Here is a 72,089-nt window from a genome sequence, read left to right on the forward strand (position 1 = left end):
ATATAGTATAGCAGGCTACACATCCTACTGTATATAGTATAGCAGGGTGCACATCCTACTGTATATAGTATAGCAGGGTGCACATCCTACTGTATATAGTATAGCAGGGTGCACATCCTACTGTATATAGTATAGCGGGGTGCACATCCTACTGTATATAGTATAGCAGGGTGCACATCCTACTGTATATAGTATAGCAGGGTGCACATTCTACTGTATATAGTATAGCAGGGTGCACATCCTACTGTATATAGTATAGCAGGGTGCACATCCTACTGTATATAGCATAGCAGGGTGCACATCCTACTGTATATAGTATAGCAGGGTGCACATCCTACTGTATATAGTATAGCGGGGTGCACATCCTACTGTATATAGTATAGCAGGGTGCACATCCTACTGTATATAGTATAGCAGGGTGCACATCCTACTGTATATAGTATAGCGGGGTGCACATCCTACTGTATATAGTATAGCAGGGTGCACATCCTACTGTATATAGTATAGCAGGGTGCACATCCTACTGTATATAGTATAGCAGGGTGCACATCCTACTGTATATAGTATAGCAGGGTGCACATCCTACTGTATATAATATAGCAGGGTGCACATCCTACTGTATATAGTATAGCGGGGTGCACATCCTACTGTATATAGTATAGCAGGGTGCACATCCTACTGTATATAGTATAGCAGGGTGCACATCCTACTGTATATAGTATAGCGGGGTGCACATCCTACTGTATATAGTATAGCGGGGTGCACATCCTACTGTATATAGTATAGCAGGGTGCACATCCTACTGTATATAGTATAGCAGGGTGCACATCCTACTGTATATAGTATAGCAGGGTGCACATCCTACTGTATATAGTATAGCAGGGTGCACATCCTACTGTATATAGTATAGCAGGGTGCACATCCTACTGTATATACTATAGCAGGGTGCACATCCTACTGTATATAGTATAGCAGGCTGCACATCCTACTGTATATAGTATAGCAGGGTGCACATCCTACTGTATATAGTATAGCAGGGTGCACATCCTACTGTATATAGTATAGCAGGGTGCACATCCTACTGTATATAGTATAGCGGGGTGCACATCCTACTGTATATAGTATAGCAGGGTGCACATCCTACTGTATATAGTATAGCAGGGTGCACATTCTACTGTATATAGTATAGCAGGGTGCACATCCTACTGTATATAGTATAGCAGGGTGCACATCCTACTGTATATAGTATAGCAGGGTGCACATCCTACTGTATATAGTATAGCAGGGTGCACATCCTACTGTATATAGTATAGCGTGGTGCACATCCTACTGTATATAGTATAGCAGGGTGCACATCCTACTGTATATTGTATAGCGGGGTGCACATCCTACTGTATATAGTATAGCGGGGTGCACATCCTACTGTATATAGTATAGCAGGGTGCGCAGCCTACTGTATATAGTATAGCAGGGTGCACATCCTACTGTATATAGTATAGCAGGGTGCACATCCTACTGTATATAGTATAGCAGGATGCACATCCTACTGTATATAGTATAGCGGGGTGCACATCCTACTGTATATAGTATAGCGGGGTACACATCCTACTGTATATAGTATAGCGGGGTGCACATCCTACTGTATATAGTATAGCGGGGTGCACATCCTACTGTATATAGTATAGCAGGGTGCACAGCCTACTGTATATAGTATAGCAGGGTGCACATCCTACTGTATATAGTATAGCAGGGTGGACATCCTACTGTATATAGTATAGCAGGGTGCACATCCTACTGTATATAGTATAGCAGGGTGCACATCCTACTGTATATAGTATAGCGGGGTGCACATCCTACTGTATATAGTATAGCAGGGTGCACATCCTACTGTATATAGTATAGCAGGGTGCACATCCTATTGTATATAGTATAGCAGGGTGCACATCCTACTGTATATAGTATAGCGGGGTACACATCCTACTGTATATAGTATAGCAGGGAGCACATCCTACTGTATATAGTATAGCTGGGTGCACATCCTACTGTATATAGTATAGCGGGGTGCACATCCTACTGTATATAGTATAGCGGGGTGCACATCCTACTGTATATAGTATAGCTGGGTGGACATCCTACTGTATATAGTATAGCAGGGTGCACATCCTACTGTATATAGTATAGCAGGGTGCACATCCTACTGTATATAGTATAGCAGGGTGCACATCCTACTGTATATAGTATAGCAGGGTGCACATCCTACTGTATATAGTATAGCAGGGTACACATCCTACTGTATATAGTATAGCAGGGTGCACATCCTACTGTATATAGTATAGCAGGGTGCACATCCTACTGTATATAGTATAGCAGGGTGCACATCCTACTGTATATAGTATAGCAGGGTGCACATCCTACTGTATATAGTATAGCAGGGTGCACATCCTACTGTATATAGTATAGCAGGGTGCACATCCTACTGTATATAGTATAGCAGGGTGCACAACCTACTGTATATAGTATAGCAGGGTGCACATCCTACTGTATATAGTATAGCAGGGTGCACATCCTACTGTATATAATATAGCGGGGTGCACATCCTACTGTATATAGTATAGCGGGGTGCACATCCTACTGTATATAGTATAGCAGGGTGCACATCCTACTGTATATAGTATAGCAGGGTGCACATCCTACTGTATATAGTATAGCGGGGTGCACATCCTACTGTATATAGTATAGCGGGGTGCACATCCTACTGTATATAGTATAGCAGGGTGCACATCCTACTGTATATAGTATAGCAGGGTGCACATCCTACTGTATATAGTATAGCAGGGTGCACATCCTACTGTATATAGTATAGCAGGGTGCACATCCTACTGTATATAGTATAGCAGGGTGCACTTCCTACTGTATATACTATAGCAGGGTGCACATCCTACTGTATATAGTATAGCAGGGTGCACATCCTACTGTATATAGTATAGCGGGGTGCACATCCTACTGTATATAGTATAGCAGGGTGCACATCCTACTGTATATAGTATAGCAGGCTGCACATCCTACTGTATATAGTATAGCAGGGTGCACATCCTACTGTATATAGTATAGCAGGGTGCACATCCTACTGTATATAGTATAGCAGGGTGCACATCCTACTGTATATAGTATAGCGGCGTGCACATCCTACTGTATATAGTATAGCAGGGTGCACATCCTACTGTATATAGTATAGCAGGGTGCACATCCTACTGTATATAGTATAGCAGGGTGCACATCCTACTGTATATAGTATAGCGGGGTGCACATTCTACTGTATATAGTATAGCAGGGTGCACATCCTACTGTATATAGTATAGCAGGGTGCACATCCTACCGTATATAGTATAGCAGGGTGCACATCCTACTGTATATAGTATAGCGGCGTGCACATCCTACTGTATATAGTATAGCAGGGTGCACATCCTACTGTATATAGTATAGCAGGGTGCACATTCTACTGTATATAGTATAGCAGGGTGCACATCCTACTGTATATAGTATAGCAGGGTGCACATCCTACTGTATATAGTATAGCAGGGTGCACATCCTACTGTATATAGTATAGCAGGGTGCACATCCTACTGTATATAGTATAGCAGGGTGCACATCCTACTGTATATAGTATAGCGTGGTGCACATCCTACTGTATATAGTATAGCAGGGTGCACATCCTACTGTATATAGTATAGCGGGGTGCACATCCTACTGTATATAGTATAGCGGGGTGCACATCCTACTGTATATAGTATAGCAGGGTGCACAGCCTACTGTATATAGTATAGCAGGGTGCACATCCTACTGTATATAGTATAGCAGGGTGGACATCCTACTGTATATAGTATAGCAGGGTGCACATCCTACTGTATATAGTATAGCAGGGTGCACATCCTACTGTATATAGTATAGCAGGGTGCACATCCTACTGTATATAGTATAGCAGGGTGCACATCCTATTGTATATAGTATAGCGGGGTGCACATCCTACTGTATATAGTATAGCGGGGTACACATCCTACTGTATATAGTATAGCAGGGAGCACATCCTACTGTATATAGTATAGCGGGGTGCACATCCTACTGTATATAGTATAGCAGGGTGCACATCCTACTGTATATAGTATAGCAGGGTGCACATCCTACTGTATATAGTATAGCAGGGTGCACATCCTACTGTATATAGTATAGCTGGGTGCACATCCTACTGTATATAGTATAGCGGGGTGCACATCCTACTGTATATAGTATAGCGGGGTGCACATCCTACTGTATATAGTATAGCTGGGTGGACATCCTACTGTATATAGTATAGCAGGGTGCACATCCTACTGTATATAGTATAGCAGGGTGCACATCCTACTGTATATAGTATAGCAGGGTGCACATCCTACTGTATATAGTATAGCAGGGTGCACAACCTACTGTATATAGTATAGCAGGGTGCACATCCTACTGTATATAGTATAGCAGGGTGCACATCCTACTGTATATAGTATAGCAGGGTGCACAGCCTACTGTATATAGTATAGCAGGGTGCACACCCTACTGTATATAGTATAGCAGGGTGCACATCCTACTGTATATAGTATAGCGGGGTGCACATCCTACTGTATATAGTATAGCGGGGTGCACATCCTACTGTATATAGTATAGCAGGGTACACATCCTACTGTATATAGTATAGCGGGGTGCACATCCTACTGTATATAGTATAGCAGGGTGCACATCCTACTGTATATAGTATAGCAGGGTGCACATCCTACTGTATATAGTATAGCAGGGTGCACATCCTACTGTATATAGTATAGCAGGGTGCACATCCTACTGTATATAGTATAGCGGGGTGCACATCCTACTGTATATAGTATAGCAGGGTGCACATCCTACTGTATATAGTATAGCAGGGTGCACAGCCTACTGTATATAGTATAGCAGGGTGCACATCCTACTGTATATAGTATAGCAGGGTGGACATCCTACTGTATATAGTATAGCAGGGTGCACATCCTACTGTATATAGTATAGCAGGGTGCACATCCTACTGTATATAGTATAGCAGGGTGCACATCCTACTGTATATAGTATAGAGGGGTACACATCCTACTGTATATAGTATAGCAGGGTGCACAGCCTACTGTATATAGTATAGCAGGGTGCACACCCTACTGTATATAGTATAGCAGGGTGCACATCCTACTGTATGTAGTATAGCAGGGTGAACATCCTACTGTATATAGTATAGCAGGGTGCACATCCTACTGTATATAGTATAGCAGGGTGCACAACCTACTGTATATAGTATAGCAGGGTGCACATCCTACTGTATATAGTATAGCGGGGTGCACATCCTACTGTATATAGTATAGCAGGGTACACATTCTACTGTATATAGTATAGCAGGGTGCACATCCTACTGTATATAGTATAGCGGGGTGCACATCCTACTGTATATAGTATAGCGGGGTGCACATCCTACTGAATATAGTATAGCAGGGTGCACATCCTACTGTATATAGTATAGCAGGGTGCACATCCTACTGTATATAGTAGAGCAGGGTGCACATCCTACTGTATATAGTAGAGCAGGGTGCACATCCTACTGTATATAGTATAGCAGGGTGCACATCCTACTGTATATAGTAGAGCAGGGTGCACATCCTACTGTATATAGCAGAGCAGGGTGCACATCCTACTGTATATAGTAGAGCAGGGTGCACATCCTACTGTATATAGTAGAGCAGGGTGCACATCCTACTGTATATAGTAGAGCAGGGTGCACATCCTACTGTATATAGTATAGCGGGGTGCACATCCTACTGTATATAGTAGAGCAGGGTGCACATCCTACTGTATATAGTATAGCAGGGTGCACATCCTTCTGTATATAGTATAGCAGGGTGCACATCCTACTGTATATAGTATAGCGGGGTGCACATCCTACTGTATATAGTATAGCAGGGTGCACATCCTACTGTATATAGTATAGCAGGGTACACATCCTACTGTATATAGTATAGCAGGGTGCACATCCTACTGTATATAGTATAGCAGGGTGCACATCCTACTGTATATAGTATAGCAGGGTGCACATCCTACTGTATATAGTATAGCAGGGTACACATCCTACTGTATATAGTATAGCAGGGTGCACATCCTACTGTATATAGTATAGCAGGGTGCACATCCTACTGTATATAGTATAGCAGGGTACACATCCTACTGTATATAGTATAGCAGGGTGCACATCCTACTGTATATAGTATAGCAGGGTGCATCCTACTGTATATAGTATAGCGGGGTGCACATCCTACTGTATATAGTATAGCAGGGTACACATCCTACTGTATATAGTATAGCAGGGTACACATCCTACTGTATATAGTATAGCAGGGTGCACATCCTACTGTATATAGTATAGCAGGGTGCACATCCTACTGTATATAGTATAGCAGGGTGCACATCCTACTGTATGTAGTATAGCAGGGTGCACATCCTACTGTATATAGTATAGCAGGGTACACATCCTACTGTATATAGTATAGCAGGGTACACATCCTACTGTATATAGTATAGCGGGGTGCACATCCGACTGTATATAGTATAGCGGGGTGCACATCCTACTGTATATAGTATAGCGGGGTGCACATCCTACTGTATATAGTATAGCGGGGTGCACATCCTACTGTATATAGTATAGCGGAGTGCGCATCCTACTGTATATAGTATAGCGGGGTGCGCATCCTACTGTATATAGTATAGCGGGGTGCACATCCTACTGTATATAGTATAGCGGGGTGCACATCCTACTGTATATAGTATAGCGGGGTGCACATCCTACTGTATATAGTATAGCGGGGTGCACATCCTACTGTATATAGTATAGCGGGGTGCACATCCTACTGTATATAGTATAGCGGGGTGCACATCCTACTGTATATAGTATAGCAGGGTGCACATCCTACTGTATATAGTATAGCAGGGTGCACATCCTACTGTATATAGTATAGCAGGGTGCACATCCTACTGTATATAGTATAGCGGGGTGCACATCCTACTGTATATAGTATAGCAGGGTGCACATCCTACTGTATATAGTATAGCAGGGTGCACATTCTACTGTATATAGTATAGCAGGGTGCACATCCTACTGTATATAGTATAGCAGGGTGCACATCCTACTGTATATAGTATAGCAGGGTGCACATCCTACTGTATATAGTATAGCGGGGTGCACATCCTACTGTATATAGTATAGCAGGGTGCACATCCTACTGTATATAGTATAGCAGGGTGCACATCCTACTGTATATAGTATAGCGGGGTGCACATCCTACTGTATATAGTATAGCAGGGTGCACATCCTACTGTATATAGTATAGCAGGGTGCACATCCTACTGTATATAGTATAGCAGGGTGCACATCCTACTGTATATAGTATAGCAGGGTGCACATCCTACTGTATATAGTAGAGCAGGGTGCACATCCTACTGTACATAGTATAGCAGGGTGCACATCCTACTGTATATAGTATAGCGGGGTGCACATCCTACTGTATATAGTATAGCAGGGTGCACATCCTACTGTATATAGTATAGCAGGGTGCACATCCTACTGTATATAGTATAGCGGGGTGCACATCCTACTGTATATAGTATAGCGGGGTGCACATCCTACTGTATATAGTATAGCAGGGTGCACATCCTACTGTATATAGTATAGCAGGGTGCACATCCTACTGTATATAGTATAGCAGGGTGCACATCCTACTGTATATAGTATAGCAGGGTGCACATCCTACTGTATATACTATAGCAGGGTGCACATCCTACTGTATATAGTATAGCAGGCTGCACATCCTACTGTATATAGTATAGCAGGGTGCACATCCTACTGTATATAGTATAGCAGGGTGCACATCCTACTGTATATAGTATAGCAGGGTGCACATCCTACTGTATATAGTATAGCGGGGTGCACATCCTACTGTATATAGTATAGCAGGGTGCACATCCTACTGTATATAGTATAGCAGGGTGCACATTCTACTGTATATAGTATAGCTGGGTGCACATCCTACTGTATATAGTATAGCGGGATGCACATCCTACTGTATATAGTATAGCGGGGTGGACATCCTACTGTTTATAGTATAGCAGGGTGCACATCCTACTGTATATAGTATAGCAGGGTGCACATCCTACTGTATATAGTATAGCGGGGTGCACATCCTACTGTATATAGTATAGCGGGGTGGACATCCTACTGTATATAGTATAGCGGAGTGCACATCCTACTGTATATAGTATAGCGGGGTGCACAATCTACTGTATATAGTATAGCAGGGTACACATCCTACTGTATATAGTATAGCAGGGTGCACATCCTACTGTATATAGTATAGCAGGGTGCACATCCTACTGTATATAGTATAGCAGGGTGCACATCCTACTGTATATAGTATAGAGGGGTGCACATCCTACTGTATATAGTATAGCAGGGTGCACACCCTACTGTATATAGTATAGCGGGGTGCACATCCTACTGTATATAGTATAGCAGGGTGCACATCCTACTGTATATAGTATAGCAGGGTGCACATCCTACTGTATATAGTATAGCAGGGTGCACATCCTACTGTAAGTAGTATAGCAGGGTGCACATCCTACTGTATATAGTATAGCAGGGTGCACATCCTACTGTATATAGTATAGCAGGGTGCACATCCTACTGTATATAGTATAGAGGGGTGCACATCCTACTGTATATAGTATAGCAGGGTGCACACCCTACTGTATATAGTATAGCGGGGTGCACATCCTACTGTATATAGTATAGCAGGGTGCACATCCTACTGTATATAGTATAGCAGGCTGCACATCCTACTGTATATAGTATAGCAGGGTGCACATCCTACTGTATATAGTATAGCAGGGTGCACATCCTACTGTATATAGTATAGCAGGGTGCACATCCTACTGTATATAGTATAGCGGGGTACACATCCTACTGTATATAGTATAGCAGGGTGCACATCCTACTGTATATAGTATAGCAGGGTGCACATCCTACTGTATATAGTATAGCAGGGTGCACATCCTACTGTATATAGTATAGCAGGGTGCACATCCTACTGTATATAGTATAGCAGGGTGCACATCCTACTGTATATAGTATAGCAGGGTGCACATACTACTGTATATAGTATAGCAGGGTGCACATCCTACTGTATATAGTATAGCAGGGTGCACATCCTACTGTATATAGTATAGCAGGGTGCACATCCTACTGTATATAGTATAGCGGGGTGCACATCCTACTGTATATAGTATAGCAGGATGCACATCCTACTGTATATAGTATAGCAGGATGCACATCCTACTGTATATAGTATAGCAGGGTGCACATCCTACTGTATATAGTATAGCGGGGTGCACATCCTACTGTATATAGTATAGCAGGGTGCACATCCTACTGTATATAGTATAGCAGGGTGCACATCCTACTGTATATAGTATAGCGGGGTGCACATCCTACTGTATATAGTATAGCGGGGTGAACATCCTACTGTATATAGTATAGCAGGGTGCACATCCTACTGTATATAGTATAGCAGGGTGCACATCCTACTGTATATAGTAAAGCAGGGTGCACATCCTACTGTATATAGTATTGCAGGGTGCACATCCTACTGTATATACTATAGCAGGGTGCACATCCTACTGTATATAGTATAGCAGGCTGCACAGCCTACTGTATATAGTATAGCAGGGTGGACATCCTACTGTATATAGTATAGCAGGGTGCACACCCTACTGTATATAGTATAGCAGGGTGCACATCCTACTGTATATAGTATAGCGGGGTGCACATCCTACTGTATATAGTATAGCAGGGTGCACATCCTACTGTATATAGTATAGCAGGGTGCACATCCTACTGTATATAGTATAGCAGGGTGCACATCCTACTGTATATAGTATAGCAGGGTGCACATCCTACTGTATATAGTATAGCGGGGTGCACATCCTACTGTATATAGTATAGCAGGGTGCACATCCTACTGTATATAGTATAGCAGGGTGCACATCCTACTGTATATAGTATAGCGGGGTGCACATCCTACTGTATATAGTATAGCAGGGTGCACATCCTACTGTATATAGTATAGCAGGGTGCACATCCTACTGTATATAGTATAGCAGGGTGCACATCCTACTGTATATAGTATAGCAGGGTGCACATCCTACTGTATATAGTATAGCGGGGTACACATCCTACTGTATATAGTATAGCAGGGTGCACATCCTACTGTATATAGTATAGCAGGGTGCACATCCTACTGTATATAGTATAGCAGGGTGCACATCCTACTGTATATAGTATAGCGGGGTGCACATCCTACTGTATATAGTATAGCAGGGTGCACATCCTACTGTATATAGTATAGCGGGGTGCACATCCTACTGTATATAGTATAGCAGGGTGCACATCCTACTGTATATAGTATAGCAGGGTGCACATCCTACTGTATATAGTATAGCAGGGTGCACATCCTACTGTATATAGTATAGCAGGGTGCACATACTACTGTATATAGTATAGCAGGGTGCACATCCTACTGTATATAGTATAGCAGGGTGCACATCCTACTGTATATAGTATAGCAGGGTGCACATCCTACTGTATATAGTATAGCGGGGTGCACATCCTACTGTATATAGTATAGCAGGGTGCACATCCTACTGTATATAGTATAGCAGGGTGCACATCCTACTGTATATAGTATAGCGGGGTGCACATCCTACTGTATATAGTATAGCGGGGTGCACATCCTACTGTATATAGTATAGCAGGGTGCACATCCTACTGTATATAGTATAGCAGGGTGCACATCCTACTGTATATAGTAAAGCAGGGTGCACATCCTACTGTATATAGTATAGCGGGGTACACATCCTACTGTATATAGTATAGCGGGGTGCACATCCTACTGTATATACTATAGCAGGGTGCACATCCTACTGTATATAGTATAGCAGGCTGCACATCCTACTGTATATAGTATAGCAGGGTGCACATCCTACTGTATATAGTATAGCAGGGTGCACACCCTACTGTATATAGTATAGCAGGGTGCACATCCTACTGTATATAGTATAGCGGGGTGCACATCCTACTGTATATAGTATAGCAGGGTGCACATCCTACTGTATATAGTATAGCAGGGTGCACATCCTACTGTATATAGTATAGCAGGGTGCACATCCTACTGTATATAGTATAGCGGGGTGCACATCCTACTGTATATAGTATAGCAGGGTGCACATCCTACTGTATATAGTATAGCAGGGTGCACATTCTACTGTATATAGTATAGCAGGGTGCACATCCTACTGTATATAGTATAGCAGGGTGCACATCCTACTGTATATAGTATAGCAGGGTGCACATCCTACTGTATATAGTATAGCAGGGTGCACATCCTACTGTATATAGTATAGCGGGGTGCACATCCTCCTGTATATAGTATAGCAGGGTGCACATCCTACTGTATATAGTATAGCAGGGTGCACAGCCTACTGTATATAGTATAGCAGGGTGCACATCCTACTGTATATAGTATAGCAGGGTGCACATCCTACTGTATATAGTATAGCGGGGTGCACATCCTACTGTATATAGTATAGCGGGGTGCACATCCTACTATATATAGTATAGCAGGGTGCACAGCCTACTGTATATAGTATAGCAGGGTGCACATCCTACTGTATATAGTATAGCAGGGTGCACATCCTACTGTATATAGTATAGCAGGGTGCACATCCTACTGTATATAGTATAGCAGGGTGCACATCTTACTGTATATAGTATAGCAGGGTGCACATCCTACTGTATATAGTATAGCAGGGTGCACATCCTACTGTATATAGTATAGCGGGGTGCACATCCTACTGTATATAGTATAGCGGGGTGCACATCCTACTGTATATAGTATAGCAGGGTGCACAGCCTACTGTATATAGTATAGCAGGGTGCACATCCTACTGTATATAGTATAGCAGGGTGCACAGCCTACTGTATATAGTATAGCAGGGTGCACATCCTACTGTATATAGTATAGCGGGGTGCACATCCTACTGTATATAGTATAGCGGGGTGCACATCCTACTGTATATAGTATAGCGGGGTGCACATCCTACTGTATATAGTATAGCGGGGTGCACATCCTACTGTATATAGTATAGGGGGGTGCACATCCTACTGTATATAGTATAGCGGGGTGCACATCCTACTGTATATAGTATAGCGGGGTGCACATCCTACTGTATATAGTATAGCGGGGTGCACATCCTACTGTATATAGTATAGCGGGGTGCACATCCTACTGTATATAGTATAGCAGGGTGCACATCCTACTGTATATAGTATAGCGGGGTGCACATCCTACTGTATATAGTATAGCAGGGTGCACATTCTACTGTATATAGTATAGCTGGGTGCACATCCTACTGTATATAGTATAGCGGGATGCACATCCTACTGTATATAGTATAGCGGGGTGGACATCCTACTGTTTATAGTATAGCAGGGTGCACATCCTACTGTATATAGTATAGCAGGGTGCACATCCTACTGTATATAGTATAGCGGGGTGCACATCCTACTGTATATAGTATAGCGGGGTACACATCCTACTGTATATAGTATAGCAGGGTGCACATCCTACTGTATATAGTATAGCAGGGTGCACATCCTACTGTATATAGTATAGCAGGGTGCACATCCTACTGTATATAGTATAGAGGGGTGCACATCCTACTGTATATAGTATAGCAGGGTGCACACCCTACTGTATATAGTATAGCGGGGTGCACATCCTACTGTATATAGTATAGCAGGGTGCACATCCTACTGTATATAGTATAGCAGGTGCACATCCTACTGTATATAGTATAGCAGGGTGCACATCCTACTGTATATAGTATAGCGGGGTGCACATCCTACTGTATATAGTATAGCGGGGTGCACATCCTACTGTATATAGTATAGCAGGGTACACATCCTACTGTATATAGTATAGCAGTGTGCACATCCTACTGTATATAGTATAGCAGGGTGCACATCCTACTGTATATAGTATAGCGGGGTGCACATCCTACTGTATATAGTATAGCGGGGTGCACATCCTACTGTATATAGTATAGCAGGGTGCACATCCTACTGTATATAGTATAGCAGGGTGCACATCCTACTGTATATAGTATAGCAGGTGCACATCCTACTGTATATAGTATAGCAGGGTGCACATCCTACTGTATATAGTATAGCAGGGTGCACGTCCTACTGTATATAGTATAGCAGGGTGCACATCCTACTGTATATAGTATAGCAGGGTGCACATCCTACTGTATATAGTATAGCGGGGTGCACATCCTACTGTATAAAGTATAGCGGGGTGCACATCCTACTGTATATAGTATAGCAGGGTGGACATCCTACTGTATACAGTATAGCGGGGTGCACATCCTACTGTGTATAGTATAGCGGGGTGCACATCCTACTGTATATAGTATAGCAGGGTGGACATCCTACTGTATATAGTATAGCGGGGTGGACATCCTACTGTATATAGTATAGCGGGGTGCACATCCTACTGTATATAGTATAGCGGGGTACACATCCTACTGTATATAGTATAGCGGGGTGCACAGCCTACTGTATATAGTATAGCGGGGTGCACATCCTACTGTATAGTATAGCAGGGTGCACATCCTACTGTATATAGTATAGCAGGGTGCACATCCTACTGTATATAGTATAGCAGGGTGCGCATCCTACTGTATATAGTATAGCAGGGTGCGCATCCTAATGTATATAGTATAGCAGGGTGCACATCCTACTGTATATAGTATAGCAGGGTACACATCCTACTGTATATAGTATAGCAGGGTGCAGATCCTACTGTATATAGTATAGCGGGGTGCACATCCTACTGTATATAGTATAGCAGGGTGCACATCCTACTGTATATAGTATAGCAGGGTACACATCCTACTGTATATAGTATAGCAGGGTGCACATCCTACTGTATATAGTATAGCGGGGTGCACATCCTACTGTATATAGTATAGCGGGGTGCACATCCTACTGTATATAGTATAGCAGGGTGCACATCCTACTGTATATAGTATAGCAGGGTGCACATCCTACTGTATATAGTATAGCAGGGTGCACATCCTACTGTATATAGTATAGCAGGTGCACATCCTACTGTATATAGTATAGCAGGGTGCACATCCTACTGTATATAGTATAGCAGGGTGCACGTCCTACTGTATATAGTATAGCAGGGTGCACATCCTACTGTATATAGTATAGCAGGGTGCACATCCTACTGTATATAGTATAGCGGGGTGCACATCCTACTGTATAAAGTATAGCGGGGTGCACATCCTACTGTATATAGTATAGCAGGGTGGACATCCTACTGTATACAGTATAGCGGGGTGCACATCCTACTGTGTATAGTATAGCGGGGTGCACATCCTACTGTATATAGTATAGCAGGGTGGACATCCTACTGTATATAGTATAGCGGGGTGGACATCCTACTGTATATAGTATAGCGGGGTGCACATCCTACTGTATATAGTATAGCGGGGTACACATCCTACTGTATATAGTATAGCGGGGTGCACAGCCTACTGTATATAGTATAGCGGGGTGCACATCCTACTGTATAGTATAGCAGGGTGCACATCCTACTGTATATAGTATAGCAGGGTGCACATCCTACTGTATATAGTATAGCAGGGTGCGCATCCTACTGTATATAGTATAGCAGGGTGCGCATCCTAATGTATATAGTATAGCAGGGTGCACATCCTACTGTATATAGTATAGCAGGGTACACATCCTACTGTATATAGTATAGCAGGGTGCAGATCCTACTGTATATAGTATAGCGGGGTGCACATCCTACTGTATATAGTATAGCAGGGTGCACATCCTACTGTATATAGTATAGCAGGGTACACATCCTACTGTATATAGTATAGCAGGGTGCACATCCTACTGTATATAGTATAGCGGGGTGCACATCCTACTGTATATAGAATAGCAGGGTGCACAGCCTACTGTATATAGTATAGCAAGGTGCACATCCTACTGTATATAGTATATCGGGGTGCACATCCTACTGTATATAGTATAGCAGGGTGCACAGCCTACTGTATATAGTATAGCGGGGTGCACATCCTACTGTATATAGTATAGCAGGGTGCACACCCTACTGTATATAGTATAGCGGGGTGCACATCCTACTGTATATAGTATAGCGGGGTGCACATCCTACTGTATATAGTATAGCGGGGTGCACATCCTACTGTATATAGTATAGCGGGGTGCACATCCTACTGTATATAGTATAGCGGGGTGCACACCCTACTGTTTATAGTATAGCAGGGTGCACACCCTACTGTATATAGTATAGCGGGGTGCACATCCTACTGTATATAGTATAGCAGGGTGCACACCCTACTGTATATAGTATAGCAGGGTGCACATCCTACTGTATATAGTATAGCAGGGTGCACATCCTACTGTATATAGTATAGCAGGGTGCACATCCTACTGTATATAGTATAGCAGGGTGCACATCCTACTGTATATAGTATAGCAGGGTGCACATCCTACTGTATATAGTATAGCAGGGTGCACATCCTACTGTATATAGTATAGCAGGGTGCACATCCTACTGTATATAGTATAGCAGGGTGCACATCCTACTGTATATAGTATAGCAGTGTGCACATCCTACTGTATATAGTATAGCGGGGTGCACATCCCACTGTATATAGTATAGCAGGGTGCACATCCTACTGTATATAGTATAGCAGGGTGCACATCCTACTGTATATAGTATAGCAGGGTGCACATCCTACTGTATATAGTATAGCAGGGTGCACATCCTACTGTATATAGTATAGCAGGGTGCACATCCTACTGTATATAGTATAGCAGGGTACACATCCTACTGTATATAGTATAGCAGGGTGCACATCCTACTGTATATAGTATAGCGGGGTGCACATCCTACTGTATATAGTATAGCAGGGTGCACACCCTACTGTATATAGTATAGCGGGGTGCACATCCTACTGTATATAGTATAGCGGGGTGCACATTGTACTGTATATAGTATAGCAGGGTGCACAGCCTACTGTATATAGTATAGCAGGGTGCACATCCTACTGTATATAGTATAGCAGGGTGCACATCCTACTGTATATAGTATAGCATGGTGCACATTCTACTGTATATAGTATAGCAGGGTGCACATCCTACTGTATATAGTATAGCAGGGTGCACATCCTACTGTATATAGTATAGCAGGGTGCACACCCTACTGTATATAGTATAGCGGGGTGCACATCCTACTGTATATAGTATAGCGGGGTGCACATCCTACTGTATATAGTATAGCAGGGTGCACAGCCTACTGTATATAGTATAGCATGGTCCACATTCTACTGTATATAGTATAGCAGGGTGCACATCCTACTGTATATAGTATAGCAGGGTGCACATCCTACTGTATATAGTATAGCGGGGTGCACATCCTACTGTATATAGTATAGCGGGGTGCACATCCTACTGTATATAGTATAGCAGGGTGCACATCCTACTGTATATAGTATAGCAGGGTGCACATCCTACTGTATATAGTATAGCAGGGTGCACATCCTACTGTATATAGTATAGCAGGGTGCACATCCTACTGTATATAGTATAGCAGGGTGCACATCCTACTGTATATAGTATAGCAGGGTGCACATCCTACTGTATATAGTATAGCATGGTGCACATCCTACTGTATATAGTATAGCAGGGTACACATCCTACTGTATATAGTATAGCAGGGTGCACACCCTACTGTATATAGTATAGCAGGGTGCACATCCTACTGTATATAGTATAGCAGGGTTCACATCCTACTGTATATAGTATAGCAGGGTGCACATCCTACTGTATATAGTATAGCAGGGTGCACATCCTACTGTATATAGTATAGCAGGGTGCACATTCTACTGTATATAGTATAGCAGGGTGCACATTCTACTGTATATAGTATAGCAGGGTGCACATCCTACTGTATATAGTATAGCAGGGTACACATCCTACTGTATATAGTATAGCAGGGTGCACATCCTACTGTATATAGTATAGCAGGGTGCACATCCTACTGTATATAGTATAGCAGGGTGCACATCCTACTGTATATAGTATAGCGGGGTGCACATCCTACTGTATATAGTATAGCAGGGTGCACATTCTACTGTATATAGTATAGCAGGGTGCACATCCTACTGTATATAGTATAGCAGTGTGCACATCCTACTGTATATAGTATAGCAGGGTGCACATCCTACTGTATATAGTATAGCGGGGTACACATCCTACTGTATATAGTATAGCAGGGTGCACATCCTACTGTATATAGTATAGCTGGGTGCACATTCTACTGTATATAGTATAGCTGGGTGCACATCCTACTGTATATAGTATAGCGGGGTGCACATCCTACTGTATATAGTATAGCAGGGTGCACATTTAACTGTATATAGTATAGCGGGGTGCACATCCTACTGTATATAGTATAGCAGGGTGCACATCCTACTGTATATAGTATAGCAGGGTGCACATTTAACTGTATATAGTATAGCGGGGTGCACATCCTACTGTATATAGTATAGCGGGGTGCACATCCTACTGTATATAGTATAGCAGGGTGCACATTTAACTGTATATAGTATAGCGGGTGCACATCCTACTGTATATAGTATAGCGGGGTGCACATTTAACTGTATATAGTATAGCGGGTGCACATCCTACTGTATATAGTATAGCAGGATGCACATCCTACTGTATATAGTATAGCAGGGTGTACATCCTACTGTATATAGTATAGCAGGGTGCACATTTAACTGTATATAGTATAGCGGGTGCACATCCTACTGTATATAGTATAGCAGGATGCACATCCTACTGTATATAGTATAGCAGGGTGTACATCCTACTGTATATAGTATAGCAGGGTGCACATTTAACTGTATATAGTATAGCGGGTGCACATCCTACTGTATATAGTATAGCGGGCTGCACAACCTACTGTATATAGTATAGCGGGGTGCACTTCCTACTGTATATAGTATAGCTGGGTGCACACCCTACTGTATATAGTATAGCAGGGTGCACATCCTACTGTATATAGTATAGCAGGGTGCACATCCTACTGTATATAGTATAGCAGGGTGCACATCCTACTGTATATAGTATAGCTGGGTACACATCCTACTGTATATAGTATAGCAGAGTGCACATCCTACTGTATATAGTATAACAGGGTGCACATCCTACTGTATATAGTATAGCAGCGTGCGCATCCTACTGTATATAGTATAGCAGCGTGCGCATCCTACTGTATATAGTATAGCAGGGTGCACATCCTACTGTATATAGTATAGCAGGGTGCACATCCTACTGTATATAGTATAGCAGGGTGCACATCCTACTGTATATAGTATAGCGGGGTGCACATCCTACTGTATATAGTATAGCGGGGTGCACATCCTACTGTATATAGTATAGCAGGGTGCACATCCTACTGTATATAGTATAGCAGGGTGCACATCCTACTGTATATAGTATAGCGGGGTGCACATCCTACTGTATATAGTATAGCAGGGTGCACATCCTACTGTATATAGTATAGCAGGGTGCACATCCTACTGTATATAGTATAGCGGGGTGCACATCCTACTGTATATAGTATAGCAGGGTGCACATCCTACTGTATATAGTATAGCAGGGTGCACATCCTACTGTATATAGTATAGCGGGGTGCACATCCTACTGTATATAGTATAGCAGGGTGCACATCCTACTGTATATAGTATAACGGGGTGCACATCCTACTGTATATAGTATAGCAGGGTGCACATCCTACTGTATATAGTATAGCGGGGTGCACATCCTACTGTATATAGTATAGCAGGGTGCACATCCTACTGTATATAGTATAGCAGGGTGCACATCCTACTGTATATAGTATAGCGGGGTGCACATCCTACTGTATATAGTATAGCAGGGTGCACATCCTACTGTATATAGTATAGCAGGGTGCACATCCTACTGTATATAGTATAGCGGGGTGCACATCCTACTGTATATAGTATAGCGGGGTGCACATCCTACTGTATATAGTATAGCAGGGTGCACATCCTACTGTATATAGTATAGCGGGGTGCACATCCTACTGTATATAGTATAGCAGGGTGCACATTCTACTGTATATAGTATAGCGGGGTGCACATCCTACTGTATATAGTATAGCAGCGTGCGCATCCTACTGTATATAGTATAGCAGGGTGCACATCCTACTGTATATAGTATAGCGGGGTGCACATCCTACTGTATATAGTATAGCAGGGTGCACATCCTACTGTATATAGTATAGCAGGGTGCACATCCTACTGTATATAGTATAGCGGGGTGCACATCCTCCTGTATATAGTATAGCAGGGTGCACATCCTACTGTATATAGTATAGCAGGGTACACATCCTACTGTATATAGTATAGCAGGGTGCACATCCTACTGTATATAGTATAGCAGGGTGCACATCCTACTGTATATAGTATAGCGGGGTGCACATCCTACTGTATATAGTATAGCGGGGTGCACATCCTACTGTATATAGTATAGCGGGGTGCACATCCTACTGTATATAGTATAGCAGGGTGCACATCCTACTGTATATAGTATAGCAGGGTGCACAGCCTACTGTATATAGTATAGCGGGGTGCACATCCTACTGTATATAGTATAGCAGGGTGCACACCCTACTGTATATAGTATAGCGGGGTGCACATCCTACTGTATATAGTATAGCGGGGTGCACATCCTACTGTATATAGTATAGCAGGGTGCACATCCTACTGTATATAGTATAGCGGGGTGCACATCCTACTGTATATAGTATAGCGGGGTGCACACCCTACTGTATATAGTATAGCGGGGTGCACATCCTACTGTATATAGTATAGCAGGGTGCACATCCTACTGCATATAGTATAGCGGGGTGCACATCCTATTGTATATAGTATAGCAGGGTGCACATCCTACTGTATATAGTATAGCAGGGTGCACATCCTACTGTATATAGTATAGCGGGGTGCACATCCTACTGTATATAGTATAGCGGGGTGCACATCCTACTGTATATAGTATAGCAGTGTGCACATCCTACTGTATATAGTATAGCAGGGCGCACATCCTACTGTATATAGTATAGCAGGGTGCACATCCTACTGTATATAGTATAGCAGTGTGCACATCCTACTGTATATAGTATAGCAGGGTGCACATCCTACTGTATATAGTATAGCGGGGTGCACATCCTACTGTATATAGTATAGCAGTGTGCACATCCTACTGTATATAGTATAGCAGGGTGCACATCCTACTGTATATAGTATAGCAGGGTGCACATCCTACTGTATATAGTTTAGCAGTGTGCACATCCTACTGTATATAGTATAGCAGGGTGCACATCCTACTGTATATAGTATAGCAGTGTGCACATCCTACTGTATATAGTTTAGCAGTGTGCACATCCTACTGTATATAGTATAGCAGGGTGCACATCCTACTGTATATAGTATAGCAGGGTGCACACCCTACTGTATATAGTATAGCGGGGTACACATTATACTGTATATAGTATAGCAGGGTGCACATCCTACTGTATATAGTTTAGCAGTGTGCACATCCTACTGTATATAGTATAGCAGGGTACACATCCTACTGTATATAGTATAGCGGGGTGCACATCCTACTGTATATAGTATAGCAGGGTGCACATCCTGCTGTATATAGTATAGCGGGGTGCACATCCTACTGTATATAGTATAGCAGGGTGCACACCCTACTGTATATAGTATAGCAGGGTGCACATCCTACTGTATATAGTATAGCAGGGTGCACATCCTACTGTATATAGTAGAGCAGGGTGCACATCCTACTGTATATAGTATAGCAGGGTGCACATCCTACTGTATATAGTATAGCGGGGTGCACATCCTACTGTATATAGTATAGCGGGGTGCACATCCTACTGTATATAGTATAGCGGGGTGCACATCCTACTGTATATAGTATAGCAGGGTGCACATCCTACTGTATATAGTATAGCGGGGTGCACATCCTACTGTATATAGTATAGCAGGGTGCACATCCTACTGTATATAGTATAGCGGGGTGCACATCCTACTGTATATAGTATAGCAGGGTGCACATCCTACTGTATATAGTATAGCAGGGTGCACATCCTACTGTATATAGTATAGCAGGGTGCACATCCTACTGTATATAGTATAGCAGGGTGCACATCCTACTGTATATAGTATAGCAGGGTACACATCCTACTGTATATAGTATAGCAGGGTGCACATCCTACTGTATATAGTATAGCAGGGTACACATCCTACTGTATATAGTATAGCAGGGTACACATCCTACTGTTTATAGTATAGCAGGGTGCACATCCTACTGTATATAGTATAGCGGGGTGCACATCCTACTGTATATAGTATAGCGGGGTGCACATCCTACTGTTTATAGTATAGCAGGGTGCACATCCTACTGTATATAGTATAGCAGGGTGCACATCCTACTGTATATAGTATAGCGGGGTGCACATCCTACTGTATATAGTATAGCGGGGTGCACATCCTACTGTATATAGTATAGCAGGGTGCACATCCTACTGTATATAGTATAGCAGGGTACACATCCTACTGTATATAGTATAGCAGTGTGCACATCCTACTGTATATAGTATAGCGGGGTGCACATCCTACTGTTTATAGTATAGCAGGGTGCACATCCTACTGTATATAGTATAGCAGGGTGCACATCCTACTGTATATAGTATAGCAGGGTGCACATCCTACTGTATATAGTATAGCAGGGTGCACATCCTACTGTATATAGTATAGCAGGGTACACATCCTACTGTATATAGTATAGCGGGGTGCACATCCTACTGTATATAGTATAGCGGGGTGCACATCCTACTGTATATAGTATAGCAGGGTGCACATCCTACTGTATATAGTATAGCAGGGTGCACATCCTACTGTATATAGTATAGCAGGGTACACATCCTACTGTATATAGTATAGCGGGGTGCGCATCCTACTGTATATAGTATAGCAGGGTGCACATCCTACTGTATATAGTATAGCGGGGTGCACATCCTACTGTATATAGTATAGCAGGGTGCACATCCTACTGTATATAGTATAGCAGGGTGCACAGCCTACTGTATATAGTATAGCAGGGTGCACATCCTACTGTATATAGTATAGAAGGGTGCACATCCTACTGTATATAGTATAGCACGGTGCACATCCTACTGTATATAGTATAGCAGGATGCAGATCCTACTGTATATAGTATAGCAGGATGCACATCCTACTGTATATAGTATAGCGGGGTGCACATCCTACTGTATATAGTATAGCAGGATGCACATCCTACTGTATATAGTATAGCAGGATGCACATCCTACTGTATAGTATAGCGGGGTGCACATCCTACTGTATATAGTATAGCAGGGTGCACATCCTACTGTATATAGTATAGCAGGGTGCACATCCTACTCTTATATAGTATAGCGGGGTGCACATCCTACTGTATATAGTAAAGCAGGGTGCACATCCTACTGTATATAGTATAGCAGGGTGCATATCCCACTGTATATAGTATAGCAGGGTGCATATCCTACTGTATATAGTATAGCAGGGTGCACATCCTACTGTATATAGTATAGCAGGGTGCACATCCTACTGTATATAGTATAGCAGGGTGCACATCCTACTGTATATAGTATAGCAGGGTGCACATCCTACTGTATATAGTATAGCAGGGTGCACATCCTACTGTATATAGTATAGGGGGGTGCACATCCTACTGTATATAGTATAGCAGGGTGCACATCCTACTGTATATAGTATAGCAGTGTGCACATCCCACTGTATATAGTATAGCAGGGTGCACAGCCTACTGTATATAGTATAGGGGGGTGCACATCCTACTGTATATAGTATAGCAGGGTACACATCCTACTGTATATAGTATAGCAGTGTGCACATCCCACTGTATATAGTATAGCAGGGTGCACAGCCTACTGTATATAGTATAGCAGGGTGCACAGCCTACTGTATATAGTATAGCAGGGTGCACAGCCTACTGTATATAGTATAGCAGGGTGCGCATCCTACTGTATATAGTATAGCAGGGTGCACATCCTACTGTATATAGTATAGCAGGGTGCACATCCTACTGTATATAGTATAGCAGGGTGCACATCCTACTGTATATAGTATAGCAGTGTGCACATCCCACTGTATATAGTATAGCAGGGTGCACATCCTACTGTATATAGTATAGGGGGGTGCACATCCTACTGTATATAGTATAGCAGGGTACACATCCTACTGTATATAGTATAGCAGTGTGCACATCCCACTGTATATAGTATAGCAGGGTGCACAGCCTACTGTATATAGTATAGCAGGGTGCACAGCCTACTGTATATAGTATAGCAGGGTGCACAGCCTACTGTATATAGTATAGCAGGGTGCGCATCCTACTGTATATAGTATAGCAGGGTGCACATCCTACTGTATATAGTATAGCAGGGTGCACATCCTACTGTATATAGTATAGCAGGGTGCACATCCTACTGTATATAGTATAGCAGGGTGCACAGCCTACTGTATATAGTATAGCAGGGTGCGCATCCTACTGTGTATAGTATAGCAGGGTGCACATCCTACTGTATATAGTATAGCGGGGTGCACATCCTACTGTATATAGTATAGCAGGGTGCACATCCTACTGTATATAGTATAGCAGGGTGCACATCCTACTGTATATAGTATAGCGGGGTGCACATCCTACTGTATATAGTATAGCAGGGTACACATCCTACTGTATATAGTATAGCAGTGTGCACATCCCACTGTATATAGTATAGCAGGGTGCACAGCCTACTGTATATAGTATAGCAGGGTGCGCATCCTACTGTATATAGTATAGCAGGGTGCACATCCTACTGTATATAGTATAGCGGGGTGCACATCCTACTGTATATAGTATAGCAGGGTGCACATCCTACTGTATATAGTATAGCGGGGTGCACATCCTACTGTATATAGTATAGCGGGGTGCACATCCTACTGTATATAGTATAGCAGGGTACACATCCTACTGTATATAGTATAGCAGGGTGCACATCCTACTGTATATAGTATAGCAGGGTGCGCATCCTACTGTATATAGTATAGCGGGGTGCACATCCTACTGTATATAGTATAGCAGGGTGCACATCCTACTGTATATAGTATAGCGGGGTGCACATCCTACTGTATATAGTATAGCAGGGTGCACATCCTACTGTATATAGTATAGCAGGGTGCGCATCCTACTGTATATAGTATAGCAGTGTGCACATCCCACTGTATATAGTATAGCAGGGTGCACATCCTACTGTATATAGTATAGCAGGGTACACATCCTACTGTATATAGTATAGCAGTGTGCACATCCCACTGTATATAGTATAGCAGGGTGCGCATCCTACTGTATATAGTATAGCAGGGTGCGCATCCTACTGTGTATAGTATAGCAGGGTGCATATCCTACTGTATATAGTATAGCGGGGTGCACATCCTACTGTATATAGTATAGCAGGGTGCGCATCCTACTGTATATAGTATAGCAGGGTGCGCATCCTACTGTGTATAGTATAGCAGGGTGCATATCCTACTGTATATAGTATAGCGGGGTGCACATCCTACTGTATATAGTATAGCGGGGTGCACATCCTACTGTATATAGTATAGCAGGGTGCACATCCTACTGTATATAGTATAGCGGGGTGCACATCCTACTGTATATAGTATAGCAGGGTGCACAGCCTACTGTATATAGTATAGCAGGGTGCGAATCCTACTGTATATAGTATAGCAGGGTGCGCATCCTACTGTGTATAGTATAGAAGGGTGCACATCCTACTGTATATAGTATAGCAGGGTGCACATCCTACTGTATATAGTATAGGGGGGTGCACATCCTACTGTATATAGTATAGCAGGATGCACATCCTACTGTATATAGTATAGCGGGGTGCACATCCTACTGTATATAGTATAGCAGGGTGCACATCCTACTGTATATAGTATAGGGGGGTGCACATCCTACTGTATATAGTATAGGGGGGTGCACATCCTACTGTATATAGTATAGCAGGGTGCACATCCTACAGTATATAGTATAGCGGGGTGCACATCCGACTGTATAGTATAGCGCGGTGCTCATCCTACTGTATATAGTATAGCGGGGTGCGCATCCTACTGTATATAGTATAGCGGGGTGCACATCCTACTGTATATAGTATAGCGGGGTACACATCCTACTGTATATAGTATAGCGGGGTGCACATCCTACTGTATATAGTATAGCGGGGTGCGCATCCTACTGTATATAGTATAGCGGGGTACACATCCTACTGTATATAGTATAACAGGGTACACATCCTACTGTATATAGTATAGCGGGGTGCACATCCTACTGTATATAGTATAGCGGGGTGCGCATCCTACTGTATATAGTATAGCGGGGTGCACATCCTACTGTATATAGTATAGAAGGGTGCGCATCCTACTGTGTATAGTATAGCGGGGTGCACATCCTACTGTATATAGTATAGAAGGGTGCGCATCCTACTGTGTATAGTATAGCGGGGTACACATCCTACTGTATATAGTATAACAGGGTACACATCCTACTGTATATAGTATAGCGGGGTGCACATCCTACTGTATATAGTATAGCGGGGTGCGCATCCTACTGTATATAGTATAGCGGGGTGCACATCCTACTGTATATAGTATAGAAGGGTGCGCATCCTACTGTGTATAGTATAGCGGGGTGCACATCCTACTGTATATAGTATAGAAGGGTGCGCATCCTACTGTGTATAGTATAGCGGGGTGCACATCCTACTGTATATAGTATAGCGGGGTGCACATCCTACTGTATATAGTATAGCAGGGTGCACATCCTACTGTATATAGTATAGCGGGGTGCACATCCTACTGTATATAGTATAGCGGGGTGCACATCCTACTGTATATAGTATAGCGGGGTGCACATCCTACTGTATATAGTATAGCAGGGTGCACATCCTACTGTATATAGTATAGCGGGGTGCACATCCTACTGTATATAGTATAGCGGGGTGCACATCCTACTGTATATAGTATAGCGGGGTGCACATCCTACTGTATATAGTATAGCGGGGTGCACATCCTACTGTGTATAGTATAGCCGGGTGCACATCCTACTGTATATAGTATAGCGGGGTACACATCCTACTGTATATAGTATAGCAGGGTGCACATCCTACTGTATATAGTATAGCAGGGTGCACATCCTACTGTATATAGTATAGCAGGGTGCACATCCTACTGTATATAGTATAGCGGGGTGCACATCCTACTGTATATAGTATAGCAGGGTGCACATCCTACTGTATATAGTATAGCGGGGTGCACATCCTACTGTATATAGTATAGCGGGTTGCACATCCTACTGTATATAGTATAGCAGGGTGCACATCCTACTGTATATAGTATAGCGGGGTGCACATCCTACTGTATATAGTATAGCAGGGTGCGCATCCTACTGTGTATAGTATAGCGGGGTGCACATCCTACTGTATATAGTATAGCAGGGTGCGCATCCTACTGTGTATAGTATAGCAGGGTGCACATCCTACTGTATATAGTATAGCAGGGTGCACATCCTACTGTATATAGTATAGCAGGGTGCACATCCTACTGTATATAGTATAGCGGGGTGCACATCCTACTGTATATAGTATAGCAGGGTGCGCATCCTACTGTGTATAGTATAGCGGGGTGCACATCCTACTGTATATAGTATAGCGGGGTGCACATCCTACTGTATATAGTATAGCAGGGTGCACATCCTACTGTATATAGTATAGCAGGGTGCACATCCTACTGTATATAGTATAGCAGGGTGCACATCCTACTGTATATAGTATAGCAGGGTACACATCCTACTGTATATAGTATAGCAGGGTGCACATCCTACTGTATATAGTATAGCGGGGCGCACATCCTACTGTATATAGTATAGCAGGGTGCACATCCTACTGTATATAGTATAGCGGGGTGCACATCCTACTGTATATAGTATAGCAGGGTACACATCCTACTGTATATAGTATAGCAGGGTGCACATCCTACTGTATATAGTATAGCGGGGTGCACATCCTACTGTATATAGTATAGCAGGGTGCGCATCCTACTGTGTATAGTATAGCGGGGTGCACATCCTACTGTATATAGTATAGCAGGGTGCGCATCCTACTGTGTATAGTATAGCAGGGTGCACATCCTACTGTATATAGTATAGCGGGGTGCACATCCTACTGTATATAGTATAGCGGGGTGCACATCCTACTGTATATAGTATAGCAGGGTGCACATCCTACTGTATATAGTATAGCGGGGTGCACATCCTACTGTATATAGTATAGCAGGGTGCGCATCCTACTGTGTATAGTATAGCGGGGTGCACATCCTACTGTATATAGTATAGCGGGGTGCACATCCTACTGTATATAGTATAGCAGGGTGCACATCCTACTGTATATAGTATAGCAGGGTGCACATCCTACTGTATATAGTATAGCAGGGTGCACATCCTACTGTATATAGTATAGCAGGGTACACATCCTACTGTATATAGTATAGCAGGGTGCACATCCTACTGTATATAGTATAGCGGGGTGCACATCCTACTGTATATAGTATAGCAGGGTGCACATCCTACTGTATATAGTATAGCGGGGTGCACATCCTACTGTATATAGTATAGCAGGGTACACATCCTACTGTATATAGTATAGCAGGGTGCGCATCCTACTGTGTATAGTATAGCAGGGTGCACATCCTACTGTATATAGTATAGCGGGGTGCGCATCCTACTGTATATAGTATAGCGGGGTGCACATCCTACTGTATATAGTATAGCAGGGTGCACATCCTACTGTATATAGTATAGCAGGGTGCGCATCCTACTGTGTATAGTATAGCGGGGTGCACATCCTACTGTATATAGTATAGCGGGGTGCACATCCTACTGTATATAGTATAGCAGGGTGCACATCCTACTGTATATAGTATAGCAGGGTGCACATCCTACTGTATATAGTATAGCAGGGTGCGCATCCTACTGTATATAGTATAGCAGGGTGCACATCCTACTGTATATAGTATAGCAGGGTACACATCCTACTGTATATAGTATAGCAGTGTGCACATCCCACTGTATATAGTATAGCGGGGTGCACATCCTACTGTATATAGTATAGCAGGGTACACATCCTACTGTATATAGTATAGCAGTGTGCACATCCCACTGTATATAGTATAGCAGGGTGCACAGCCTACTGTATATATTATAGCAGGGTGCGCATCCTACTGTATATAGTATAGCAGGGTGCGCATCCTACTGTGTATAGTATAGCAGGGTGCACATCCTACTGTATATAGTATAGCGGGGTGCACATCCTACTGTATATAGTATAGCAGGGTGCACATCCTACTGTATATAGTATAGCGGGGTGCACATCCTACTGTATATAGTATAGCGGGGTGCACATCCTACTGTATATAGTATAGCAGGGAGCACATCCTACTGTATATAGTATAGCAGGGTGCACATCCTACTGTATATAGTATAGCAGGGTGCACATCCTACTGTATATAGTATAGCAGGGTGCACATCCTACTGTATATAGTATAGCAGGGTGCACAGCCTACTGTATATAGTATAGCAGGGTGCACATCCTACTGTATATAGTATAGCAGGGTGCGCATCCTACTGTGTATAGTATAGCGGGGTGCACATCCTACTGTATATAGTATAGCGGGGTGCACATCCTACTGTGTATAGTATAGCAGGGTGCACATCCTACTGTATATAGTATAGCGGGGTACACATCCTACTGTATATAGTATAGCAGGGTGCACATCCTACTGTATATAGTATAGCATGGTGCACATCCTACTGTATATAGTATAGCAGGGTGCACATCCTACTGTATATAGTATAGCAGGGTGCACATCCTACTGTATATAGTATAGCAGGGTGCGCATCCTACTGTGTATAGTATAGCGGGGTGCACATCCTACTGTATATAGTATAGCGGGGTGCACATCCTACTGTGTATAGTATAGCAGGGTGCACATCCTACTGTATATAGTATAGCGGGGTACACATCCTACTGTATATAGTATAGCAGGGTGCACATCCTACTGTATATAGTATAGCAGGGTGCACATCCTACTGTATATAGTATAGCAGGGTGCACATCCTACTGTATATAGTATAGCGGGGTGCACATCCTACTGTATATAGTATAGCAGGGTGCACATCCTACTGTATATAGTATAGCGGGGTGCACATCCTACTGTATATAGTATAGCGGGGTGCACATCCTACTGTATATAGTATAGCAGGGTGCACATCCTACTGTATATAGTATAGCGGGGTGCACATCCTACTGTATATAGTATAGCAGGGTGCGCATCCTACTGTGTATAGTATAGCGGGGTGCACATCCTACTGTATATAGTATAGCAGGGTGCGCATCCTACTGTGTATAGTATAGCAGGGTGCACATCCTACTGTATATAGTATAGCGGGCTGCACATCCTACTGTATATAGTATAGCGGGGTGCAGATCCTACTGTATATAGTATAGCAGGGTGCACATCCTACTGTATATAGTATAGCGGGGTGCACATCCTACTGTATATAGTATAGCAGGGTGCGTATCCTACTGTGTATACTATAGCGGGGTGCACATCCTACTGTATATAGTATAGCGGGGTGCACATCCTACTGTATATAGTATAGCAGGGTGCACATCCTACTGTATATAGTATAGCGGGGTACACATCCTACTGTATATAGTATAGCAGGGTGCACATCCTACTGTATATAGTATAGCGGGGTGCACATCCTACTGTATATAGTATAGCAGGGTGCACATCCTACTGTATATAGTATAGCGGGGTGCACATCCTACTGTATATAGTATAGCAGGGTGCACATCCTACTGTATATAGTATAGCAGGGTGCGCATCCTACTGTATATAGTATAGCAGGGTGCACATCATACTGTATATAGTATAGCGGGGTGCACATCCGACTGTATATAGTATAGCAGGGTGCACATCCTACTGTATATAGTATAGCGGGGTGCACATCCTACTGTATATAGTATAGCGGGGTGCACATCCTACTGTATATAGTATAGCAGGGTGCACATCCTACTGTATATAGTATAGCAGGGTGCGCATCCTACTGTATATAGTATAGCGGGGTGCACATGCTACTGTATATAGTATAGCGGGGTGCACATCCTACTGTATATAGTATAGCAGGGTGCACATCCTACTGTATATAGTATAGCGGGGTGCACATCCTACTGTATATAGTATAGCAGGGTGCGCATCCTACTGTGTATAGTATAGCAGGGTGCACATCCTACTGTATATAGTATAGCAGGGTGCGCATCCTACTGTGTATAGTATAGCGGGGTGCACATCCTACTGTATATAGTATAGCAGGGTGCACATCCTACTGTATATAGTATAGCGGGGTGCACATCCTACTGTATATAGTATAGCAGTGTGCACATCCCACTGTATATAGTATAGCAGGGTGCACATCCTACTGTATATAGTATAGCAGTGTGCACATCCCACTGTATATAGTATAGCAGGGTGCACATCCTACTGTATATAGTATAGCAGGGTGCACATCCTACTGTATATAGTATAGCGGGGTGCACATCCTACTGTATATAGTATAGCAGTGTGCACATCCCACTGTATATAGTATAGCGGGGTGCACATCCTACTGTATATAGTATAGCGGGGTCCACATCCTACTGTATATAGTATAGCGGGGTGCACATCCTACTGTATATAGTATAGCAGGGTCCACATCCTACTGTATATAGTATAGCAGGGTGCACAGCCTACTGTATATAGTATAGCAGGGTGCACATCCTACTGTATATAGTATAGCAGGGTCCACATACTACTGTATATAGTATAGCGGGGAGCACATTCTACTGTATATAGTATAGCAGGGTGCACATCCTACTGTATATAGTATAGCAGGATGCACATCCTACTGTATATAGTATAGCAGGGTGCACATCCTACTGTATATAGTATAGCAGGGTGCACATCCTACTGTATATAGTATAGCAGGGTGCGCATCCTACTGTATATAGTATAGCAGGGTGCACATCCTACTGTATATAGTATAGCAGGGTACACATCCTACTGTATATAGTATAGCAGGGTGCGCATCCTACTGTATATAGTATAGCGGGGTGCACATCCTACTGTATATAGTATAGGGGGGTGCACATCCTACTGTATATAGTATAGCAGGGTGCGCATCCTACTGTATATAGTATAGCAGTGTGCACATCCCACTGTATATAGTATAGCAGGATGCACATCCTACTGTATATAGTATAGCAGGGTACACATCCTACTGTATATAGTATAGCAGGGTGCGCATCCTACTGTATATAGTATAGCGGGGTGCACATCCTACTGTATATAGTATAGGGGGGTGCACATCCTACTGTATATAGTATAGCAGGGTGCGCATCCTACTGTGTATAGTATAGCAGGGTACACATCCTACTGTATATAGTATAGCAGGGTACACATCCTACTGTATATAGTATAGCAGGGTGCACATCCTACTGTATATAGTATAGCAGGGTACACATCCTACTGTATATAGTATAGCAGTGTGCACATCCTACTGTATATAGTATAGCAGGGTGCACATCCCACTGTATATAGTATAGCAGGGTGCACATCCTACTGTATATAGTATAGCAGGGTGCGCATCCTACTGTATATAGTATAGCGGGGTGCACATCCTACTGTATATAGTATAGCAGGGTGCACATCCTACTGTATATAGTATAGCAGGGTGCGCATCCTACTGTGTATAGTATAGCGGGGTGCACATCCTACTGTATATAGTATAGGGGGGTGCACATCCTACTGTATATGGTATAGCAGGGTGTGCATCCTACTGTGTATAGTATAGCAGGGTGCACATCCTACTGTATATAGTATAGCGGGGTGCACATCCTACTGTATATAGTATAGCGGGGTGCACATCCTACTGTATATAGTATAGCGGGGTGCACATCCTACTGTATATAGTATAGCGGGGTGCACATCCTACTGTATATAGTATAGCGGGGTGCACATCCTACTGTATATAGTATAGCGGGGTGCACATCCTACTGTATATAGTATAGCAGGGTGCACATCCTACTGTATATAGTATAGCAGGGTGCACAGCCTACTGTATATAGTATAGCAGGGTGCGCATCCTACTGTATATAGTATAGCAGGGTGCACATCCTACTGTATATAGTATAGCAGGGTGCACATCCTACTGTATATAGTATAGCAGGGTGCACAGCCTACTGTATATAGTATAGCAGGGTGCACAGCCTACTGTATATAGTATAGCAGGGTGCACAGCCTACTTTATATAGTATAGCAGGGTGCACAGCCTACTTTATATAGTATAGCAGGGTGCACAGCCTACTGTATATAGTATAGCGGGGTGCACATCCTACTGTATATAGTATAGCAGGGTGCACATCCTACTGTATATAGTATAGCGGGGTGCACATCCTACTGTATATAGTATAGCGGGGTGCACATCCTACTGTATATAGTATAGCAGGGTGCACATCCTACTGTATATAGTATAGCAGGGTGCACATCCTACTGTATATAGTATAGCAGGGTGCACATCCTACTGTATATAGTATAGCGGGGTGCACATCCTACTGTATATAGTATAGCGGGGTGCACATCCTACTGTATATAGTATAGCAGGGTGCACATCCTACTGTATATAGTATAGCGGGGTGCACATCCTACTGTATATAGTATAGCGGGGTGCACATCCTACTGTATATAGTATAGCGGGGTGCACATCCTACTGTATATAGTATAGCGGGGTGCACATCCTACTGTATATAGTATAGCGGGGTGCACAGCCTACTTTATATAGTATAGCAGGGTGCGCATCCTACTGTATATAGTATAGCAGGGTGCACATCCTACTGTATATAGTATAGCAGGGTGCACATCCTACTGTATATAGTATAGCAGGGTGCACAGCCTACTTTATATAGTATAGCAGGGTGCACAGCCTACTGTATATAGTATAGCAGGGTGCACAGCCTACTTTATATAGTATAGCAGGGTGCGCATCCTACTGTGTATAGTATAGCAGGGTGCACATCCTACTGTATATAGTATAGCAGGGTGCACATCCTACTGTATATAGTATAGCAGGGTGCACATCCTACTGTATATAGTATAGCGGGGTGCACATCCTACTGTATATAGTATAGCAGGGTGCACATCCTACTGTATATAGTATAGCAGGGTGCACATCCTACTGTATATAGTATAGCAGGGTGCACATCCTACTGTATATAGTATAGCAGGGTGCACATCCTACTGTATATAGTATAGCAGGGTGCACATCCTACTGTATATAGTATAGCAGGGTGCACATCCTACTGTATATAGTATAGCAGGGTGCACATCCTACTGTATATAGTATAGCAGGGTGCACATCCTACTATATATAGTATAGCAGGGTGCACATCCTACTGTATATAGTATAGCAGGGTGCACATCCTACTGTATATAGTATAGCAGGGTGCACATCCTACTGTATATAGTATAGCAGGGTGCACATCCTACTGTATATAGTATAGCAGGGTGCGCATCCTACTGTATATAGTATAGCAGGGTGCGCATCCTACTGTGTATAGTATAGCAGGGTGCACATCCTACTGTATATCGTATAGCGGGGTGCACATCCTACTGTATATAGTATAGGGGGGTGCACATCCTACTGTATATAGTATAGCAGGGTGCACATCCTACTGTATATAGTATAGCAGGGTACACATCCTACTGTATATAGTATAGCAGGGTGCGCATCCTACTGTATATAGTATAGCAGGGTGCACATCCTACTGTATATAGTATAGCAGGGTGCACATCCATCTGTATATAGTATAGCAGGGTGCACATCCTACTGTATATAGTATAGCGGGGTGCGCATCCTACTGTGTATATTATAGCAGGGTGCACATCCTACTGTATATAGTATAGCGGGGTGCACATCCTACTGTATATAGTATAGGGGGGTGCACATCCTACTGTATATAGTATAGCAGGGTGCACATCCTACTGTATATAGTATAGCGGGGTGCACATCCTACTGAATATAGTATAGCAGGGTGCACATCCTACTGTATATAGTATAGGGGGGTGCACATCCTACTGTATATAGTATAGGGGGGTGCACATCCTACTGTATATAGTATAGGGGGGTGCACATCCTACTGTATATAGCATAGCAGGGTGCACATCCTACAGTATATAGTATAGCGGGGTGCACATCCTACTGTATAGTATAGCGGGGTGCTCATCCTACTGTATATAGTATAGCGGGGTGCGCATCCTACTGTATATAGTATAGCGGGGTGCACATCCTACTGTATATAGTATAGCAGGGTACACATCCTACTGTATATAGTATAGGGGGGTGCACATCCTACTGTATATAGTATAGGGGGGTGCACATCCTACTGTATATAGTATAGGGGGGTGCACATCCTACTGTATATAGTATAGGGGGGTGCACATCCTACTGTATATAGTATAGCAGGGTGCACATCCTACAGTATATAGTATAGCGGGGTGCACATCCTACTGTATATAGTATAGGGGGGTGCACATCCTACTGTATATAGTATAGGGGGGTGCACATCCTACTGTATATAGTATAGCAGGGTGCACATCCTACAGTATATAGTATAGCAGGGTACACATCCTACTGTATATAGTATAGGGGGGTGCACATCCTACTGTATATAGTATAGGGGGGTGCACATCCTACTGTATATAGTATAGGGGGGTGCACATCCTACTGTATATAGTATAGGGGGGTGCACATCCTACTGTATATAGTATAGCAGGGTGCACATCCTACTGTATATAGTATAGCGGGGTGCGCATCCTACTGTATATAGTATAGCGGGGTGCACATCCTACTGTATATAGTATAGCAGGGTACACATCCTACTGTATATAGTATAGGGGGGTGCACATCCTACTGTATATAGTATAGGGGGGTGCACATCCTACTGTATATAGTATAGGGGGGTGCACATCCTACTGTATATAGTATAGGGGGGTGCACATCCTACTGTATATAGTATAGCAGGGTGCACATCCTACTGTATATAGTATAGCGGGGTGCACATCCTACTGTATATAGTATAGCAGGGTGCACATCCTACTGTATATAGTATAGCGGGGTGCACATCCTACTGTATAGTATAGCGGGGTGCACATCCTACTGTATATAGTATAGCAGGGTGCACATCCTACTGTATATAGTATAGCAGGGTGCACATCCTACTGTATATAGTATAGCAGGGTGCACATCCTACTGTATATAGTATAGGGGGGTGCACATCCTACTGTATATAGTATAGCAGGGTGCACATCCTACTGTATATAGTATAGCAGGGTACACATCCTACTGTATATAGTATAGGGGGGTGCACATCCTACTGTATATAGTATAGGGGGGTGCACATCCTACTGTATATAGTATAGCAGGGTGCACATCCTACAGTATATAGTATAGCGGGGTGCACATCCTACTGTATAGTATAGCGGGGTGCACATCCTACTGTATATAGTAGAGCAGGGTGCACATCCTACTGTATATAGTATAGCAGGGTGCACATCCTACTGTATATAGTATAGCAGGGTGCACATCCTACTGTATATAGTATAGCAGGGTGCACATCCTACTGTATATAGTATAGCAGGGTACACATCCTACTGTATATAGTATAGCAGGGTGCACATCCTACTGTATAGTATAGCGGGGTGCACATCCTACTGTATATAGTAGAGCAGGGTGCACATCCTACTGTATATAGTATAGCAGGGTGCACATCCTACTGTATATAGTATAGCAGGGTGCACATCCTACTGTATATAGTATAGCAGGGTGCACATCCTACTGTATATAGTATAGCAGGGTGCACATCCTACTGTATATAGTATAGCAGGGTGCACATCCTACTGTATATAGTATAGCAGGGTGCACATCCTACTGTATATAGTATAGCAGGGTGCACATCCTACTGTATATAGTATAGCAGGGTGCACATCCTACTGTATATAGTATAGCAGGGTGCACATCCTACTGTATATAGTATAGCAGGGTGCACATCCTACTGTATATAGTATAGCAGGGTACACGTCCTACTGTATATAGTATAGCGGGGTGCACATCCTACTGTATAGTATAGCGGGGTGCACATCCTACTGTATATAGTAGAGCAGGGTGCACATCCTACTGTATATAGTATAGCAGGGTGCACATCCTACTGTATATAGTATAGCAGGGTGCACATCCTACTGTATATAGTAGAGCAGGGTGCACATCCTACTGTATATAGTATAGCAGGGTGCACATCCTACTGTATATAGTATAGCAGGGTGCACATCCTACTGTATATAGTAGAGCAGGGTGCACATCCTACTGCATATAGTATAGCAGGGTGCACATCCTACTGTATATAGTATAGCAGGGTGCACATCCTACTGTATATAGTAGAGCAGGGTGCACATCCTACTGTATATAGTATAGCAGGGTACACATCCTACTGTATATAGTAGAGCAGGGTGCACATCCTACTGTATATAGTATAGCAGGGTGCACATCCTACTGTATATAGTATAGCAGGGTGTACATCCTACTGTATATAGTATAGCAGGGTGCACATCCTACTGTATATAGTATAGCAGGGTGCACATCCTACTGTATATAGTATAGCAGGGTGCACATCCTACTGTATATAGTATAGCAGGGTACACATCCTACTGTATATAGTATAGCAGGGTGCACATCCTACTGTATATAGTATAGCAGGGTGCACATCCTACTGTATATAGTATAGCAGGGTGCACATCCTACTGTATATAGTATAGCAGGGTGCACATCCTATTGTATATAGTATAGGGGGGTGCACATCCTACTGTATATAGTATAGGGGGGTGCACATCCTACTGTATATAGTATAGCAGGGTACACATCCTACTGTATATAGTATAGCAAGGTGCACATCCTACTGTATATAGTATAGCGGGGTGCACATCCTACTGTATATAGTATAGCAGGGTGCACATCCTACTGTATATAGTATAGCAGGGTGCACATCCTACTGTATATAGTATAGCAGGGTACACATCCTACTGTATATAGTATAGGGGGGTGCACATCCTACTGTATATAGTATAGGGGGGTGCACATCCTACTGTATATAGTATAGCAGGGTACACATCCTACTGTATATAGTATAGCAGGGTACACATCCTACTGTATATAGTATAGGGGGGTGCACATCCTACTGTATATAGTATAGGGGGGTGCACATCCTACTGTATATAGTATAGCAGGGTACACATCCTACTGTATATAGTATAGCAAGGTGCACATCCTACTGTATATAGTATAGCGGGGTGCACATCCTACTGTATATAGTATAGCAGGGTGCACATCCTACTGTATATAGTATAGCAGGGTGCACATCCTACTGTATATAGTATAGGGGGGTGCACATCCTACTGTATATAGTATAGCGGGGTGCACATCCTACTGTATATAGTATAGCAGGGTGCACATCCTACTGTATATAGTATAGCAGGGTGCACATCCTACTGTATATAGTATAGCAGGGTGCGCATCCTACTGTATATAGTATAGCAGGGTGCACATCCTACTGTATATAGTATAGCAGGGTGCACATCCCACTGTATATAGTATAGCAGGGTGCACATCCTACTGTATATAGTATAGCAGGGTGCGCATCCTACTGTATATAGTATAGCAGGGTGCACATCCTACTGTATATAGTATAGCAGGGTGCGCATCCTACTGTATATAGTATAGCAGGGTGCACATCCTACTGTATATAGTATAGCAGGGTGCACATCCTACTGTATATAGTATAGCAGGGTGCGCATCCTACTGTATATAGTATAGCAGGGTGCACATCCTACTGTGTATAGTATAGCAGGGTGCACATCCTACTGTATATAGTATAGCGGGGTGCACATCCTACTGTATATAGTATAGCGGGGTGCACATCCTACTGTATATAGTATAGCGGGGTGCACATCCTACTGTATATAGTATAGCGGGGTGCACATCCTACTGTATATAGTATAGCAGGGTGCACATCCTACTGTATATAGTATAGCAGGGTGCACATCCTACTCTGTATAGTATAGCAGGGTGCACATCCTACTGTATATAGTATAGCAGGGTGCGCATCCTACTGTATATAGTATAGCAGGGTGCACATCCTACTGTGTATAGTATAGCAGGATGCACATCCTACTGTATATAGTACAGCAGGGTGCACATCCTACTGTGTATAGTATAGCAGGGTGCACATCTTACTGTATATAGTATAGCAGGGTGCACATCCTACTGTGTATAGTATAGCAGGGTGCACATCCTACTGTATATAGTATAGCAGGGTGCACATCCTACTGTATATAGTATAGCAGGGTGCGCATCCTACTGTATATAGTATAGCAGGGTACACATCCTACTGTATATAGTATAGCAGGGTGCACATCCTACTGTGTATAGTATAGCAGGGTGCACATCCTACTGTATATAGTATAGCGGGGTGCACATCCTACTGTATATAGTATAGCGGGGTGCACATCCTACTGTATATAGTATAGCAGGGTGCACATCCTACTGTATATAGTATAGCGGGGTGCACATCCTACTGTATATAGTATAGCAGGGTGCACATCCTACTGTATATAGTATAGGGGGGTGCACATCCTACTGTATATAGTATAGGGGGTTGCACATCCTACTGTATATAGTATAGCAGGGTGCACATCCTACTGTATATAGTATAGCGGGGTGCACATCCTACTGTATATAGTATAGCAGGATGCACATCCTACTGTATATAGTATAGGGGGGTGCACATCCTACTGTATATAGTATAGGGGGGTGCACATCCTACTGTATATAGTATAGGGGGGTGCACATCCTACTGTATATAGTATAGCAGGGTGCACATCCTACAGTATATAGTATAGCGGGGTGCACATCCTACTGTATAGTATAGCGAGGTGCACATCCTACTGTATATAGTATAGCAGGGTGCACATCCTACTGTATATAGTATAGCAGGGTGCACATCCTACTGTATATAGTAGATCAGGGTGCACATCCTACTGTATATAGTATAGCAGGGTGCACATCCTACTGTATATAGTATAGCAGGGTGCACATCCTACTGTATATAGTATAGCAGGGTGCACATCCTACTGTATATAGTATAGCAGGGTGCACATCCTACTGTATATAGTATAGGGGGGTGCACATCCTACTGTATATAGTATAGCGGGGTGCACATCCTACTGTATATAGTATAGCGGGGTGCACATCCTACTGTATATAGTATAGCAGGGTGCACATCCTACTGTATATAGTATAGCAGGGTGCACATCCTACTGTATATAGTATAGCGGGGTGCACATCCTACTGTATATAGTATAGCAGGGTACACATCCTACTGTATATAGTATAGCAGGGTGCACATCCTACTGTATATAGTATAGCGGGGTGCACATCCTACTGTATATAGTATAGCAGGGTGCACATCCTACTGTATATAGTATAGCAGGGTGCACATCCTACTGTATATAGTATAGCAGGGTGCACATCCTACTGTATATAGTATAGGGGGGTGCACATCCTACTGTATATAGTATAGCGGGGTGCACATCCTACTGTATATAGTATAGCAGGGTACACATCCTATTGTATATAGTATAGCAGTGTGCACATCCCACTGTATATAGTATAGCAGGGTGCACAGCCTACTGTATATAGTATAGCAGGGTGCGCATCCTACTGTATATAGTATAGCAGGGTGCACATCCTACTGTGTATAGTATAGCAGGGTGCACATCCTACTGTATATAGTATAGCGGGGTGCACATCCTACTGTATATAGTATAGCGGGGTGCACATCCTACTGTATATAGTATAGCGGGGTGCACACCCTACTGTATATAGTATAGCGGGGTGCACATCCTACTGTATATAGTATAGCGGGGTGCACATCCTACTGTATATAGTATAGCAGGGTGCACATCCTACTGTATATAGTATAGCGGGGTGCACATCCTACTGTATATAGTATAGCAGGGTGCACATCCTACTGTGTATAGTATAGCAGGGTGCACATCCTACTGTATATAGTATAGCAGGGTGCACATCCTACTGTGTATAGTATAGCAGGGTGCACATCCTACTGTATATAGTATAGCAGGGTGCACATCCTACTGTGTATAGTATAGCGGGGTGCACATCCTACTGTATATCGTATAGCAGGGTGCGCATCCTACTGTATACAGTATAGCAGGGTGCACATCCTACTGTGTATAGTATAGCAGGGTGCACATCCTACTGTATATAGTATAGCGGGGTGCACATCCTACTGTATATAGTATAGCGGGGTGCATATCCTACTGTATATAGTATAGCAGGGTGCACATCCTACTGTATATAGTATAGCGGGGTGCACATCCTACTGTATATAGTATAGCAGGGTGCACATCCTACTGTATATAGTATAGGGGGGTGCACATCCTACTGTATATAGTATAGGGGGGTGCACATCCTACTGTATATAGTATAGCAGGGTGCACATCCTACTGTATATAGTATAGCGGGGTGCACATCCTACTGTATATAGTATAGCAGGGTGCACATCCTACTGTATATAGTATAGGGGGGTGCACATCCTACTGTATATAGTATAGCAGGGTGCACATCCTACTGTATATAGTATAGCGGGGTGCACATCCTACTGTATATAGTATAGCGGGGTGCACATCCTACTGTATATAGTATAGCAGGGTACACATCCTACTGTATATAGTATAGCGGGGTGCACATCCTACTGTATATAGTATAGCAGGGTGCACATCCTATTGTATATAGTATAGCAGGGTACACATCCTACTGTATATAGTATAGCAGGGTACACATCCTACTGTATATAGTATAGCGGGGTGCACATCCTACTGTATATAGTATAGCGGGGTGCACATCCTACTGTATATAGTATAGCAGGGTGCACATCCTACTGTATATAGTATAGCAGGGTACACATCCTACTGTATATAGTATAGCAGGGTACACATCCTACTGTATATAGTATAGCGGGGTGCGCATCCTACTGTATATAGTATAGCAGGGTGCACATCCTACTGTATATAGTATAGCAGGGTGCACATCCTACTGTATATAGTATAGCGGGGTGCACATCCTACTGTATATAGTATAGCGGGGTGCACATCCTACTGTATATAGTATAGCAGGGTGCACAGCCTACTGTATATAGTATAGCAGGGTGCACATCCTACTGTATATAGTATAGCAGGGTGCACATCCTACTGTATATAGTATAGCAGGGTGCACATCCTACTGTATATAGTATAGCAGGATGCACATCCTACTGTATATAGTATAGCAGGGTGCACATCCTACTGTATATAGTATAGCGGGATGCACATCCTACTGTATATAGTATAGCAGGGTGCACATCCTACTGTATATAGTATAGCAGGGTGCACATCCTTCTGTATATAGTATAGCAGGGTGCACATCCTACTGTATATAGTATAGCGGGGTGCACATCCTACTGTATATAGTATAGCGGGGTGCACATCCTACTGTATATAGTATAGCAGGGTGCACATCCTACTGTATATAGTATAGCAGGATGCACATCCTACTGTATATAGTATAGCAGGGTGCACAGCCTACTGTATATAGTATAGCAGGGTGCACATCCTACTGTATATAGTATAGCAGGATGCACATCCTACTGTATATAGTATAGCAGGGTGCACATCCTACTGTATATAGTATAGCGGGGTGCACATCCTACTGTATATAGTATAGCAGGATGCACATCCTACTGTATATAGTATAGCAGGGTGCACATCCTACTGTATATACTATAGCAGGATGCACATCCTACTGTATATAGTATAGCAGGGTGCACAGCCTACTGTATATAGTATAGCAGGGTGCACATCCTACTGTATATAGTATAGCAGGATGCACATCCTACTGTATATAGTATAGCAGGGTGCACATCCTACTGTATATAGTATAGCAGGATGCACATCCTACTGTATATAGTATAGCAGGGTGCACAGCCTACTGTATATAGTATAGCAGGGTGCACATCCTACTGTATATAGTATAGCAGGGTGCACAGCCTACTGTATATAGTATAGCAGGGTGCACATCCTACTGTATATAGTATAGCAGGATGCACATCCTACTGTATATAGTATAGCAGGGTGCACATCCTACTGTATATAGTATAGCAGGATGCACATCCTACTGTATATAGTATAGCAGGGTGCACATCCTACTGTATATAGTATAGCAGGATGCACATCCTACTGTATATAGTATAGCAGGATGCACATCCTACTGTATATAGTATAGCAGGGTGCACAGCCTACTGTATATAGTATAGCAGGGTGCACATCCTACTGTATATAGTATAGCAGGATGCACATCCTACTGTATATAGTATAGCAGGGTGCACAGCCTACTGTATATAGTATAGCAGGGTGCACATCCTACTGTATATAGTATAGCAGGGTGCACAGCCTACTGTATATAGTATAGCAGGGTGCACATCCTACTGTATATAGTATAGCAGGGTGCACATCCTACTGTATATAGAATAGCAGGGTGCACATCCTACTGTATATAGTATAGCAGGATGCACATCCTACTGTATATAGTATAGCAGGATGCACATCCTACTGTATATAGTATAGCAGGGTGCACATCCTACTGTATATAGTATAGCAGGATGCACATCCTACTGTATATAGTATAGCAGGGTGCACATCCTACTGTATAAAGTATAGCAGGATGCACATCCTACTGTATATAGTATAGCAGGGTGTACATCCTACAGTATATAGTATAGCAGGATGCACATCCTACTGTATATAGTATAGCGGGGTGCACATCCTACTGTATATAGTATAGCAGGATGCACATCCTACTGTATATAGTATAGCAGGGTGTACATCCTACTGTATATAGTATAGCAGGGTGCACATCCTACTGTATATAGTATAGCGGGGTACACATCCTACTGTATATAGTATAGCAGGATGCACATCCTACTGTATATAGTATAGCGGGGTGCACATCCTACTGTATATAGTATAGCGGGGTGCACATCCTACTGTATAGTATAGCGGGGTGCACATCCTACTGTATATAGTATAGCGGGGTGCACATCCTACTGTATATAGTATAGCAGGGTGCACATCCTACTGTATATAGTATAGCGGGGTGCACATCCTACTGTATATAGTATAGCGGGGTGCACATCCTACTGTATATAGTATAGCGGGGTGCACATCCTACTGTATATAGTATAGCAGGGTGCACAGCCTACTGTATATAGTATAGCAGGGTGCACATCCTACTGTATATAGTATAGCAGGGTGCACATCCTACTGTATATAGTATAGCAGGGTGCGCATCCTACTGTATATAGTATAGGGGGGTGCACATCCTACTGTATATAGTATAGCAGGGTGCACATCCTACTGTATATAGTATAGCAGGGTGCACATCCTACTGTATATAGTATAGCAGGGTGCACATCCTACTGTATATAGTATAGGGGGGTGCACATCCTACTGTATATAGTATAGCAGGGTGCACATCCTACTGTATATAGTATAGCGGGGTGCACATCCTACTGTATATAGTATAGCAGGGTGCACATCCTACTGTATATAGTATAGGGGGGTGCACATCCTACTGTATATAGTATAGGGGGGTGCACATCCTACTGTATATAGTATAGGGGGGTGCACATCCTACTGTATATAGTATAGCAGGGTGCACATCCTACAGTATATAGTATAGCGGGGTGCACATCCTACTGTATAGTATAGCGGGGTGCTCATCCTACTGTATATAGTATAGCGGGGTGCGCATCCTACTGTATATAGTATAGCGGGGTGCACATCCTACTGTATATAGTATAGCAGGGTGCACATCGTACTGTATATAGTATAGGGGGGTGCACATCCTACTGTATATAGTATAGGGGGGTGCACAAGCTACTGTATATAGTATAGGGGGGTGCACATCCTACTGTATATAGTATAGCAGGGTACACATCCTACAGTATATAGTATAGCGGGGTGCACATCCTACTGTATAGTATAGCGGGGTGCACATCCTACTGTATATAGTATAGCAGGGTGCACATCCTACTGTATATAGTAGATCAGGGTGCACATCCTACTGTATATAGTATAGCAGGGTGCACATCCTACTGTATATAGTATAGCAGGGTGCACATCCTACTGTATATAGTATAGGGGGGTGCACATCCTACTGTATATAGTATAGCGGGGTGCACATCCTACTGTATATAGTATAGCGGGGTGCACATCCTACTGTATATAGTATAGCGGGGTGCACATCCTACTGTATATAGTATAGCAGGGTACACATCCTACTGTATATAGTATAGCAGGGTGCACATCCTACTGTATATAGTATAGCGGGGTGCACATCCTACTGTATATAGTATAGCAGGGTACACATCCTACTGTATATAGTATAGCGGGGTGCACATCCTACTGTATATAGTATAGCGGGGTGCACATCCTACTGTATATAGTATAGCAGGGTGCACATCCTACTGTATATAGTATAGCAGGGTGCACATCCTACTGTATATAGTATAGCAGCGTGCACATCCTACTGTATATAGTATAGGGGGGTGCACATCCTACTGTATATAGTATAGCGGGGTGCACATCCTACTGTATATAGTATAGCAGGGTACACATCCTACTGTATATAGTATAGCAGTGTGCACATCCTACTGTATATAGTATAGCAGGGTGCACAGCCTACTGTATATAGTATAGCAGGGTGCGCATCCTACTGTATATAGTATAGCAGGGTGCACATCCTACTGTATATAGTATAGCGGGGTGCACATCCTACTGTATATAGTATAGCGGGGTGCACATCCTACTGTATATAGTATAGCGGGGTGCACATCCTACTGTATATAGTATAGCGGGGTGCACATCCTACTGTATATAGTATAGCAGGGTGCACATCCTACTGTATATAGTATAGCGGGGTGCACATCCTACTGTATATAGTATAGCAGGGTGCACATCCTACTGTATATAGTATAGGGGGGTGCACATCCTACTGTATATAGTATAGCAGGGTGCACATCCTACTGTATATAGTATAGCGGGGTGCACATCCTACTGTATATAGTATAGGGGGGTGCACATCCTACTGTATATAGTATAGGGGGGTGCACATCCTACTGTATATAGTATAGGGGGGTGCACATCCTACTGTATATAGTATAGCAGGGTGCACATCCTACAGTATATAGTATAGCGGGGTGCACATCCTACTGTATAGTATAGCGGGGTGCACATCCTACTGTATATAGTATAGCAGGGTGCACATCCTACTGTATATAGTATAGCAGGGTGCACATCCTACTGTATATAGTATAGCAGGGTGCACATCCTACTGAATATAGTATAGGGGGGTGCACATCCTACTGTATATAGTATAGCAGGGTGCACATCCTACTGTATATCGTATAGCGGGGTGCACATCCTACTGTATATAGTATAGCGGGGTGCACATCCTACTGTATATAGTATAGCAGGGTGCACATCCTACTGTATATAGTATAGCGGGGTGCACATCCTACTGTATATAGTATAGCAGGGTGCACATCCTATTGTATATAGTATAGCAGGGTACACATCCTACTGTATATAGTATAGCAGGGTACACATCCTACTGTATATAGTATAGCGGGGTGCACATCCTACTGTATATAGTATAGCGGGGTGCACATCCTACTGTATATAGTATAGCAGGGTGCACATCCTACTGTATATAGTATAGCAGGGTGCACATCCTACTGTATATAGTATAGCAGGGTGCACATCCTACTGTATATAGTATAGCGGGGTGCACATCCTACTGTATATAGTATAGCAGGGTGCACATCCTACTGTATATAGTATAGCAGGGTACACATCCTACTGTATATAGTATAGCAGGGTACACATCCTACTGTATATAGTATAGCGGGGTGCGCATCCTACTGTATATAGTATAGCAGGGTGCACATCCTACTGTATATAGTATAGCGGGGTGCACATCCTACTGTATATAGTATAGCTTGGTGCACATCCTACTGTATATAGTACAGCAGGGTGCACAGCCTACTGTATATAGTATAGCAGGGTGCACATCCTACTGTATATAGTATAGCAGGGTGCACATCCTACTGTATATAGTATAGCAGGGTGCACATCCTACTGTATATAGTATAGCAGGATGCACATCCTACTGTATATAGTATAGCAGGGTGCACATCCTACTGTATATAGTATAGCGGGGTGCACATCCTACTGTATATAGTATAGCAGGATGCACATCCTACTGTATATAGTATAGCAGGGTGCACATCCTACTGTATATAGTATAGCAGGATGCACATCCTACTGTATATAGTATAGCAGGGTGCACATCCTACTGTATATAGTATAGCAGGATGCACATCCTACTGTATATAGTATAGCAGGGTGTACATCCTACAGTATATAGTATAGCAGGATGCACATCCTACTGTATATAGTATAGCGGGGTGCACATCCTACTGTATATAGTATAGCAGGATGCACATCCTACTGTATATAGTATAGCAGGGTGCACATCCTACTGTATATAGTATAGCAGGGTGCACATCCTACTGTATATAGTATAGCGGGGTGCACATCCTACTGTATATAGTATAGCAGGATGCACATCCTACTGTATATAGTATAGCGGGGTGCACATCCTACTGTATATAGTATAGCGGGGTGCACATCCTACTGTATAGTATAGCGGGGTGCACATCCTACTGTATACAGTATAGCAGGGTGCACATCCTACTGTATATAGTATAGCAGGGTGCGCATCCTACTGTATATAGTATAGGGGGGTGCACATCCTACTGTATATAGTATAGCAGGGTGCACATCCTACTGTATATAGTATAGCGGAGTGCACATCATACTGTATATAGTATAGCAGGGTGCACATCCCACTGTATATAGTATAGCAGGGTGCACATCCTACTGTATATAGTATAGCGGGGTGCATATCCTACTGTATATAGTATAGCAGGGTGCACATCCTACTGTATATAGTATAGCAGGGTGCACATCCTACTGTATATAGTATAGCGGGGTGCACATCGTACTGTATATAGTATAGCAGGGTGCACATCCTACTGTATATAGTATAGCAGGGTGCACATCCTACTGTATATAGTATAGGGGGTGCACATCCTACTGTATATAGTATAGCAGGGTGTACATCCTACTGTATATAGTATAGCAGGGTACACATCCTACTGTATATAGAATAGCAGTGTGCACATCCCACTGTATATAGTATAGCAGGGTGCACATCCTACTGTATATAGTATAGCAGGGTGCACATCGTACTGTATATAGTATAGCAGGGTGCACATCCTACTGTATATAGTATAGCAGGGTGCACATCCTACTGTATATAGTATAGCAGGGTGTACATCCTACAGTATATAGTATAGCAGGATGCACATCCTACTGTATATAGTATAGCGGGGTGCACATCCTACTGTATATAGTATAGCAGGGTGCGCATCCTACTGTATATAGTATAGCAGGGTGCACATCCTACTGTGTATAGTATAGCAGGGTGCACATCCTACTGTATATAGTATAGCGGGGTGCACATCCTACTGTATATAGTATAGCGGGGTGCACAGCCTACTGTATATAGTATAGCAAGGTGCACATCCTACTGTATATAGTAAAGCAGGGTGCACATCCTACTGTGTATAGTATAGCAGGGTGCACATCCTACTGTATATAGTATAGCGAGGTGCACATCCTACTGTATATAGTATAGCAGGGTGCACATCCTACTGTATATAGTATAGCAGGTTGCACATCCTACTGTATATAGTATAGCAGGGTGCACATCCTACTGTATATAGTAAAGCAGGGTGCACATCCTACTGTGTATAGTATAGCAGGGTGCACATCCTACTGTATATAGCATAGCGGGGTGCACATCCTACTGTATATAGTATAGCAGGGTGCACATCCTACTGTATATAGTATAGCAGAGTGAACATCCTACTGTATATAGTATAGCAGGGTGCACATCCTACTGTATATAGTATAGCAGTGTGCACATCCTACTGTATATAGTATAGCAGGGTGCACATCCTACTGTATATAGTATAGCAGGGTGCACATCCTACTGTATATAGTATAGCAGGGTGCACATCCTACTGTATATAGTATAGCGGGGTGCACATCCTACTGTATATAGTATAGCAGGGTGCACATCCTACTGTATATAGTATAGCGGGGTGCACATCCTACTGTATATAGTATAGCGGGGTGCACATCATACTGTATATAGTATAGCAGGGTACACATCCTACTGTATATAGTATAGCGGGGTGCACATCCTACTGTATATAGTATAGCAGGGTGCACATCCTATTGTATATAGTATAGCAGGGTACACATCCTACTGTATATAGTATAGCAGGGTGCACATCCTATTGTATATAGTATAGCAGGGTACACATCCTACTGTATATAGTATAGCGGGGTGCACATACTACTGTATATAGTATAGCAGGGTGCACATCCTACTGTATATAGTATAGCGGGGTGCACATCCTACTGTATATAGTATAGCAGGGTGCACATCCTACTGTATATAGTATAGCAGGGTGCACATCCTACGGTATATAGTATAGCAGGGTACACATCCTACTGTATATAGTATAGCAGGGTACACATCCTACTGTATATAGTATAGCGGGGTGCGCATCCTACTGTATATAGTATAGCAGGGTGCACATCCTACTGTATATAGTATAGCGGGGTGCACATCCTACTGTATATAGTATAGCGGGGTGCACATCCTACTGTATATAGTACAGCAGGGTGCACAGCCTACTGTATATAGTATAGCAGGGTGCACATCCTACTGTATATAGTATAGCAGGGTGCACATCCTACTGTATATAGTATAGCAGGGTGCACATCCTACTGTATATAGTATAGCAGGATGCACATCCTACTGTATATAGTATAGCAGGGTGCACATCCTACTGTATATAGTATAGCGGGGTGCACATCCTACTGTATATAGTATAGCAGGATGCACATCCTACTGTATATAGTATAGCAGGGTGCACATCCTACTGTATATAGTATAGCAGGATGCACATCCTACTGTATATAGTATAGCAGGGTGCACATCCTACTGTATATAGTATAGCAGGATGCACATCCTACTGTATATAGTATAGCAGGGTGTACATCCTACAGTATATAGTATAGCAGGATGCACATCCTACTGTATATAGTATAGCAGGGTGCACATCCTACTGTATATAGTATAGCAGGGTGCACATCCTACTGTATATAGTATAGCGGGGTGCACATCCTACTGTATATAGTATAGCAGGATGCACATCCTACTGTATATAGTATAGCGGGGTGCACATCCTACTGTATATAGTATAGCAGGATGCACATCCTACTGTATATAGTATAGCAGGGTGCACATTATACTGTATATAGTATAGCAGGGTGCACATCCTACTGTATATAGTATAGCGGGGTGCACATCCTACTGTATATAGTATAGCAGGATGCACATCCTACTGTATATAGTATAGCGGGGTGCACATCCTACTGTATATAGTATAGCGGGGTGCACATCCTACTGTATAGTATAGCGGGGTGCACATCCTACTGTATATAGTATAGCAGGGTGCACATCCTACTGTATATAGTATAGCAGGGTGCGCATCCTACTGTATATAGTATAGGGGGGTGCACATCCTACTGTATATAGTATAGCAGGGTGCACATCCTACTGTATATAGTATAGCGGAGTGCACATCATACTGTATATAGTATAGCAGGGTGCACATCCCACTGTATATAGTATAGCAGGGTGCACATCCTACTGTATATAGTATAGCGGGGTGCATATCCTACTGTATATAGTATAGCAGGGTGCACATCCTACTGTATATAGTATAGCAGGGTGCACATCCTACTGTATATAGTATAGCGGGGTGCACATCCTACTGTATATAGTATAGCAGGGTGCACATCCTACTGTATATAGTATAGCAGGGTGCACATCCTACTGTATATAGTATAGCAGGGTGCACATCCTACTGTATATAGTATAGCAGGGTGCACATCCTACTGTATATAGTATAGCAGGGTGCACATCCTACTGTATATAGTATAGCAGGGTGTACATCCTACTGTATATAGTATAGCAGGGTACACATCCTACTGTATATAGAATAGCAGTGTGCACATCCCACTGTATATAGTATAGCAGGGTGCACAGCCTACTGTATATAGTATAGCAGGGTGCGCATCCTACTGTATATAGTATAGCAGGGTGCACATCCTACTGTGTATAGTATAGCAGGGTGCACATCCTACTGTATATAGTATAGCAGGATGCACATCCTACTGTATATAGTATAGCAGGATGCACATCCTACTGTATATAGTATAGCAGGGTGCACATCCTACTGTATATAGTATAGCAGGATGAACATCCTACTGTATATAGTATAGCAGGGTGTACATCCTACAGTATATAGTATAGCAGGATGCACATCCTACTGTATATAGTATAGCGGGGTGCACATCCTACTGTATATAGTATAGCAGGGTGCACATCCTACTGTATATAGTATAGCAGGGTGCACATCCTACTGTATATAGTATAGCAGGGTGCACATCCTACTGTATATAGTATAGCAGGGTGCACATCCTACTGTATATAGTATAGCGGGGTGCACATCCTACTGTATATAGTATAGCAGGATGCACATCCTACTGTATATAGTATAGCGGGGTGCACATCCTACTGTATATAGTATAGCGGGGTGCACATCCTACTGTATAGTATAGCGGGGTGCACATCCTACTGTATATAGTATAGCAGGGTGCACATCCTACTGTATATAGTATAGCAGGGTGCGCATCCTACTGTATATAGTATAGGGGGGTGCACATCCTACTGTATATAGTATAGCAAGGTGCACATCCTACTGTATATAGTATAGCGGAGTGCACATCATACTGTATATAGTATAGCAGGGTGCACATCCCACTGTATATAGTATAGCAGGGTGCACATCCTACTGTATATAGTATAGCGGGGTGCACATCCTACTGTATATAGTATAGCGGGGTGCACATCCTACTGTATATAGTATAGCGGGGTGCACATCCTACTGTATATAGTATAGCAGGGTACACATCCTACTGTATATAGTATAGCGGGGTGCACATCCTACTGTATATAGTATAGCAGGGTGCACATCCTATTGTATATAGTATAGCAGGGTACACATCCTACTGTATATAGTATAGCAGGGTGCACATCCTATTGTATATAGTATAGCAGGGTACACATCCTACTGTATATAGTATAGCGGGGTGCACATACTACTGTATATAGTATAGCAGGGTGCACATCCTACTGTATATAGTATAGCGGGGTGCACATCCTACTGTATATAGTATAGCAGGGTGCACATCCTACTGTATATAGTATAGCAGGGTGCACATCCTACGGTATATAGTATAGCAGGGTACACATCCTACTGTATATAGTATAGCAGGGTACACATCCTACTGTATATAGTATAGCGGGGTGCGCATCCTACTGTATATAGTATAGCAGGGTGCACATCCTACTGTATATAGTATAGCGGGGTGCACATCCTACTGTATATAGTATAGCGGGGTGCACATCCTACTGTATATAGTACAGCGGGGTGCACAGCCTACTGTATATAGTATAGCAGGGTGCACATCCTACTGTATATAGTATAGCAGGGTGCACATCCTACTGTATATAGTATAGCAGGGTGCACATCCTACTGTATATAGTATAGCAGGATGCACATCCTACTGTATATAGTATAGCAGGGTGCACATCCTACTGTATATAGTATAGCGGGGTGCACATCCTACTGTATATAGTATAGCAGGATGCACATCCTACTGTATATAGTATAGCAGGGTGCACATCCTACTGTATATAATATAGCAGGATGCACATCCTACTGTATATAGTATAGCAGGGTGCACATCCTACTGTATATAGTATAGCAGGATGCACATCCTACTGTATATAGTATAGCAGGGTGTACATCCTACAGTATATAGTATAGCAGGATGCACATCCTACTGTATATAGTATAGCGGGGTGCACATCCTACTGTATATAGTATAGCAGGATGCACATCCTACTGTATATAGTATAGCAGGGTGCACATCCTACTGTATATAGTATAGCAGGGTGCACATCCTACTGTATATAGTATAGCGGGGTGCACATCCTACTGTATATAGTATAGCAGGATGCACATCCTACTGTATATAGTATAGCGGGGTGCACATCCTACTGTATATAGTATAGCGGGGTGCACATCCTACTGTATATAGTATAGCAGGGTGCACATCCTACTGTATATAGTATAGCAGGGTGCGCATCCTACTGTATATAGTATAGGGCGGTGCACATCCTACTGTATATAGTATAGCAGGGTGCACATCCTACTGTATATAGTATAGCGGAGTGCACATCATACTGTATATAGTATAGCAGGGTGCACATCCCACTGTATATAGTATAGCAGGGTGCACATCCTACTGTATATAGTATAGCGGGGTGCATATCCTACTGTATATAGTATAGCAGGGTGCACATCCTACTGTATATAGTATAGCAGGGTGCACATCCTACTGTATATAGTATAGCGGGGTGCACATCCTACTGTATATAGTATAGCAGGGTGCACATCCTACTGTATATAGTATAGCAGGGTGCACATCCTACTGTATATAGTATAGCAGGGTGCACATCCTACTGTATATAGTATAGCAGGGTGCACAGCCTACTGTATATAGTATAGCAGGGTGCGCATCCTACTGTATATAGTATAGCAGGGTGCACATCCTACTGTGTATAGTATAGCAGGGTGCACATCCTACTGTATATAGTATAGCAGGATGCACATCCTACTGTATATAGTATAGCAGGGTGCACATCCTACTGTATATAGTATAGCAGGATGCACATCCTACTGTATATAGTATAGCAGGGTGTACATCCTACAGTATATAGTATAGCAGGATGCACATCCTACTGTATATAGTATAGCGGGGTGCACATCCTACTGTATATAGTATAGCAGGGTGCACATCCTACTGTATATAGTATAGCAGGGTGCACATCCTACTGTATATAGTATAGCAGGGTGCACATCCTACTGTATATAGTATAGCGGGGTGCACATCCTACTGTATATAGTATAGCAGGGTGCACATCCTATTGTATATAGTATAGCAGGGTACACATCCTACTGTATATAGTATAGCAGGGTGCACATCCTATTGTATATAGTATAGCAGGGTACACATCCTACTGTATATAGTATAGCGGGGTGCACATACTACTGTATATAGTATAGCAGGGTGCACATCCTACTGTATATAGTATAGCGGGGTGCACATCCTACTGTATATAGTATAGCAGGGTGCACATCCTACTGTATATAGTATAGCAGGGTGCACATCCTACGGTATATAGTATAGCAGGGTACACATCCTACTGTATATAGTATAGCAGGGTACACATCCTACTGTATATAGTATAGCGGGGTGCGCATCCTACTGTATATAGTATAGCAGGGTGCACATCCTACTGTATATAGTATAGCGGGGTGCACATCCTACTGTATATAGTATAGCGGGGTGCACATCCTACTGTATATAGTATAGCGGGGTGCACATCCTACTGTATATAGTATAGCAGGGTGCACATCCTACTGTATATAGTATAGCAGGGTGCACATCCTACTGTATATAGTATAGCAGGGTGCACATCCTACTGTATATAGTATAGCAGGATGCACATCCTACTGTATATAGCATAGCAGGGTGCACATCCTACTGTATATAGTATAGCGGGGTGCACATCCTACTGTATATAGTATAGCAGGATGCACATCCTACTGTATATAGTATAGCAGGGTGCACATCCTACTGTATATAGTATAGCAGGATGCACATCCTACTGTATATAGTATAGCAGGGTGCACATCCTACTGTATATAGTATAGCAGGATGCACATCCTACTGTATATAGTATAGCAGGGTGTACATCCTACAGTATATAGTATAGCAGGATGCACATCCTACTGTATATAGTATAGCGGGGTGCACATCCTACTGTATATAGTATAGCAGGATGCACATCCTACTGTATATAGTATAGCAGGGTGCACATCCTACTGTATATAGTATAGCAGGGTGCACATCCTACTGTATATAGTATAGCGGGGTGCACATCCTACTGTATATAGTATAGCAGGATGCACATCCTACTGTATATAGTATAGCGGGGTGCACATCCTACTGTATATAGTATAGCGGGGTGCACATCCTACTGTATATAGTATAGCAGGGTGCACATCCTACTGTATATAGTATAGCAGGGTGCGCATCCTACTGTATATAGTATAGGGCGGTGCACATCCTACTGTATATAGTATAGCAGGGTGCACATCCCACTGTATATAGTATAGCAGGGTGCACATCCTACTGTATATAGTATAGCGGGGTGCATATCCTACTGTATATAGTATAGCAGGGTGCACATCCTACTGTATATAGTATAGCAGGGTGCACATCCTACTGTATATAGTATAGCGGGGTGCACATCCTACTGTATATAGTATAGCAGGGTGCACATCCTACTGTATATAGTATAGCAGGGTGCACATCCTACTGTATATAGTATAGCAGGGTGCACATCCTACTGTATATAGTATAGCAGGGTGCACATCCTACTGTATATAGTATAGCAGGGTGCAAATCCTACTGTATATAGTATAGCAGGGTGTACATCCTACTGTATATAGTATAGCAGGGTACACATCCTACTGTATATAGAATAGCAGTGTGCACATCCCACTGTATATAGTATAGCAGGGTGCACAGCCTACTGTATATAGTATAGCAGGGTGCGCATCCTACTGTATATAGTATAGCAGGGTGCACATCCTACTGTGTATAGTATAGCAGGGTGCACATCCTACTGTATATAGTATAGCAGGATGCACATCCTACTGTATATAGTATAGCAGGGTGCACATCCTACTGTATATAGTATAGCAGGATGCACATCCTACTGTATATAGTATAGCAGGGTGTACATCCTACAGTATATAGTATAGCAGGATGCACATCCTACTGTATATAGTATAGCGGGGTGCACATCCTACTGTATATAGTATAGCAGGGTGCACATCCTACTGTATATAGTATAGCAGGGTGCACATCCTACTGTATATAGTATAGCAGGGTGCACATCCTACTGTATATAGTATAGCGGGGTGCACATCCTACTGTATATAGTATAGCAGGGTGCACATCCTATTGTATATAGTATAGCAGGGTACACATCCTACTGTATATAGTATAGCAGGGTGCACATCCTATTGTATATAGTATAGCAGGGTACACATCCTACTGTATATAGTATAGCGGGGTGCACATACTACTGTATATAGTATAGCAGGGTGCACATCCTACTGTATATAGTATAGCGGGGTGCACATCCTACTGTATATAGTATAGCAGGGTGCACATCCTACTGTATATAGTATAGCAGGGTGCACATCCTACGGTATATAGTATAGCAGGGTACACATCCTACTGTATATAGTATAGCAGGGTACACATCCTACTGTATATAGTATAGCGGGGTGCGCATCCTACTGTATATAGTATAGCAGGGTGCACATCCTACTGTATATAGTATAGCGGGGTGCACATCCTACTGTATATAGTATAGCGGGGTGCACATCCTACTGTATATAGTATAGCGGGGTGCACATCCTACTGTATATAGTATAGCAGGGTGCACATCCTACTGTATATAGTATAGCAGGGTGCACATCCTACTGTATATAGTATAGCAGGGTGCACATCCTACTGTATATAGTATAGCAGGATGCACATCCTACTGTATATAGTATAGCAGGGTGCACATCCTACTGTATATAGTATAGCGGGGTGCACATCCTACTGTATATAGTATAGCAGGATGCACATCCTACTGTATATAGTATAGCAGGGTGCACATCCTACTGTATATAGTATAGCAGGATGCACATCCTACTGTATATAGTATAGCAGGGTGCACATCCTACTGTATATAGTATAGCAGGATGCACATCCTACTGTATATAGTATAGCAGGGTGTACATCCTACAGTATATAGTATAGCAGGATGCACATCCTACTGTATATAGTATAGCGGGGTGCACATCCTACTGTATATAGTATAGCAGGATGCACATCCTACTGTATATAGTATAGCAGGGTGCACATCCTACTGTATATAGTATAGCAGGGTGCACATCCTACTGTATATAGTATAGCGGGGTGCACATCCTACTGTATATAGTATAGCAGGATGCACATCCTACTGTATATAGTATAGCGGGGTGCACATCCTACTGTATATAGTATAGCGGGGTGCACATCCTACTGTATATAGTATAGCAGGGTGCACATCCTACTGTATATAGTATAGCAGGGTGCGCATCCTACTGTATATAGTATAGGGCGGTGCACATCCTACTGTATATAGTATAGCAGGGTGCACATCCTACTGTATATAGTATAGCGGAGTGCACATCATACTGTATATAGTATAGCAGGGTGCACATCCCACTGTATATAGTATAGCAGGGTGCACATCCTACTGTATATAGTATAGCGGGGTGCATATCCTACTGTATATAGTATAGCAGGGTGCACATCCTACTGTATATAGTATAGCAGGGTGCACATCCTACTGTATATAGTATAGCGGGGTGCACATCCTACTGTATATAGTATAGCAGGGTGCACATCCTACTGTATATAGTATAGCAGGGTGCACATCCTACTGTATATAGTATAGCAGGGTGCACATCCTACTGTATATAGTATAGCAGGGTGCACATCCTACTGTATATAGTATAGCAGGGTGCACATCCTACTGTATATAGTATAGCAGGGTGTACATCCTACTGTATATAGTATAGCAGGGTACACATCCTACTGTATATAGAATAGCAGTGTGCACATCCCACTGTATATAGTATAGCAGGGTGCACAGCCTACTGTATATAGTATAGCAGGGTGCGCATCCTACTGTATATAGTATAGCAGGGTGCACATCCTACTGTGTATAGTATAGCAGGGTGCACATCCTACTGTATATAGTATAGCAGGATGCACATCCTACTGTATATAGTATAGCAGGGTGCACATCCTACTGTATATAGTATAGCAGGATGCACATCCTACTGTATATAGTATAGCAGGGTGTACATCCTACAGTATATAGTATAGCAGGATGCACATCCTACTGTATATAGTATAGCGGGGTGCACATCCTACTGTATATAGTATAGCAGGGTGCACATCCTACTGTATATAGTATAGCAGGGTGCACATCCTACTGTATATAGTATAGCAGGGTGCACATCCTACTGTATATAGTATAGCAGGGTGCACATCCTACTGTATATAGTATAGCGGGGTGCACATCCTACTGTATATAGTATAGCAGGATGCACATCCTACTGTATATAGTATAGCGGGGTGCACATCCTACTGTATATAGTATAGCGGGGTGCACATCCTACTGTATAGTATAGCGGGGTGCACATCCTACTGTATATAGTATAGCAGGGTGCACATCCTACTGTATATAGTATAGCAGGGTGCGCATCCTACTGTATATAGTATAGGGGGGTGCACATCCTACTGTATATAGTATAGCAGGGTGCACATCCTACTGTATATAGTATAGCGGAGTGCACATCATACTGTATATAGTATAGCAGGGTGCACATCCCACTGTATATAGTATAGCAGGGTGCACATCCTACTGTATATAGTATAGCGGGGTGCATATCCTACTGTATATAGTATAGCAGGGTGCACATCCTACTGTATATAGTATAGCAGGGTGCACATCCTACTGTATATAGTATAGCGGGGTGCACATCCTACTGTATATAGTATAGCAGGGTGCACATCCTACTGTATATAGTATAGCAGGGTGCACATCCTACTGTATATAGTATAGCAGGGTGCACATCCTACTGTATATAGTATAGCAGGGTGCACATCCTACTGTATATAGTATAGCAGGGTGTACATCCTACTGTATATAGTATAGCAGGGTACACATCCTACTGTATATAGAATAGCAGTGTGCACATCCCACTGTATATAGTATAGCAGGGTGCACAGCCTACTGTATATAGTATAGCAGGGTGCGCATCCTACTGTATATAGTATAGCAGGGTGCACATCCTACTGTGTATAGTATAGCAGGGTGCACATCCTACTGTATATAGTATAGCGGGGTGCACATCCTACTGTATATAGTATAGCGGGGTGCACAGCCTACTGTATATAGTATAGCAGGGTGCACATCCTACTGTATATAGTAAAGCAGGGTGCACATCCTACTGTGTATAGTATAGCAGGGTGCACATCCTACTGTATATAGTATAGCAGGGTGCACATCCTACTGTATATAGTATAGCAGGGTGCACATCCTACTGTATATAGTATAGCAGGGTGCACATCCTACTGTATATAGTATAGCAGGGTGCACATCCTACTGTATATAGTATAGCAGGGTGCACATCCTACTGTATATAGTAAAGCAGGGTACACATCCTACTGTGTATAGTATAGCAGGGTGCACATCCTATTGTATATAGTATAGCGGGGTGCACATCCTACTGTATATAGTATAGCAGGGTGCACATCCTACTGTATATAGTATAGCAGGGTGAACATCCTACTGTATATAGTATAGCAGGGTGCACATCCTACTGTATATAGTATAGCAGGGTGCACATCCTACTGTATATAGTATAGCAGGGTGCACATCCTACTGTATATAGTATAGCAGGGTGCACATCCTACTGTATATAGTATAGCGGGGTGCACATCCTACTGTATATAGTATATCAGGGTGCACATCCTACTGTATATAGTATAGCGGGGTGCACATCCTACTGTATATAGTATAGCAGGGTGCACATCCTACTGTATATAGTATAGCGGGGTGCACATCCTACTGTATATAGTATAGCAGGGTGCACATCCTACTGTATATAGTATAGCAGGGTGCACATCCTACTGTATATAGTATAGCAGGGTGCACATCCTACTGTATATAGTATAGCGGGGTGCACATCCTACTGTATATAGTATAGCAGGGTGCACATCCTACTGTATATAGTATAGGGGGGTGCACATCCTACTGTATATAGTATAGGGGGGTGCACATCCTACTGTATATAGTATAGGAGGGTGCACATCCTACTGTATATAGTAAAGCAGGGTGCACATCCTACAGTATATAGTATAGCGGGGTGCACATCCTACTGTATATAGTATAGCAGGGTGCACATCCTACTGTATATAGTATAGCAGGGTGCGCATCCTACTGTATATAGTATAGGGGGGTGCACATCCTACTGTATATAGTATAGCAGGGTGCACATCCTACTGTATATAGTATAGCGGAGTGCACATCATACTGTATATAGTATAGCAGGGTGCACATCCCACTGTATATAGTATAGCAGGGTGCACATCCTACTGTATATAGTATAGCGGGGTGCATATCCTACTGTATATAGTATAGCAGGGTGCACATCCTACTGTATATAGTATAGCAGGGTGCACATCCTACTGTATATAGTATAGCGGGGTGCACATCCTACTGTATATAGTATAGCAGGGTGCACATCCTACTGTATATAGTATAGCAGGGTGCACATCCTACTGTATATAGTATAGCAGGGTGCACATCCTACTGTATATAGTATAGCAGGGTGCACATCCTACTGTATATAGTATAGCAGGGTGTACATCCTACTGTATATAGTATAGCAGGGTACACATCCTACTGTATATAGAATAGCAGTGTGCACATCCCACTGTATATAGTATAGCAGGGTGCACAGCCTACTGTATATAGTATAGCAGGGTGCGCATCCTACTGTATATAGTATAGCAGGGTGCACATCCTACTGTGTATAGTATAGCAGGGTGCACATCCTACTGTATATAGTATAGCGGGGTGCACATCCTACTGTATATAGTATAGCGGGGTGCACAGCCTACTGTATATAGTATAGCAGGGTGCACATCCTACTGTATATAGTAAAGCAGGGTGCACATCCTACTGTGTATAGTATAGCAGGGTGCACATCCTACTGTATATAGTATAGCAGGGTGCACATCCTACTGTATATAGTATAGCAGGGTGCACATCCTACTGTATATAGTATAGCAGGGTGCACATCCTACTGTATATAGTATAGCAGGGTGCACATCCTACTGTATATAGTATAGCAGGGTGCACATCCTACTGTATATAGTAAAGCAGGGTACACATCCTACTGTGTATAGTATAGCAGGGTGCACATCCTATTGTATATAGTATAGCGGGGTGCACATCCTACTGTATATAGTATAGCAGGGTGCACATCCTACTGTATATAGTATAGCAGGGTGAACATCCTACTGTATATAGTATAGCAGGGTGCACATCCTACTGTATATAGTATAGCAGGGTGCACATCCTACTGTATATAGTATAGCAGGGTGCACATCCTACTGTATATAGTATAGCAGGGTGCACATCCTACTGTATATAGTATAGCGGGGTGCACATCCTACTGTATATAGTATATCAGGGTGCACATCCTACTGTATATAGTATAGCGGGGTGCACATCCTACTGTATATAGTATAGCAGGGTGCACATCCTACTGTATATAGTATAGCGGGGTGCACATCCTACTGTATATAGTATAGCAGGGTGCACATCCTACTGTATATAGTATAGCAGGGTGCACATCCTACTGTATATAGTATAGCGGGGTGCACATCCTACTGTATATAGTATAGCAGGGTGCACATCCTACTGTATATAGTATAGGGGGGTGCACATCCTACTGTATATAGTATAGGGGGGTGCACATCCTACTGTATATAGTATAGGAGGGTGCACATCCTACTGTATATAGTAAAGCAGGGTGCACATCCTACAGTATATAGTATAGCGGGGTGCACATCCTACTGTATATAGTATAGCAGGGTGCACATCCTACTGTATATAGTATAGCAGGGTGCGCATCCTACTGTATATAGTATAGGGGGGTGCACATCCTACTGTATATAGTATAGCAGGGTGCACATCCTACTGTATATAGTATAGCGGAGTGCACATCATACTGTATATAGTATAGCAGGGTGCACATCCCACTGTATATAGTATAGCAGGGTGCACATCCTACTGTATATAGTATAGCGGGGTGCATATCCTACTGTATATAGTATAGCAGGGTGCACATCCTACTGTATATAGTATAGCAGGGTGCACATCCTACTGTATATAGTATAGCGGGGTGCACATCCTACTGTATATAGTATAGCAGGGTGCACATCCTACTGTATATAGTATAGCAGGGTGCACATCCTACTGTATATAGTATAGCAGGGTGCACATCCTACTGTATATAGTATAGCAGGGTGCACATCCTACTGTATATAGTATAGCAGGGTGTACATCCTACTGTATATAGTATAGCAGGGTACACATCCTACTGTATATAGAATAGCAGTGTGCACATCCCACTGTATATAGTATAGCAGGGTGCACAGCCTACTGTATATAGTATAGCAGGGTGCGCATCCTACTGTATATAGTATAGCAGGGTGCACATCCTACTGTGTATAGTATAGCAGGGTGCACATCCTACTGTATATAGTATAGCGGGGTGCACATCCTACTGTATATAGTATAGCGGGGTGCACAGCCTACTGTATATAGTATAGCAGGGTGCACATCCTACTGTATATAGTAAAGCAGGGTGCACATCCTACTGTGTATAGTATAGCAGGGTGCACATCCTACTGTATATAGTATAGCAGGGTGCACATCCTACTGTATATAGTATAGCAGGGTGCACATCCTACTGTATATAGTATAGCAGGGTGCACATCCTACTGTATATAGTATAGCAGGGTGCACATCCTACTGTATATAGTATAGCAGGGTGCACATCCTACTGTATATAGTAAAGCAGGGTACACATCCTACTGTGTATAGTATAGCAGGGTGCACATCCTATTGTATATAGTATAGCGGGGTGCACATCCTACTGTATATAGTATAGCAGGGTGCACATCCTACTGTATATAGTATAGCAGGGTGAACATCCTACTGTATATAGTATAGCAGGGTGCACATCCTACTGTATATAGTATAGCAGGGTGCACATCCTACTGTATATAGTATAGCAGGGTGCACATCCTACTGTATATAGTATAGCAGGGTGCACATCCTACTGTATATAGTATAGCGGGGTGCACATCCTACTGTATATAGTATATCAGGGTGCACATCCTACTGTATATAGTATAGCGGGGTGCACATCCTACTGTATATAGTATAGCAGGGTGCACATCCTACTGTATATAGTATAGCGGGGTGCACATCCTACTGTATATAGTATAGCAGGGTGCACATCCTACTGTATATAGTATAGCAGGGTGCACATCCTACTGTATATAGTATAGCGGGGTGCACATCCTACTGTATATAGTATAGCAGGGTGCACATCCTACTGTATATAGTATAGGGGGGTGCACATCCTACTGTATATAGTATAGGGGGGTGCACATCCTACTGTATATAGTATAGGAGGGTGCACATCCTACTGTATATAGTAAAGCAGGGTGCACATCCTACAGTATATAGTATAGCGGGGTGCACATCCTACTGTATAGTATAGCGGGGTGCACATCCTACTGTATATAGTATAGCAGGGTGCACATCCTACTGTATATAGTATAGCAGGGTGCACATCCTACTGTATATAGTATAGGGGGGTGCACATCCTACTGTATATAGTATAGCAGGGTGCACATCCTACTGTATATAGAATAGCGGGGTGCACATCCTACTGTATATAGTATAGCAGGGTGCACATCCTACTGTATATAGTATAGCGGGGTGCACATCCTACTGTATATAGTATAGCAGGGTGCACATCCTACTGTATATAGTATAGCGGGGTGCACATCCTACTGTATATAGTATAGCAGGGTACACATCCTACTGTATATAGTATAGCAGGGTGCACATCCTACTGTATATAGTATAGCGGGGTGCACATCCTACTGTATATAGTATAGCGGGGTGCACACCCTACTGTATATAGTATAGCAGGGTGCACACCCTACTGTATATAGTATAGCGGGGTGCACATCCTACTGTATATAGTATAGCGGGGTGCACATCCTACTGTATATAGTATAGCGGGATACACATCCTACTGTATATAGTATAGCAGGGTGCGCATCCTACTGTATATAGTATAGCGGGGTGCACATCCTACTGTATATAGTATAGCGGGGTGCACATCCTACTGTATATAGTATAGCGGGGTGCACATCCTACTGTATATAGTATAGCAGGGTGCACATCCTACTGTATATAGTATAGCAGGGTACACATCCTACTGTATATAGTATAGCATGGTGCACATCCTACTGTATATAGTATAGCAGGGTGCACATCCTACTGTATATAGTATAGCGGGGTGCACATCCTACTGTATATAGTATAGCAGGGTGCACATCCTACTGTATATAGTATAGGAGAGTGCACATCCTACTGTATATAGTATAGCTGGGTGCACATCCTACTGTATATAGTATAGCAGGGTACACATCCTACTGTATATAGTATAGCAGGGTACACATCCTACTGTATATAGTATAGCAGGGTGCACATCCTACTGTATATAGTATAGCTGGGTGCACATCCTACTGTATATAGTATAGTGGGGTGCACATCCTACTGTATATAGTATAGCTGGGTGCACATCCTACTGTATATAGTATAGTGGGGTGCACATCCTACTGTATATAGTATAGCAGGGTGCACATCCTACTGTATATAGTATAGTGGGGTGCACATCCTACTGTATATAGTATAGCGGGGTGCACATCCTACTGTATATAGTATAGCAGGGTGCACATCCTACTGTATATAGTATAGCTGGGTGCACATCCTACTGTATATAGTATAGTGGGGTGCACATCCTACTGTATATAGTATAGCGGGGTGCACATCCTACTGTATATAGTATAGTGGGGTGCACATCCTACTGTATATAGTATAGCAGGGTGCACATCCTACTGTATATAGTATAGTGGGGTGCACATCCTACTGTATATAGTATAGCGGGGTGCACATCCTACTGTATATAGTATAGCGGGGTGCACATCCTACTGTATATAGTATAGCGGGGTGCACATCCTACTGTATATAGTATAGCGGGGTGCACATCCTACTGTATATAGTATAGCGGGGTGCACATCCTACTGTATATAGTATAGCGGGGTGCACATCCTACTGTATATAGTATAGCAGGGTGCACATCCTACTGTATATAGTATAGCAGGGTGCACATCCTACTGTATATAGTATAGCAGGGTGCACATCCTACTGTATATAGTATAGCGGGGTGCACATCCTACTGTATATAGTATAGCGGGGTGGACATCCTACTGTATATAGTATAGCAGGGTGCTCATCCTACTGTATATAGTATAGCAGGGTGCACATCCTACTGTATATAGTATAGCAGAGTGCACATCCTACTGTATATAGTATAGCAGGTGTCACGAGACAATAGTGGTCAATGAATGTGCATATGGGTTCACATAACCCATTTAATCCAGAGATGATCAGACCTCCGGGATGGTCGACGGCGTCCTCATGGATTTTGGGCAGGAGATAGAACGTTGCCCCTTCGGATCCCGCGGATCAGTCCTGGGCTCATTTTCTTTCGTCCGCTGTCTTCCCTGCACCAATGTCCTGTGCTGTAACACAGTCACGTACACCGATGGCATGAAACAATTTGATATTAGACTTCATATCTCTTGGAGAACGAGTAACGTTATATACTCTGCTACATGTGATTGTCCGTCGGTATATATAGGCTTAACATCAATAGAATTGAGGGTACGTGTGCGTGAACCTGTGCCGGACATTGGCGCGGCCAAGACAGTGGCCGATCCTACTGAACTTAAAACCATTCCTAAACATTTCAGGACTGCTCAAAATTGTGATCCCAGTTGCTTTAAGGTCCGTGGGATCGCTGTGATAGATACGGGTGCCCGGCGTGGCAATGTCAGGAAGTGGATGGTGACGTTAAACTCTCTGGCGCCACATGGTCTCGACGAGTCTCTTTCCTTTTCCTCCTTTCTTTAGTTCTATTGAATTTAATTATTGCACAATGGTCGTATTCCCTTACCAGCCCTATTCTTGGCGGTTTCTTTTATGATGTTTTAAATTAATTAATTTGTGTTTTTAATTTGTCTTTTTCTTTCTTTCAGTTCTTTTTGGAGTTGAGAGGCCTTCTTCACCCTTTTTTTTTGTATTTTTTCCCCACCCCTCACCCTTTTCTTTGGCAAACAATGAGGTTGACTTATCCACCTGCGATACATTCTTGGCATATGGAAGACAGATTGCAGAGGAACATCATTGGACAATGCATTTGTATTGATTGTTGAATGCTGAACTGTTGTCAACACTGACTGTGATGGTTGTATCTCTGCTCTGCCCGCTGTGGTCCTTCATTAGAAGATTTCCCTGTCATCACCCTTGGACACTGTGACCATGCGCCTCCGCAGCTGGGTACGCGGCCGGCCGTCTCCATGACATCTGCCAGTGCTTCAGCACGTCAGTGCCACGCGCCCGAGCACGCGCAGTCAGTCTTGACGGCCTGATGCGTGTTTAGCGCCATGGTTGAGCTACGCATGCGCCGCTTCAGTGTCCAGGAGACACAGATACCATCCCCTTATTGCTGACGCAGCCGGTCACGCGAGGCCACACGTGACCGGCATTTGGGGTATAAGAAGGTCCTTTTTCTATCAATACTTACCGCCCCTTGAGAAAGCGGCCGCGGATGCTGCGAAACGCGCGTCAGGGTTAATCCACCTCCTTAGGTATGCTGCGTGCCTGCCCACAGTCCCTTTGATAAGACCTTCTTTGTGACCATTTGTCTAGCTATATAGGAATCTGAGCACGGATGTCACTGATAGGGTTAATATAGGCACCTTATTATTATAAGTGACTGGTCTTGCCCTACCTGTGCTGCACTTTAGACTAATACTGTCAGCTATTCCTTACATGAATTTGCTACCAGGTACATCTTGTGGGTTGAGCTGTCGCACACCTGTTTTTGCTGTTATTTTTTCTTATTATTTTTTCTGTCAACTTGTATTTTTATACCTATAATAAAATAAAGTATGTATCTTTTAACCATTAAAACTCTGTTTCCTCGTTATAATGTTTAATTGGTGTTTATGGGTGCCATTCAGCCCCACTTACATCACAGCAATATAATATTTTTTTGGGCTGTATACTCATTTATATGGCCCCATGGATATGTTGTTTGGGGTTGCCAGGAGGCACCCACCGGTCACTTGGAACCCATGGAGACATTCGGAGAAGCCAGATTGGGACTCACCGGTCGCCTGGCTCCATGGAAACTCTCGGAGAGGCCAGGTTGGGACCCTCGGGTCTCCTGGCCTTGTATCTTGATGGACTGCTAGCTTCCTAAGCTTGACGCTACCTCCTCTCTGTGGGGGTCCGCCAGAAGCGGGGGGGGGGGGGGCACTGGTTGAGGCAGTCGGCCCTGGAAGTCTCCAGAGTCACAGCTGTTCTATTCCAGGCGGAGAAGGAGGAAGGGTGAGACTGTGTAATGTTGTAACATCTTGGGTATTTGCTGGGACTGTTTTATCTGTTTATTGTCCGCTGTGTGGTTCTGTAAAGTATTGCCACGCTGTTTTATCCTCACCCTGTGCTGTCTGAGTAGCGTTACACCCCCAGAAGACCCCGAGTCTGCACACTTTAATGTGATGACACAGCTTTTCTTCTTAATTATGGCTGACACATTCAGTAAGCCAGGAGCCGTATGCTTTTATCTTCATGGTGACTTTTGCATTGCTGTTCTACTCTGGTTGATAACACAGACTATTGTTTGAATAATCCTGAATGTCGACACTTGAGTTGAGATGTCCTGTAACATATTGTCTGCAAATCTTGCAAGATAGAGACATGGAGCAATACTGTGATACTATGCTGATTACGTATTATACCAAACCATGCAAGTTGATTAAATGCTCAAACAATGAGTCCTGAGCCCCTTCCACCTTGATCCCTGACCCTTGACCTGTGAATAATGGCTGCAAGGAAAACTGTGATCTATAAAAAAGAGGTCTCTGCCTCTATTCTGTGTGACTTTACAGCATGTCAGCTTAGGGGACTTTGGCCCCAGCTGTAGGAATACAGATCAGTTCCATTGACCATTGCTGAACCCTCAGAGATGTCTTGAAGAATCCCGATTGGGACAATCAGGTCACCTGGCCCCAGACCTCACTGCTTTCGGTTAGTTTCCCAACCTTGTCATTACCTTCTCTCTTTGGGGGCCCGCAAAAAGCGGGGTGCCACTGGTGTGGGTAGTCGGCCCCGGAAGCCCCAAAATCACAGTTACTCTACAACACCCTGTGTTGTCTGAGTAGCATTACGCCCACGGAAAACCGCGGGTCTTCACAGTGACAATACCTTAGCAGCCCTTAGGCTAAGGGCAGAAACTGGGCATGTGGAAAATAATGGGTATAGCTTCACCCGAGAAAAGGGATTGTATTATCGCGTAACAAAGGTCAGTGACAAGGGCATCCCCGACGCGGCGACCAGGCAACTCATTGTCCCTCAGAAGTACAGAGCACAGGTACGCCAACTGCCACATGACATCCTCTTGGCTGGGCATCAAGGAGGAAAAGGACTGAAAAGAGACTCACCCAAAGTTTTTACTGGCCGGGCATCTCGCAGTCGGTAGCCGCACCTGTGATGTGTGCCATCGAATGCACCATCCAGGAGCTTGACATAAGGTACCCCTGCAACCACTGCCTATAATTGAAGAACCATTTCAACGTGTAGCTGTGGACATCATAGGACCTCTGGCCCACCAAAGCCGGTCGGGGAAAAAATACATCCTGACAGTGGTGGACTATGCCACTCGGTATCCTGAAGCCTTGGCCCTGTGCAGTATTACAGCAGTAAGGTAGCCTAGGCTCTTGTTACCATCTTTACCCAGGTAGGGTTCCCCAGTGAAATATTATCGGATCAAGGGACTCAGTTCATGTCAGACCTGGTCCAGTCCCTCTGGCATACCTGTGGTGTTCAAGCCATTCGCACCACCCCATACCACCTGCAGACCAACGGACTATGTGAACCCTAAAAAATATGCTGTGGGCTTTTGCTGACTTTGAAAAGGACAGGGAAAAATACCTACCACATCTCCTCTTTGCCTAACAGAAGGTTCCCCAAGAGTCCACAGGGTTCCCTCCCTTTGAACTACTGTTTGACCGGAAGGTCCGTGTGCCTCTCGCTCTTCTAAAGAAACACTGGGAGGGAGATATCTTAGACACCAGAATGTCCGTCATTCTCTATGTTCTAAAGTTCTGAGACCATCTCGCCCAGCTAGCTACCTTGGCTAAAGAACACCAGCAAATGGCCCAGTCCAGACAAATGGCCTGGTATGACAACAGGTGCTCATGATTATTGCTTCCCCTGTCAAAAATCTTCAAGCAACGTGGGAAGGCCCTTACCAGGTTGTCAGGAAAATTAATGACACTAACTACATCATTGCCCTGGACTCTAGTGGTCGACGACAGAAGACCATCCACATCAACATGCTGAAAGAATATCACGACAGATCTTTGCCTGTTCTAGTTGTCTGCCACCGCCCTACTTATACCGCTGTGGACGAATATCTCCCCCCCATCTTCTCCAGGTCTCCCAGGCGGGAGGATCCCTGGAAGAAGTGCCACTGGACTCCCATTTATCGGATATACAAAAGGACAATATTTTCTCCGTATTAAGACCGAGGGCTACTGCTTTCTCCTCAAAGCTGGGGCGGACTACTCTCACCAGCCACCATGTGGAAACCTCTGGACAACTCTCCATCCAGCAGGCTGCCTAACGGGTTCCAGAGATTGTCTAAGGCATGATAAAGAATGAACTGGAGGCGATGATACAACTTGGTGTTGTTCAGCTATCTCACAGCTCCTGAATCTCTCCTGTCATCCTGGTCCCCAAGAAGGATGGTACAACGCGGTTCTGCATAGATTACCGCACATTAAATGATACCACCAAGAGTGACACTTACCCCATGCCCAGGATTGATAATCTATTGGATTGGCTAGCCAGTGCTCAGTTTGTAACCACGTTACACTTGACAAGGGGTACCTCTACCTGAGGACGCCCTGGAGCGCTCGGCCTCCATTACTCCTTTTGGGCTTTTTGACTTCCTGGAAATGCCCTTTGGGATGAAAAATGCCCCCACTACTTTCCAGAGACTGGTAGATCGACTGTTAGAACAATGTCAGGACTTTGTGCTTACTTGGATGACATTGCCATTTTCAGCACAATCTGGGAGGAATATCTTAAACACTTGGGCATAGTGCTAGACCATATCCTGACTGCAGGACTGACCATTCGCCATGATAAATGCCACTTGGAGATGGCTGAGGTGCAGTACCTCGGGCATAGAGTAGGGGGTGGGACCCTAAGGCCCGAGCCTGCCAAAGTGGAAGCCATTAGTAACTGGTGTAGACCCAGACTAAGAAGCAGTTTGGGAACTTTTTGGGGAACTGCTGGTTACTGTCGAAAATTTGTTTCTAATTTCAGCACCTTGGCCAAGCCCCTAACTGACCTGACCCGCAAGAACATGGCTAGGAATGTGACATGGATGACTACATGCGAGGATGCCTTTTCAGAATTGAAGACCGCCCTCATCACTGCTCCTGTCTTGGCTGCCCCTGACTATAAGCGCAGGTTATGCAGATAGATGCATCCACCTTTGAGATTGGGGCGGTTGGTAGCCAAGTGAACGCCACTGAGGAAGAACATCCTGTTGCTTTTGCCAGTCGTAAACTGCTGGATCGGGAAGTTTCCTATGCAACCATTGAAAAGGAGTGCCTTGTCATCGTACGGGCACTAAAAAAATTGCCGTCATATTTGTATGACAGAGACTTTACAATTGTGACAGACCACAACCTCCTCACATTGCCCATATCAGGTAACAGTTGATGATTCCTGTGGTGGAGCTCGTCTTTACAACCCTACAGCTTCTCCATCCAATACAAACGGGGAAGCCAACACCAGAACGCTGATGGACTGTCCCAACAAGAAGAACCATAGACTCCCTCAGGCCTACCCTTACCGCTGAACAAGGAACTACCAACAGTTGAACCATGTGGACTAACGTGAGGTGGCCAGAGGTCTGTGTAGACCTCATGGTGTGCTCACTTAGTAAAAGGGGGAGAGGTTGTAATGGTGTGATATGGTGTGTGGGATATCATATTCTTACTGATTTTAGGAATGTTGTCCTGTTGCTCGGTATCATTCTGTGGATTCCCCGTATTGTCTAGAGTTTTAATTATCTTACAAAATGTACGATAAATTGAATTATCTCAGTTACTATCTGCAGCCTGAATGTGTCCATGCTTCTTGATGAACCCCTGCTGACATTATCACCCTCTGTAGTGTTTTGATCTCTGAGGCGCCATTCCCAGGACTGGGGGGCCTGAAAACCATCCAACCTGTCTGCCCACCCCTGGATATAAGGAGGGGGCCTGAGGAGGACAGACAGTCAAGTAAGATAGATCCTTTGTGGGCTGCTGATGTAAGGCCAGCAGCACCGCAGAGAGACTAATACTGATAGAGGAGCCTATGCCTAGAAGTATCTGGAGCCGCACTGCCATACCCATCTCTAAGCGGAGGATGGTGACTCATCTCCCGGGCATTGATCCCGTAACTGGACTGTATCCCTGATCCTGGACTATTTCATCCTCTGTGTACTAGATTGTTTTATGGACCTTTCGGTTTGCATGTAATAAAGGTTTGACATTGGAGTAGGACCCCGTGACAGTGAGGTTATACATAGAAAGCTGCCAATCAGTGGTGTGGGCGGGGTTATACATAGAAAGCTGCCAATCAGAGGTGTGGGCGGGGTTATACATAGAAAGCTGCCAGTCAGTGGTGTGGGCGGGGTTATACATAGAAAGCTGCCAGTCAGTGGTGTGGGCGGGGTTATACATAGAAAGCTGCCAATCAGTGGTGTGGGCGGGGTTATACAGAGCTCAGCATTCAGAGAACTGCTACATCTGCAGCAGAGAAAACTGTGATTTTATCAAACCTGCAGCAAGCAGCCCAGTAATTACCATATCGCTGGAATTAGCAGCTCTGTCCTTACATT

The sequence above is a fragment of the Phyllobates terribilis genome, unplaced genomic scaffold (assembly GCF_046119375.1).
Source record: "Phyllobates terribilis strain yellow unplaced genomic scaffold, ASM4611937v1 Scaffold_9__5_contigs__length_417890890, whole genome shotgun sequence".
NCBI classification, from domain to species: domain Eukaryota; kingdom Metazoa; phylum Chordata; class Amphibia; order Anura; family Dendrobatidae; genus Phyllobates; species Phyllobates terribilis.